Source organism: Coloeus monedula (assembly GCF_965178545.1).
Source record: "Coloeus monedula genome assembly, chromosome: 13".
NCBI classification, from domain to species: Eukaryota; Metazoa; Chordata; class Aves; order Passeriformes; family Corvidae; genus Coloeus; species Coloeus monedula.
Window position 1 is genome coordinate 573,154 of NC_138793.1, and position 72,089 is coordinate 645,242.

Below are 72,089 nucleotides of genomic sequence, written 5' to 3' on the forward strand. Positions count from 1 at the left end.
AGGTGAGTCACAGGAAGCAGGCTTAGATGGGAAACAAACCTCTTTGAGTGCATGAGACCCTCATTCAAGTCAAACTCAAAAGTCCTATTTGCTGCATGGATCTAACACTGTTCTCTTTTCTCTTTCCCAGCCTAGATATCCTTCACGCAAAACAGCCCATATCAGTGAATCTGAATCTAGTTGGTTGCCATAGTACATGATGTTGGGTGAATTTTAAGTAGCTTTAAATGCACTCACTGAATCAGCTTTGAACTCATTTTAATTAGACCAGTGTGTCTTTGTGAATGGTTGATGCTTTTTGTTTCCAGCTATAACATGGGTCTGTGCTTCAGCCCTGACCTTGCTCTAGCCATGCTTATTTGCCCCTTTTTAAAGACTCCTTTGGATGCAGGACTGTGTAGATTATGACTGTGTGGCTTACAGTAAGGTTGTAGAAGAAACAGTTCCATCCTATCCTTAGTGTTCATGATGCTGTTCATAATCAGTGTCAAGATAAAAATCTGCTAGTGTTTTTCCAAAGGAATGAAGCTATAATTTTCCTCTGCATGATTTTAGTTCTGAAGAGGAGTTAGTTTTGCCCCTTATTACAATAGATGATTTCAGAGTTGAGCAAGAAATTGAAAAAGTTGAGGTTAAGTAAGGTCAGGAAGAGAAAGCCCATGTGGCCTTAAGTGTCCTTAACAGGTGGATTTTAAGTACCTTTTTCCTTCTCGGGAAGACACAAATAATTCAATTCTGATTTTCCCATGACTTGAAACTTCTATTATTATTGTTTTATATTTTCTTCTATTCTGTGCTTCAGTGCATGTGTTATTTTTAGCTGCCTGTTGCTCTCTCCTATAAATGTAAAATGTGAAGAAAAAACCTTCAGCTGCACGACAGGACTGAGAGATGTAGTAAAAGTAACACCTGTGTTGCTAGCTCTGTTCATGGTGGTACTGTCTGATAGTTCTCTGGGGTTCATGTGTAAGAACTCCTACTCCAGGGTATGTCTTGGGAAGAAGGCAAACTTACCTTTGGGTCATTCTTCCTCTGCAGGATTTGTAGCACGGCCTAAATTTTTTTCCCAGACTTTTTCTTCCAGAATTTTAGAAAGGGAAAACATTGTTTTTCAGGAAATTAGGTATTTCATGTTGACCCTTACCTCCCACAGAGGCTTTGGCTGGTGATATTAATTGCTCAAATTCTGCAGGAAGGAAACTTTGGCTATGTGGAACGAAAAAGCAAACTCATGCTCTTTCAAGCTCCTCCTTATTATATTCATTGGCATTCAAAAGAGTGAGAACATAAATCTGTATTGAAAATGCAGGCACTAAAATTCTGAGCACAGTATTTTTCTTTTCTGTGCTTAGGTCTACTCTCATTCATCATGTAGCAGTTCCAATGAAGTCAATAGATTTTACCCTACATGAAAAAATGCACAAGGATTCAGGGTTTGCACAGAATTCAGTCCTCTGTAGTTTTTGCTTTAGGGACCACAATGATCTCCTTGTTAAAGCTGTGACCAGTGCACATCACCCTTCAAATTCCTACTCCCCTAAATGTTCTACCTCTTGAAGACAGGGCGTACCAGTGCATTCCCCTTCCACTGCAGTTTCTGCAGGATTTCCTCTGTGAAAACTTCATCATTTCTAAGTTCACTATTTGTCTCAGTCACTCATAGTCTGTCTTTAAAAACAGTTTCATTTATGTATTGCTTAATCAGTGCTGTTCTTATGTTCTTTTATTTTTAGATCTAGAACTTTAGACCTGTAAGATGGCTCTGAGCAAGCCATTGCTAAGAACCAGTGAGCTCCCAGGTCCTTGGAAGTGGAAAAAGACTGAGGTGACTCCTCTTCTGCTTGCTCTCCCTGCCAGACCTTGCAACAAGCAAGCTCACTTGTGCCCAAAAAACAGGCTTAGGTCACGTGTTAAAAGCTGAGCACCAACACTGGTGCATGCTAAATCACCTGAAAAGGTTGGCCTGGGTTTTTCACTGTGTAGGTATGTTTGGCTATTAGCTTCCATTTTAACTGGGCTTGAAAGTGGAAATATGGCAGAGATAGTAATTGAATGATGATGTAAACAGGATGATGGGAAGCCTCAGACTGGCTGTGTGCAGAACACCCACTTGCCTGTGCCTGCTGAAAGAGGCCATGCATGCAGGGTGAAGGCTTGGATGAATGCAGCAGTCCTTTTGCACGCGAGTGATGTCTGGTTAGTGCACAAGCTGGGCATGAATGAAGTGCATGCACTTGTATGCATGTCTACTGGTGCTCTCAGTTCCAGGGGCTGCACCATTTAACTTCTAAAATGGCTAATGATGTTTTCTATTTTATTTTGGTATGAATAAGGAAGTGCAGTACACAGCCATATTTACAGTCAGCCATTTTCAGTTCCCCTTTTTTTCTTGTCCACCCTTGGACACGAGAACTCCCGTGAGCTTAGATGTAGCTCAGAGGCAATCCATGATCACTTCAGAAATCATTTGAGTCCTTTAGTTGACCAGATTTTACTGGAAGACTTTGTTCTGATTTCAGTAACAGAACTATGCAAATAATGAAAATAATTAAGAGCAGGATCCACTTTTTCACATAACACTTTCAAGGAACTTTTCAGTTCCTTAATTTTCACATTTTACTACAAATTTGTTGCTATAGTTCTGATACTGTATTTGAAATCAGCATCTTAGACAATGGTAGGATTACATCAACTGTAGTAGAGAAAAATCATGACTCTAGATGCAGCGATGAAGGGTAGAGTAGGAAATAGTGCTGAAAGATAAGCTGGCACCACAGCTGGTGCAGCAAGAAAACTGCTCAATTACAGAACAGTTGGAAATAATGCTTAGGAAAGATGTCTTCGGTGACTGAAGCCCCCTCACTTATGTGATTTTAGAGCTAGAGTAATAGGGCCCCATATGGGGAATATTTTTACACAGGACAGGTTGTGCCCGGTTTTAGTGAGATCCACATAACAGGTGCTTATCCTAGACTGCTGATATTGAAGAGCAACCTGCCTTTAGGAAATGGGTCAAAGATCCATTGACCAAAGGTCTCCAGGTAGGAGAAGAGGGTGGGTGGTGATGAAAAATGACTGATGTTTGACTTGAGTTCCAGTGAATTTAGCTGAATTAGCATAATGGGTCCTTTGAGGGAAAGTACATAACATCTTTGCAGTCCATTGGACTTCCCAGCATCATTCAGTTGCAGAAGATGAGGTTGTTCTACTGCTTACCTCCTTGTAGCATTACTGAATTGCTAATAGCATGGATCCTCTGGTTCATTTACTAGTGGGCCAGATTTTTTAAGCTAAAAACTGGGGATCCAAACCATGTGAATAAACCATCTAGCCTTTCTTTAGGAGACCGCATGAATAATCAATGATGTTAGTAATGCTATTAGATTTAGAATTAGATTGATTTGCTTCAGCAGTATAAAGATTCCTTATTATCTTGGCAAAGTGGTTTTATAATGTGTTTATCAGCTCTCAGAATTATACGAATCATTCTTCCTATGCACCGGGAGTGTACATGCCTACAGAGGCTGTCTCAGTATTGTGACTACTGAACATCCCATTGACTCTGCTTGTTAAAATATGTGCATGGTAGTGTTGTGGTGGTTCTCAGCGTCTGGTATTTCTGGGCTAACTTCACAAGAGTGACCTAAATTGAGTCCTGGCCATTTTCCTCTCTGTATATGTTGTAATAATCTCTTCCTCCCCTGCCTGTCGTCTCTCCTCGCAGTCAGTGACCAGTGGCCTCAGCTGCTCTGGAGCCCGTTTCTCACTGTTTTGCAGCTCACTGACTGGCTGGGTGCAGCAGTAGGCTGAGGAAACACAGCAAAACTGAGAAGAGAGAAACCAGGTTTATTTGATGAGTTTGTAACTTTAATGTAATTTAGATCAAATATTGTTAAGAAAACCCAAGCTATTGGGAGGAAATCATGCAGAAGATAATTTTGTCACCAAAATAATTTGCCAGGTTCTAGTCATTTTTGGTAACAAAACCAGACCTGCCAGCTTCTAACTAAACTGGCAATAATGAACAAATAACCCAAGGTCTGAGCATGGCTATATGTTGTCTTTCACAAGGATGGAAAGTACAGCTTTTCTTAAAAGTGTTTTATTTTGGTTTTGGCATTTTACATGCATATTCTTCGTCGATTTAGAATTCTCTCTTAAGAGGTCTAAATGAATGGTGCACCTGAAAAAGGCACTTGTTAACTTTTATACATTCTTAATAATATTCTCAAAGGAGTAACCACTATAAACAGGACCTGCACAAATAAGTTATAGACCAATGTTTAAAGCTACACTGATTGTTTCCCCTGATTATGCAACCCATTCAAATCTACAGAAGATCTACATTCATTAGCAATTTCTGACTCAAGTCAAACAACCACAGTAGACCAAATTTCAGATGCCAAAAGTCAAATCACAGTCAGACTTGCGAACAGTAAGTACAATACATAGAGAGGGATTTTGAAATGCTGTTTTAGTCAGCTTTTCATAGTAGTGAAAATGATGTTACCATTTAAGGAATTCGAGGTACAGTATGTCAGTTGCTGAAATGCTTGAATATAAACCACAGCACACTCATTTTCACAGACTGGGAAGTCAAAGTGCAGAAAAGTGGCCAGGGAGGTACAGTAACCACTAGCAGGTCAGACCATATCCCAGATATCCAAGGCCTAGTGTTGGTGTTAATCAGTCAGGCCTGCTGCTTTCTGTGCAGCATTACATCTTGTATAATAATTGCAATCTGAAGTAATCTGCTTTTTCTCAGCTGGGAGGGCTCTAACAACTAGCTCTTTTGCTCACTAAGTTTTCCTTCTCACTAGGAGAGATGAGTTACCAGAAGTGCCCTACAGAGCGAACAGTACTTGTTGCTGGGAAGTTCAGCATCTTAGACAACAGTAAGTGTCCAAGGCCAAAACCACAATGCACATTTGCTTTAGACAGTCATGCGATAACATGTTTTTTCTGTTGTAAGCTGTTAAAAATAAAGCAAGGATGCAGGAAATAAATGTTAGAACAGAAGTAGTGCCCTAACTTTCCATGTAATTAAAACAGCAGGGTGGCAGCCCTTGGAGCTGAACAGATGTATAATTCAGGGATGGATTTATTTTTGCCCAGATTTAAAGAAATCATTGCACAATTTCCCTACCTTTATAAAATTAATTTTTTTAATTTTTAATTTTAAAAATCAATTTTTAAATTGTTCTGGGTACCATGCTGGGTGTTGACAGTGACTAGGCAGCAGCAGTACAAATACTACAATACAAAACTATATCTACTTGGTTCATGTCTCCTGTTTACCACCTAACTTTTGGTTGAAAGCTGTTCTTACAGTAGGTCTCATATCATTGGGCTTGACCTGCTAGTTCTTCAAGGCAGGGAGTGCTGAGTTCATTGTAGTTCAAGTGAAGTAGGGTGGTCAAAGGCAACTGATGGTGAGCAATGCCTTCATCTCTATTATGGCACATTTTATGTGGCAGTTGCCATCCTGGACAATGATATACTAAAAAACCTGATTTCTTCAGCTAAAATTTGGTGACGAGGCAGCTGCTGAGAGAGACATATGCCATCCGTGTACTAGAAATAGGGAAGGAGAGATGAGCATAAAAGATACATTTCTCCCAGGACTGCAACAGCTCCTCTTTGGGTATTGTAAATAAATCATGCCTAGTGCTGGCTCCCAATAAGAACATAATACAGTAAAAGGTTGTCCATAATTTGAATTAGGAGTGATTATCACTAATTAGCTCCTGGTCCCAACCTAAAACATTTGTCCTCAGAACAACAGCTATAAGCTAGGTACTTATTGTTTTGCACGTTAGAAATACACTTCCAGAAACAGACAGGTTACCTTCTCTTTGCAAGGTTTATATGATTTGACTGAAAAGCATGTAGCTCCAAAGCAGGCCCTTAAAGGGTTTCAGGCTGTTTGAGCAGATGGAAACCACCACAGCTAGCTACCACTGCTGCTCTGTGGAATGAGTGTGTTGATCTGCATAGGGACAGAAATTACTATCTCCTATCACCATAACTTACACAGGACCACGAGGGCAGACAGTACAGCCCAGCAGGTGCAGAAGATTCCATGATGTGTTATCTCTAACCACAGACTGTCCTGTTTCCAGGAACGCTCTTCTGATGGAGGTGATAAGAGCTTCCCAGTAACTTCTCTTTATATAAAGGGGTTATCAATAGTGTGTCCTCAAAACAGCTTTGTAATTGCATTAGTTAGGAGGAGATATAAATATAGCTTAATGTAATATCCTAGTCTTTTACATGTTCTTGTTAGGTGATTGTATTATATTTGCTGCGTAGATGATAAATTAAATGTGCTATAAAATGGTACCCAAATAAATCAGTCTTGCAAATGCAAATGAGGAAATCTGCTGAATCCAGTAACACACTAGCAGGTGTGAAGATGATCACTTTTTCTCAGGGCTGAAAGGATCATCTTCCAGCATTTCAATTTGTGCATCTTTTGAATCTTTTTCTTAGATGGATGGGTGAAGGTACCTTGCAGAATATAGCATGCATTAGGAGTTCCCCATAATCCAATCCAAATCAGCACAAATTTACAGAAATATCAATTTATGCACTATTCTTCAAAATAATTGGAAACAAAGTTTTTCAAAATTTCTGTCCTGAATTTCAAACCCCTGTTTTGTTATTAACTCTAGATCTCTGACATCTTTCTAGGCTTGGGCTGAATGAGCATTGGGGTTTTGCAAGAAGGCAGGTGTGGAAACTAAGGAATAAAGGCCTGATCCAAAAGCCATTCTTTCCAGTTGGTCTTGAACATTTCCATCAGGCAAAAGTAATTAAGACCATTGTACCACCCTGCAATGTCCAGGCAACACTGATATCTCACAGCATGTAACTAAGTGCATTGAGCTTTTCGTAACAGCAACTTCTGTCCTGTGTCAGCCCCCTGGCAAACACTTTCACTTCTTTTGACATTATCTATAGACTCCTTCTGGGAACTTTTGGTGCAGGCAGGCATAAAAGGAGAAAAAAGAAGAAACATGATTTGTAAGTGAAATGGCATTCAAAAGTGAAGGGAAGGTCGTTGTTTCTAGACTACTCTCCTTCTAGCAGACTGTGTTTGGGGTTTCTGGGATTCTGTGGTGAAGAAAATAGGTAATGTGCTGGTGTGTGAGGACAGGTAGGCTTTCAGAAAAATTCTAACAGGCGATTAGCATTGTAAATTGGTGTTTAAATTGCCTCAACCCTATTCTTCATTATCACTCCTTATCACTCTATTCCTCTTTCAGATTTAACTGCTGATATTCCCTCTGGAGCACATCTCCTCGAGTCAGTCTATCCATCACTTTGGCCCCTGGTTGGAGTGGGAATTTGTTATCCACCTCTGTGTTCAACTCTAACACCATGAGTTGGACTGTGTAGGGCTTATGCTTGAAGTTCATCTTGAGTCTGGAAATATTGCACTCTTGGGCCAGCTCTTGCAGAGGATTCTTGTTGTCATATGGAGTCATAGGAAGGGTTGGAGAAATAGCCAAGGGCCTGAAATACACAGCTGTTGGACTTGCCAAAATGCCTGACTGCTGTGGAGGGGCAGGCTGGTCCAGGCTTCCAATGGTTGACAGATCTCCAGTGCCCAGACATTCACCCCATCCCAGAGCTGCTGGAGGAGACCCCACAGTTACAGCCTGACAATCAGCTGGTTCTGTGGAGGACAGCCACAACCCCCAGATCCTGCGCAGGCCACATACAAAAGCCCTGTGTGTTGCAAGAGGACTACAGACCACCCTTGGGAAGCCGTGATGGACAGCTTCCAGCCTACTGGCCCCACAGCATCACCCTGAACTCATCATTGTTGCTGGCCCAGAGGCCTTCCATGAATTAGCCTGAAACACGAATGCTTGTTTTCCTCTTGCACTGAATAAGAAACTGACAATATCTAATTGTCAATACCCCTCCCCTGAGAGACATGCAACAGCATTGCTCCTCAGGGCATATTCCCCATTCCCCACTGCTGTATTTAGAACAGTTTGAGAAGACCAAATTTTAAAAATAATAATCTTTCCAAAAGCTCCCCACCCACCAGTACTCCTCTGCCAAAATGCAGTTTGAAAAAAATGAAAGAAGACAAATTTATACACTCTGATGAATGGGAGTTCAAGATGGAACCTGAACATCATAATTCTTCCAAATGTTCAATGATAATGGAAAGCCATGGTGATGATGGCATCATGCCCAGAGAGGTCCTTTGTTGTAGATGCTTGTGGTGTTGCCTCTTTTTGTAGTTTATATTAAAGGTGAAAATGTCCGTTTTCTTTAGTGTTAAAGAGTATTTTTCTCCCTCTCAGCTTACTGGTGGAAATTTTGAATAAAGCTACACATCAGTAAGTCTGCAATACTAGCGGCAAATCCCTTGCACAGTGAGTTAGCTATGTTTCTGTTCATGAAACTCCCACTTTCTGCAGATGTTATTTCTTAGTTATTTGTGAACATTTACCACAAAAGATCAAATTGACACTTTTGCTACTTCCATTTAGTATTTGTAAAGGGTGGGTCACTTAAATAGATGGCATCAGCTCTGATCCCAGATTTCATAGACAGTGTTTGCCCTGTGTATCCATACTATAACTAAAGCAAATTATAATATCAAGTAATTGTATCAATTTATAAACACTTGCTTTAGAAAATCAAAATAGGCTGAAATTTTATTGTTGAATGTTTCCTTAAAATTTACATGAAGAGAATTCTTTTATGCAAGTTGTGTCAAATGCCCTATAAGGGTCTTGAAACTCAGTGGAATAAGAGTGATGTTGAATTTGTTACTGGGTTGCAGAGTGCCTGCACTGATCAAATTTAGTGATTTGAATTTTGCAGCTTGGAATCAGCTATATTTGTGTGAACTCTGCTGTGCTACTGTAGTACTTGTTCAACTCAGGCCCAGACAGTAATTTCTAAAGTTGTAGAGCATATTTGTGTCACTATGATTTGACATTAAGTATTTTGACTAATCTCATAGCTAAACTATAATTGTAATTAATTCTAACATCACTGAAACCTCTGCATCACCAGTGATATCTATGTAATAAAAGGCAGAATTTAATCTTGAGATTACCTTTTACCCATGCACATGAAGTACTGCATCAAGCAAATCTATAATTAGTCAAAACTAAAACAAAGTGCATTTCTATTATTAACAAGATTGCATAAAAGTCTCTGTGCCATAGCTAAAAAATCAAAGCCAAGTAATAGTTCAGAGACAGTTGCTGCTATAAAACTTTTGACCTTAGTTACCAAATGTACATGCAAACAAATAAACTAACCAGACAGAGACAGTCCCCTAGGAGCAATCATTTGCAAAATTTTGGGGGCTTTAAGCCAACCTGTAAAGTTAATGGAATAAAAAGTGTGCTTGTTTATGCCAGCTTATTAATCAGTGCCCTTTTTCCCTATCTGAAAGGTTGTTTCACAAATTCACTTCTACTCAAGGTATCTGGTTTTGCATCCTTTACAGTAGGTATTGCTGACTTAAAGGCTGCAGGAATCAGGAAGTGTTTTGCTGAACCATCACGGACAGCACTGTGTATTTTGCAGTGAGTCCATAAGTCCCATCTTGCCAGATGCATTCTTTAGATATAGCTGTCCTCTTGGTTAGCTGCTGCTTCATGTTGGCTTAAAATATTGCTGTGCTATATTGTCTAATCTGGGATCCCTTGTATAACTGGTTCATGGTAATTTTCTTCAGTAATGTTAGAGGCATTGTAAGCATTGCTTGTTCAGTGGGCTTCAGGTATGCCAAGTTAGTTCTCAATATTCCTATGTTGATTCTTCTGCTTATTGTTAACCTCTGACTTTTGCTCATCTCTGTCAGAGTACTGAGGATTACCTTGATGAGGGTTTGTATTAGTGTTCACCATTCAAGTCTTGCAGTCATCTGGAGTCATGCTCCACTGATCAGTGGAAGTCGTCATTATGGATCCTTACGTGTGTTTTTTATCTTCAGCATGAATTTTGCTTTGACAACATACTCATCTGTCTTGCTTTGAAAGGCAGGTGTCTGCCAAGGAAGGCAGGAACCTCCCTTGTAATGGAAAATATGGCCCCCTTCCCTCCAAATTATTATAACTTTAAAACTGAGGGGCTTTCAGGCAAAGATATGTGAAAAGGAATAACAGTTCTTTACTAACATATATATATAAAAGACATATATACATATATATATATATAACAAGGCAAAAAAGCAACAACAGTGGCAGCAGCAACAAACAAACCCCGGAACCCAGTGCCGCCTCTCCCGGCCGCAGCCCTTTCCCCTGGGTGCAGCTCCGCTCGCGGCCGCCAGGGGCGCTGGTGGCTCCCGGCCGGGCAGGGCGGGTGCGATGGTTCCCCCGCGCCTGCAGGGGGCGCTGTGGCGCCAGCTCGGCCGCCTCACTGCACCTGGTTAATGGCTGGCTCAGCTGGCAGGAGAGACGGAAAAGGGGCTTCCTCTACAAATTCACGGCGGGCAGCCGGTCCCGGTGCCCCTCCGGAGAGCGAAATGGGCTGTAGCAGGAACCTCAGAGTGGCAGCCTGGAACAGCAGGGGCAAGCAGACCCCGGAATGGTAACCAAATGTAACAGAAACTCTGCAGCTGCAGCAGGAGCCACAGGGTGTCCTGGCGGGCAGGGAGTGCTGGGTTAAAGTGTAGCGAAAAACCTTGGAGCAGCGGCAGAAGAAGAAAACAGTGGAGACGGGAAGTGGCAGCCCAGCTCCCAAACATAGCCAGGAGAGGCTCCCTCGGAGGGGCTTGGGGCTCAGGGTTCCAAGTTTTCCCCTGAGGCACCTGAGTAGATGGTGAGGGTCCTTTCCAGTGAGGTCGGGTGTTAAGAAGATCCCAGTGCAACAGCTACTCTTATGAGCAAAGGCTCACCTACGGTAGGAGAAGCAGCAACGGGCTGGACTCCACAGCAGCAGCAAACCCTCCCACAATAGCAACAGCTTGACTGTCCTCCTATCCCGAGAGTGAGAGAGAGCGAGAGGAGCTGAGCCCAGCCCCTCACCCTCTGGCCAAAATCTCGCAGTATCTCTGCCCTTCCAAGAGAAAACCCCTCAGCTATGAGAGTGCAGCCAACTGCACTCCTCCCCCTCCTTCTTGGCTACATCTTGTCTTGTAGCAACAAATGGGACAAAATTCCATGCCAGAAAGAAAGGAAAAAAAATCCTAACCACCACCATCATCCCCAAATCTCATAAAGTACTCTTTGAAACACATATTAGAGGCTGAAATTTATTATCCTTCTTCAGCATACTGGAATATGTACTGGTACATACTGGGGACACTTCAGGGTAGAGCTTTATAAAGTGACAATTCCTTCCTACTGTCTGTGAGGACAGATAGGAAGTGTAAGCTTGTTTTCCAGAGCTTTGTTCCCTGCTGGCATTGCCTACCAACTCTGAAAACAGGGCTCTGTATCTCTAAGCCTGAGCCCCAAAGCTGAGGGAGAATCATAAATCTGAGCCTCAGTTACCTGCCATGCAACACCTATGTAGTGCAGCTGAAACCAGAACTGTGGTCCTTCAGATGTCCCTCCTCAGGACATCTGTCAGAGCATGTGTTTGAACAGCTGTGTAACATGCTGATCTTATCCATTTCAATACACACCTGTTCAGGGAATATTGTAATTGGCTTACTTAAGAAGTAGATAAAACATTGCCATTTAAAACTCATTCACATTGTTAAAGCATGAAGAGAATGATTCCTTTATGCAGGTTTTGGTTCTGATTCCTTTATGCAGGTTTTGGTTCAGATGCTGTGTCATGGTAAGGCACAGCCAATAAAATAGATAAGTGAATGTTAGAAAACCAGCTCAGCAAAAACATATTTTAAAGTTTACAGAAGGTTTTTCCATGTTAAGGTGCATGGAGAATGGTGTGAGGATGAACAGTGTGAGGCTGTCTCTGGATCTAGCCTTTAATCACTGAGAGTGAAAGCAAAGAAAAATGCAATGACTGTGGGTACCTGCTGTGAGCCACAGAAGGGCACTGGATGTAGCTGTAACCCTAAATGAGGTGCCAGCAGCAGAGAGGTAACAACAGAAGAAAGCATACTACAATATTTTGTTTCCTTTTTTCATTGTTGCTTGTTTGTTTGTTTTTGTGTTTGTTTTTGGGGTTTTTTTTGGAGGGGGGGGTTCTGTTTTAAGTACAAGGGCACTATTTCTCAGTGTTTTGGGGCAAATCCTGTTGTTCCGCTTGCCCAACCTTTGGGACTACTTCTGGGAGAGTAAAGGGATGAGAAAGCTTGGAAAAGTAGTCCCACATGCTTGCAGATAGCTACAGCTTTTCCTGTAGGCAAGGCTGGGTAAACAGTCCTTGTTCTGAAGCAAAAGCAAAGGACCATCTTCTGCTTTTAACCCAACAATGTTCATTTCCTGAGTGGTAATGAGAAGTAAACCTTTCACAAGCTATTTTTCAAGCCAATCACCCCACCAAACTTGGATACAAGCTTGGAGTCCTATGAACTAGGCTCTGAAACAGCGGATTGCTATAACAAAAGGCTGAAGTGTTACTCATAAAAATGACACTTAAGAAAAAGGCCCCACAAAGCATCCTAAATTTTGTCCACCTGGTGAGATACACATGGAGCTTACCTCAATCATGTGTCTTTCCTAGCTGTGCTGCAACTTGCTTGGGCTGTATAAACTCTTCAGAGCCCTGTCCTTGTATATTTGTGTTAAATGTCTTGCACACCTACAGAGATGTATATAAAATATAAATCCTAATCCTTATCAATAATCAAAGAGGAGCAGCTGCAGGCTGCACTTTGGCTGACCCTGGCCCAAGTCAGCTAAAGAGGAAGAAATAAAACCCCTGTATATGACACTGTGAAGCAGTAGACAAATAGCTCCTGTCTTAAATGCTCTGTGTACCCTCAATGCTACAAGAACATGCAGGATTTTTCAGCCCATCAGTAACAGATCTGCACATTGTTCTGCAGATCCTTGTGGCTCCCACAAAGAAGGGCTGCGGCAAAGCGTGTGTACAGCCAGCCCAAGGCCAAGAGAACAGGCACTGGGACTGCCTTTGGCCCTGGAAGGGAAGAAATAGAGTGAGTCTGAAGTGCACCTGCCACCTGCCACAGCTACAAGGATCTGAGTGTCACTTCTTTCATACAGGCATTACTTTGTTGAAGCCAAACATCCCATACAGCTGTTTCCATAGGCAGCTCTGTGTGATGCTGAAGTTCTCAGGATGACACAAAGTGTGAATTTGCTCTACTTTGTCTTCACTGCCTGCCAATCTTCGTTTGTTTTCAGTCTCTGCAGGGACAGTGGATATGCACAACTTCACATGTTCCACCACAGCTGAATTTTCCATACAAATCCCCACTTTACAGCTCTCCTGTGCTCTCTAAAATGAGAAATTATGTTCTTGCTAGTTTAACCCATGTAAAGACTTCATCGTAATCTGAGTTTGGGAGGGAATTAATAAATCCCAGTGCATATTTCGTGGGAAGGAATTCTGGTCTGTTTTCAAGGCAATGATGCAATCTCACTGATGGAGTGAGAATATCTTTTCCTTTAGTCCACACCTTGGATTGCACATTAGTTATAGAACAAGTGAAGTATTTCCAAGAACCAACAGAAGGGCAGTAATTTTCTTCCTCTCCTTTTTCCCACCGTTCTTAAATTTCCCTGTTCTCCCTTTCAGCTTTTAAAACAGCATGTACTGCTTAATTTTAAAAGTTAAACCCTTCCATCAGATCTCTTCTTCTGGCTACATGCCTGTCTTCTTTCTGCCTGGTGCACTAAAAATAATGCTGCGTGATCATGGAAGCAACAGTTGACAGGGAACAGCTTACAGGACTGGATGAATTAGCAGTATGAGGAGCACCAAATCAGCACTGTTACGTTGCTACCTGAGAGGTGATGCAAGCATCTAGCGCTTTTATTTTAAAAATTTGCTTTGTCTCCAAACAAGTGTGCAGTCAACATCTTTCCTGCTGCATAGCTTTTCTAGCAAAGAGTAGTTACACTTGTAGAGTATTTCAAAGTTTACCAAGTTTTCCCCTCTCTTTGCCATATTCTTCCCAGTGCCCTTGTTTTCTTTTTTTCCCCTGGATAGGGGGCATTTTGACAATGGTCTCCTAAGGTTACATGCAAAAGGTCACAAAGCTTTCAGGGTACATGGACAATCCATTTCCAGACAAACTGACTTTATTTTTTTTAAATGTAAATACCTAATTCTGGAGCTGCTTCTCAAAGACTCGTGGCAGTGATTATATGAGAAAGTAGGTAACTTGTAGTCACATTGATTAGAGAAGTTCACCAGTAGTGTTTTACACTATTTGTGGGGTTTCCTTGTTGTTTGAACATGCTTGTTAAACTGATTCACTATTAAAGCTAGAAAACTATTTTGCAAGTGTATAAGCACTACATGACATCTCTTCCTGTATGCTGTGGGTTGTTATTAGTACCTTTGTTGAATGACTTTGTTCTTTTTACTGTTTCTGAATCTGATCTGTGCGCTGGCTCTGACTTTAGGAAAAGAAGTCGCAGTTGAAACCGATTTGGAAATTAAATGTAATTTTTGTGGATTTTGTATAAATCTGCCTGCAGGATCTTTTGAAGCAGTCTTCTGGGGCTAGCCAGCTTTTAAAGAGCCTAGTCAGATGGAACCTTAGCTAAAGCACAAATTCCACTTTTAAATGGACTTTAAATTTTCACTGCTTTAATTGACCTGGTCCAGGTTTGTGTGCTGATTACTACAAAGTAAAAGTGCAAGACAGGACGTCTGCTACTACTATATGCATGCCATCATTGGTAGTTTGAATTGCATGAGGATAGATTTTTAAAAGCATGTCTGATTTTTACTTTCAATCCTCATATATATTACTTTTTCCCTTTACATGCTAATGTAATCCAAGCTAATAACCTTAAGAGAAAAGAAAGGACTTTGAATGAAGTAACAAAGCTGGACAGTCAGCGTGCCTTGAAGATGTCACTGAGTTGTACCCCACAGCTCATTAGAGTTCAAATAATAAGAAATTAATTGAAATGGGAAATACACTCCAAAATGCTGAGTTGGAAGTAGTTCTTTAGACTGAATTATGGGGACAACTTCATCCGTTGGGTGAATGTTACCAAGAAAAATGCTCACGGCATATAGTTAAACTGAGATGAAATTCATGTTTGTTGCTTGTGCCCTTTCTGTCATCGCATTGTATGTTTAGGCTAATGAATAAGTGTATTTTCATGGCATTAGAGCTCATGAAAACCATAAGTCAATGTTTGGTGATTTGCTAGAAGTAGGTTTCAAACTGAATAAAATGAAAATTAGGGTGACAGTGGGACTTTGAATCTCACATTGTGTGTCTCATTTTGCATAGGTCCTTGGGAATGTTTAATGCAAAATGCATCAGTGACTGATGAGCACTAAATAATTAAATTAATTTGCCCAACCTCTAAAAGCTGAAACCTGCAAATCTGATTTCATGCTGAAGTTTTCACTGTTGTTTACAGTTGTATTGTACAGCACATATGGATGTACAACAAGAGAGTCATCTGGCTTTAAATGAAGTTGATTGTTTGGCTCAGGAGTGTAATAAAACTGTCAGCCACACTCTGCCATTGGACACCAAGTTAGATGGAAAAGTGCCGTGACAGGAGTTTGTCAGTGATTTCCAGTAAAAATTCCTGGAGGGCTAATAATTATAAAAATACTGAAAGAGAATTCATTAGCAGTCAGAAATGGGTTGTATATTAGTGAGCTACAGTCAAACTACACATGCTTGAACTGCTCAGAACTGTCCCTCTGCTGTGCAGACTGCTTGCCTTGCTTTGCCATCCCATCCCATCCCATCCCATCCCATCCCATCCCATCCCATCCCATCCCATCCCACTGTAGTGAATGATCCATCCTTGGCACCACCATCTCACTGCTGTTTTGGCCAGGAGGGTGTGTTGGGAGCTTTAAGTACCCTTATTTTAGCTAGCAGAGGTGAGAGCTGTAGTGAGTTCCCCAGTATTTCTGTGTTACCTGGCACAGGCACGGTGCTGTTTCTTATGAAGCCTGCAGCTAAAAGGACACCCTGGAGGAGAGGGGGAGGAGAGGGCTAGATGTGCTGACTCTGGCAGCATCTCTTCTGGATCATGTGCAACACCCTACACTCAAGACAGTCACCTTTGCACTTGAGCTCACAGCAGGCCCTCCCAGGCTCCCTTAGTCACCTGAGAAGTGGGTGATGGGTGCCCCCACAAAGACAACTCCCTTCAGGCAGAGGAAAGAAAAAGACTCCAGCCTCCCACATCTCAGACTACATGCTGTAACCATTGAGCTCCTGAAGAGAAAAACAGATACTGCGCCTACTAAGTTTGGGAGAAAAGGCTGGTGTGTGGGGACTGAGAGACCCGCTCAACAAGGAACAAAGGGAGTCCTACAGTGGGACAAGTCCTAGGTTCCTTTCTAGCTTATGGTGACTGTAAAAGCGTCCCCCAGATGCTCTGTTCTGTTATGTTAATGTACCCCAGTTCTGCTCCCCTGGTTGGCTCTGTTGGCCGCCACAACCCTTGTTGCCTGATAAGCCCTCAGCGTTTCTCTACTGGTTCTCTTACCCTGGCCCCGCCTGTGTACCGCCCCTTGCCCTCAGATCATTGGTCCCTGATGCTCTCTCTGCTCCCCTATATAACCCTAGAGCCCTTAGGGTCGAGTTTCTGTGGAACCTTGCACCAGTGTGGCTGCAATAAATCTCTCCTGTAGAGCCCCATGCAAAGACCCTTTCTCCTCCTTCATTGTTGTACTGTTTTGCCAGCTGTCCGGGGTGTGTGTGTACGTGTGTGTGCAAGTGTGGCGGCTGCACTGAGCGGCTTCCTCCTGGGGACGCTTTTGGGAAGGTCACGGTACTTTACCATCTAACACAGCCATTACACTGGTGCTGCTAGAATATCAGCCTACAGGCAAGGATGTGGGTGGTGGGTAAGGTGTCTTTGCAGTCCAGAGGAAAACATGCACATAGTTAGGGGCATAGATATATCTCTCTTCTTGGCATTTACTAAAGGCTATTTTACATCATTGATTTTTCTACACTTATCCTTTCTTGGAGTCTTTTACAATAAGCTGTATTCAGGGTTACAGGTTCTCCTGGATGGCTGAGCTCTTAAAAGTCAGCATTATAATGGTCTTTGGTGGATCTAATCCTTGGAAGTGTGAGTCTTTTTTCCAAAATTGGTTAAATGATCAAGTGCCTAAGAGTACCCCTAACCACCAGAAGAAATACTTGCCCTAAGCCCTTATGAGTACCTGTAGCAAATTTTCATCAGGAGACGTAAAAGCTTAGCCCCAGCAAAGGAGTTAATAGGCACTCAAGATATCAGACAAGGGAATCTGAATTAATTTTATTTATTTGTATTTATTATCATTTTGTCTACATCTGACTGCCTCTCAAAAATTTAAAGGCATAGTTTAAAAAGGTATCAGTGGTAGAAGTACCAATACATAAACAGTCATTGCTGTTTTCACTTGTTTCTCAATGAATCCTCAAAATCTCTTCATACTGTTCACCCAGCCTCTGAAAATAAGTTTTTAAACTTGACCAAAGAGCTTATGAAGGAAGCAAATACCTTCAAAAGAGGCTGAGTCCCGGAAGTGTCAGCTGTGTTTCATTAGTGTTGTAAAGACACATAATCGAGCTGATGAGGACAGAGAAAGTTTCCATAACAGCAACAGTACTAAAATGAGACTGGAAGAGTTGTCATCATTGTTTGAAATGATGAGTGTTTGAAACAGACACAATCTCTAAAGCAGATCACTATTATTTTCTGCTCTCATTGCAGCACTCGAGGCATTGTGCGACTCACAAAGCCGCTCAGCCATCTCTTTCCCTTCAATTTTTCCGTCACTGTGGAATTTAAATAGCTTGTTCTTCTCAGACAATAGATTTGTCTTTCTTCCACCAGTACTGTATTTATTATAAATGCCATTTCTGCCTAAACAGAAGGGTCTTGTTTCAAAAACGGCATCAGTCAAATTTTCTTTACCAGATGTTGTTGTTCAGGAATGGCACTCCCCAGTTTAGTGCTCCCACTGAGACTCCAAACCACACTGCTGCTTGCTTGCTCCTCCCCTTTCCCCCTCTCCCCTGTGGTGGGATGGAGAAGAGACTTGGAGGCACAAAAAGTAAAGATCACAGGTTGAGATAAGAACAATTTACTGGAAACAACAATGAGATAAGAAAACAAGCAGTAACAGAAACAACAATACTGACAGAGGGTACAAGAAAAGAAACATTATTGCTCACTACGGAAAGCCCCAACAACACACAATAACTGAACACAGCCACCTCCCCCCAACTGCTCCCTCTCCCTTGGGTCCAGCATCATCCAACTCACTCTCTCTGGCTCAGGACGAGTGTTACCCTCCTGCTCCATCTGCCTTGACTTGCTTGCTCGACTGCAAGGAATCCCTTCTTCCTGGAAGAGACTCCCTCTTCCACCCCTTGCAGTGATGTGAGGTAGTGTAGAATAACCTCTGAGTCCTGGACATGCCCCCTTCCAGCTACTGCAAAAATTAACACAAAACCCTGTCCAGGACACCAGACAAAGTAGAATTTCTGTTAAAGAATCAAACTGACTAAATTTTGTATATTTGCATAACAGCCAGATTTTCATTGCTTGCATTCAGAGAAAATTCAGTAATTTCAGTAACAATGGCATTTAAATTTATTTGCTGATCATCTATCTATCTATCTATCTATCTATCTGAATTACAAAGGATTTTCTAAGCACAGCAAGATGGCCACAGCCTTTAAGGCTAGTTTTGGCTGCAGGAATAAAGCACAAAGTTTAGTGGCAGGCTCATAAAGACCATACTTCTCAATCTGGAAGTGTTAATCTTACTTGAGATACACTGGTGAGCTGGCTGAGAGCTACTCAAAGTTTTTTTAAGTGCTAATTGCATATATTCTCTTGATGTTGTTTCCAGCAAGGAAAGAATTGGAAACTTTTTGTTGAGTTGGGCATTGTTTTGAATTAAAGTCAAGATAGTGTTTCAATATCTCTGCGGTGTTTAATGCACAGGCATGGAGAAGTGGCAGTGTGTTCTTTACAGCCAGCAGCCTGTGGTTTACGCTCCATAAACTGTAGATCACCCACGTTTCATTTTGAGGCAAGCCTCAGCAAATTCAAGCTTGCAGGGTTTCTTTGTATGGTTTTCAGTTCCAACATGCTGAGTCCTGTTTGTGTGTTCAGGCTCATGTGAACTAGGAAGTGTCCGACTGATGTCAAAACAAAACAAAACCAATTAATAAGGAATCTGATCCAAAGTTTACTGAAGCCAGTGCTAGAGCCTCATGACTTCAACCTTTTGATCAGATGTGTCTTCTGTAGTGTGACCAATGATGTTCACCTCCTCTGAATGCTTGTCTGAATGCATTTCCGTCAACTGAGTAGGAAAGATCTTCCCAAGGCAGTCTCCTGAGTTGCAAAGGACTGCAGTTGGTTTTTCTTTTTTCATTAATTTTGTGGTGACCAGCATACTTGAGGAACATGCCAGAAGCAACCTGTTAAAACAGGCTGAGGGCACCTGAATATAGTGTGAACACAGTGCTAGGTGAAAAAGCAAGTTGAGACCATGACCCTGAAATCTCCAGGACTGGTAGCAAAATGCTACCTAGACATAGGACAAACATAACAGGCACAGACACTTTCACTGACGAGTGTGGAGTGAAGGTGCTTACTCCAGGTTTTCCTCATGAACTGGAGCAATTGATGTGTGTGACGATGTGGAGTAGTGTTTGAAGAGGGACTCAATGCTACTCCTCCAAGGTGCCTGGTGTAAAATGTTTAGGTACTTGTGACTAATCCCTCATTTCTTAAGTCTTTTACCTGTAAGCATGCTTGTTGCTGACTGCTCTGAATTAGCTTTGGAGAGGTTGGCATCTGTCCTACCTCCCCCTCCAAAAGCGCAGTTCTGCACCAGCACATTGCAGCCCTGTGGTTAAGTTCTGCAATCTGGTCCTGTATGAAATACACTCTGCACTTTAGGTTTGTGGTACAGTAGCTTGAGCAATCCCAGCTATGTGCAACTTGTCATATGGCACTGTAAAGTAGGAACACAACTTTCCTACAGTTAGTAATTTTCTGCTGCAGCATACAGAATATGCTAGCTCTGCCATTAGATTTCAGTGTTTTCAGGCTCACTGATGAGGAGGGGCAATTCTTGAGGGGCAAATGTATTAGATGAGGAAAAGTTTTTTGTCTCCAACAGTAGGTCAAAGACATTTTTCATGTTTTTTATATACTGCCAAGATACATGGGAACACCTGTTACAGATATCAAATGGAGGAGTATTCTCCAGAAATGGGATATTTCTCTACTGCCTTCCTTAGTTTGTCTCTAAATAAAATCATTCTTTTTGTATTAGCATATCTACTTTTGAAAGACTGATCATACTGCATTGGAGAAGAGATTTGAGTGAAACTGTTTATTGATTTGCTTCTTGCTGTTTAAAATTACAGATGAATTCAACCAAATAGGGTTAGAAGAGAGGAATTAATATTTCTATATAATCTTTGTCAGTTGATTATGAAGCATTCATGTTTGTTGCCTTGCTTCTCTCTGATCTGCAAAGAGAAGGTTAGGAAATATCTGTGGTCTCGAAATATCTTTGGTCTCATCTTTCCTGTTATGATAAATAACTGATCTGTGGTCAGAGCTGTAAAGTTCATAACCTACCCAGAAAAAAACTTAGGAACAAACCACTGCTGGTGCAACATTATGTAAAGTGGAAAACCTATTTTCCTGGGCAGAGGTGCTGCTTAAAGATGATTTCACAAAAGAGGAAGTCCTTGCTGTTTATCCTGCTTGATCCAAATGTGCAACATTTCCTGTGGCCAGATCTGCAGTAAAATCAAAGGGGGTAGCCATTTTCTGTGGTCTATTGCTTCCTATAGCATACCCTTATGAGAAAGGAAGCAAACTACCATTTGTATAAAACCATCCCTAACCTTCCTTTTCTGATTAATCAATTTTAAAAAATGATGCATTGATAATAACCCCACAATGTCCAACTGGTAATCTGTTTTTCACATCTCTCTGGCAGAACCACTGTCTATTTTAAGGTGACAGAAAGCAGTTTATATATTTGCAAGACTGAATTTATTCCTGAGACTTTTCAAACACAGAAGGCAGACAGCTGATGAAATCTGTGCTTGAAAGAGGTCATCTAGTGTTTGATTGTGCAAAATAGCTAAATCAACATAAAAATTTAGAACAACCTGGAAGTTGAGACCCTTGTTAATAATCAACATGTAAGACCAAATCTTACCATTTTGACACAGGCATAATCACAATTGAACTTGGGAATTTTGCATTTTCAGGTACTATGTTATCTTAATTTCTGCATATTTCAATTATCATGGAGGGAGCTTAGGGATTCTATGGTGGGCGGCTTATAAAAACAGCATGAAAGAAAGACAGCCAGCCAGACTTCAGGCCTTCCATCACATGCAGGCAGACACAAATGCCAGCAAGCCACTGGCAGAGGTTGTGTCATCCATGGTCAAAGGTTACTGCATTGACTAACACCAAGAACATTCTCAGGCCTGAGTGCACATATGTTCCTCATCCAGACTGCTGGAGAGACTTCATTTAGCTGAATATTTGCCAGTTACTTACCAAAAGCCTGTGGCGGATGAAGAAGGCTATACAGTCTTTCAGAAGTGCATACCACACCCTCCCAAAATTATATTAAGAGAAAATTATTTAGGTTACAAGGTCAAACACAAAGCAGATAGCACATGCCATAATTAAGATTACCTGCACAGCTTTAAGTCCCCAGTGTATCTGAATAGAATTACAGTCTTTAATTGCACCCTGTGCAGTTTTTCTGTGATGGCTCCTACCTGGGCAGTATTTGGCAAGTCTAGAAAAATGCAGATTTAATGAAAATGTCTAAATGGATTTTTATTGATATATCTCTACAGAGTTTTCTAAGGAAACAAGCCATGCTCAGTGCATCAGAGAGCTGCCCTTCTCCTTTGTTTAGGACTGAGGCTGTCATCTGATGAGAAGTTTATTGAAAAAGTCTATGTGTGTGCACCCACAGCCATGCGCAGGGAATGCAGTTCTTCCTGTTTTCATAAGCACTGAGGTAACTATTCCTCCTGGACCCTGCAGTCTGCTGACTGGCACCCCCTAAACACTGAAATGATTGATGAAATCAGTTGCCAGCTGGAGTTCTGGGTGGGTAATGCAGGAGACAGAAGCAGGATTCCTGGATTCCACTTGTGTCTGACTCAGTGTATGATCTTCAGCAGCAAATATAAGTCAAATCAGGGCATGCTCTGATCTGTCACGGAAGGCAGTTATGGGATTAATGAGTGTTTGTCAAAGCTAGTTTAGTCAATACTGAAAAACGTAGGCACAAGTAACTATTGGGTGTTGGGTCCCATTTTACCAGGAGCAGGCTGACAGAATAAATGAGGATGCTGCAGTGCAAGGCAATGCTGTTATTAGTCTACTGAGAACATTTGTTCCTTCTCAGTACAGGGCTTATGATAATGTTTTTTGCCCTCCCTTTCACTTAATTGGCCACCGCCATCCATAATTGCCAGAAGTTATTCACTGAACTCACATACCATTTCAACTGCATCCTTCAAAGTTCAACTGTCCTTGCACTGGGTCCCTGCTCCACATCTCACACAGCAGAGGATGGACCCAAATAATCTTAGGACAGAAATATATGCATATGCACCAGCTTCTTTCAGATTCTTTTGGGACAGGTCAGATTTACTTTTCATGCTCTGAAGAGCTTACAGGACTTGAACCACATCTCTAACATGTCCTGGGGCATCAGACTGGCTGCCGCTGTGAGGAACAATGGGGTAATCAACATGGGCACAGTGGGGCTGTCTAATTTGCCTGGGAGAGTTTCTACTACATGCAGTTGATCCGATTCCCTTGGAGAGCAGCAGCCATGCAGAGCAGCCCGGCACAGCGAGCTGCCTCGACGCTCCTCCATCAATGGTCCTGCAGCAGCCAGGGGAAGGTAGCAGTGCTGTTTTCATTCTTGGACACTCAACAATTCCAAGGAGGAAAAAGAGAAGAACATGCTCTTTATTGGGTGCTGGTACTGGAAAGAGTCTGAAAGGCAGAATTTAGTAATGAAATGAGCATGAAGACCACCCCATAGTTGGCTTGTGGGCATCATTGGTTCCTAAAATTCAGGTGCCAACTTCCTGCCCAGAAATCAATATTCTCTTTCTGAAAATATCAAAATGCTGAGAGCAAGCATCCCAAATCTGAGACAACCTAAAAGTGGCTATGTTTTGTAGCTTATTAAAGAAAAAAGCATTTGAGTATCATTTAGATATTGACTCTTCATATTTTTAAACATTCTTTTCCCCCTTGGTAAAATGTTTTCAAATGAAAGCAAGAACATTTAATTCCCAAAATATTTGCATAGAAGTTTTGAAACATTAAGACATTGAAATATGTTAGAAGTTATCAAAAATTATGAAGAGTATTCTCATAGTAAAAACTAGTCCATAACGTAGCCTGGTATTCCTATGAATCACAGTAAAACTGAGTTGTTTCTATATATTCTGTTTCTCTGCCTTTCTCCCTCACTGTTTTTGTTGAAAAGTTGTCCATCGTGATATTTTGTTACCTATTTTACAGCAGCTAACTCATAAGTTGGAAGTTAGCCAGAGATGAGGAAACATGAAGTTATCAAAAAACTAGCATGTTAGAATGAAATCAGTTAATCTTTAGCCTCACAGGATAGAAAGAGGAAATGTAATTGCAAAACTGAACTGTGTTTTACAGTCATTTTCACTTAGAAAGTCTTTCAGATAATTCTATAATTAGCATGGGACATGTAACGGAGGGAAAAGTACCTGACACAAGGAGGAACTTGGTGAATGTTTTCATTCATAAGTGGGATTTAGCTGCCATGGCAGAGCAACCTCCTGATACAAAAACTCCTTTGAATAACAAGCCATAGTTTACAATATCTTAAGGCAGCAGACACCTGGACCTTGGCTGAGTGGCGTGACTCAAACAGCTGCTTGTGCACATCGCTCAGTAGCGTGTGTGGTCAGTCAGGAGCAGACTGTAATCACCAGAGGGTGAGCAAGACTCACTCCAGTCAGGCAATTCACTGTATTTGCCCGATTCTCAAAATACCTTTCAGCACAATAACTTCTTCAGTCAGATCAGTGAATTAAAATCAACTCGGTTTATCACACATGTTGATGTTTATATAGTACCTGTCATCACTCACTTAAATGGATAAGAATATGGGTAGAGATTAATTATTGCTCTGTATTTTGTCTGGAGATATAAAACAGTATTTTTAACTACAAAATCCTGAAGTATGACACTTTGTAAAAGATCTATCTAAATCTTAATGATAGTTACTGGTACTTAGCTCAGGATTGATTTTCTCCAGCATTATTTATACAATGAACAGTGTTTCAGTGATTTCATCTCTGCTGAGGAGGTTCAATTAAGATTTCAAGTGTTCAAAATCCAGGTTCTAATACTGAATTGTGTAAAGAAAGGATCATAAAAGAAAAAATGAGTTCATGTTCTTTAGCAAGGTAAGAAAACCACGCTGGATTTCTTCTGTCAGTTAAGAACAGTTCTTCAAAAATTGCCTGCCTATGGTTTTTCAGTAGAAATCTGCTGTTCAGTTGAAGTGTTGGGGGAAAATGTCTGTCTTTGTAGAAAATGTATTTTTTACTGGGGGAAAGAGAAGAAGACAAAATCCATAAATGGAAAGTAATGATTTTGTTCTGAAGGATGATAATAATTTTCAGTATTACAATTCATAATATGAACGTGGACTAAAGGATGTGCCTTTATGAGTTGGGTTATGAGTTGGACTGAGCAGCTCTGGGAAGGGGACATTTAGTAGCACCACCATGAGCAATAGATGATACACAAAGTTGTATCATACCAATGCAGGGGCCCATATTTTCACATCCTGATGCCTTAATAAGGGCTTGTTATCCGTAGGCTGCGAAGAATGTGTATAAATAACCAGTTCAGGCTCCAGATTGTCACCCTAAAATCACAGATCTGGGATTCAGAGCTGCAGTTGTAATCAGGCAGCCAGAGAACTAGAGCCATTCTTTTGAGCCATGTCTGGAAAATGCCTCTGTTTTCCATCTCCTGGAGGAGGCAGAAAAATGTTGGTGGGAAAACTTTTCAAGCCTAGTTCCAGCTTCTGCAGTCAGCTGTGTGCTCTAATCCTACTCACAAATGAGATTAATTCTTTCTTTCCTCTTTTCTTATTAGAATCTAGTTCTTTCTCTCATCCTCTCATGACCAGAAGTTTCCTTTGATTTCTAACCCAAATACATTAATGGATATTTTATACCTGTTTTTCTTTAGCTCTCTTTTAGTTTCAACAGCTCTTGCAGTGTCTCCCCTTCAGAGTACCTACAGAGAGCTGTAGCTTTGATTTAGCTAGGGAAGGGGAAAAAAGTCCCAAACTATGCTGGGAAAAGAGAACACAATACAAAATCAGGCCATTTTCTCCTCCTTACTGCCAAGTTTCAGCCATTTTGCAAAGTGCCATCAGCTCTGCCAGCTGCACCATCCCCTGTTCTCCAGCAGTAGTGGGGATCCAGACTGGCTGAGGATGTGATATTTCCTGGTTGTGAAACATTCCAGTGTAAGGAGGGGGCACTCTCAAATAAACTCCTCTGTAACAAGTTGTATCAATAAATTCCAATCAGTAAATGCCAGCCACATACCATTGTGACCACATTGGCTGCTGCGAGAATGCCAGAGCTATCGGTGGAAAGGCAGTGTTGTCCGCTGCTGCATCAGCCTTCCAGAGCTGTTCACCAGCATATCCTCTCATTCAAACACTGATGAGGCGTGTTTCAAACATAACAGAAAACAGATGTTGTGCATTCATTGTATAATTGCACAGCTGAAAAGAAGTTACAAAGTGGCCAGATAGCAACAAGCTGTAACCGCGGGAAAGTATTCTGTCGAACCTCGGCAGATCAGGTTGGATGCAGCCATTCAGTGCCATGGATTTAGACGTTTGGGAGAGGTTAACCCTCATTCTGACTCACCTGTAAATCTTGAGTGATCTGTAGGGTTTGCCCCTCCGAGACATGACCGGTCTCTCCAGGCTGGCTGCAGAGCCCCACACCTATTCACCCCTCTGACCACGGCTGGTGTGACAGCACACGAGCATCTGTGCTGCACTGAACACACACTGCATGGCACATAAACATACCACACAAATACCTTTAAGTGTTCTGGTCACATCTAACCTCTATATTTATGTTTTCAATTCATACGTTCATGTGTGTGTGTTCAGTGGGCCGAATTTCATAAACAAATGGTTGAGAGCTTATATCAGGTCTTCATTTGGATGTGTATGACTGTGCAGCCAAAATAATACTTTTTCACCATTAGCCACTGCTGGCAGTATAATTACTAATCTAATGTTATGGGGTAAATTGGATTTTTGATTGCAAGATTTTCATTCTCCCAAAGATTAGCATTTCAAGAACAGAAATAGTTATTCAGCATTTGATTTTCAGCCAGATCAGTTGAATTTCCACTAAAAAAAACCAAACAACCAGCTAACACTAAGCAGGGGTATTTTGCAAACATAGCCAGATAACTCAAAACCTTTACCAGTCCCAAAGTGCAGATAATTTATGCTTTGAAACCTCCTTCTATCACCACAGGACCTAGGGAAGAAGGTCAGGGGATACAACGTATTTCTTGTTTGAAGCAGCATAAAATGACTCTACTAATGACATTCTGATGTTTGTTACCCATCCAGATAATTGCATTAAATCTTTGCTCGAACTTGTTGACAAAGTTGCTTCAATATCTTCCTGTAATCCTGACTGGACAGAGTCAGGGCTTTTGCCAGTGAATGGTCTTTGTTCACTGCTAGTAGTTAACTGTTTAATTCTTAACTGGAAGCCTTAGGGTTTCACACCCTCAAGGTATACACTCCGTGCAACTGCTAAATTTAAAGGTTAGAATTGCCAGAATTATCAGGGAAGTGTCATCAGATTGATTTCCTTTAAATTTATCTTGGTAGGGGAGACTAACAACTAATAAGATTATGATTGTTCCAAAAAACAATTACATCTTGAACATGCTGCCAGTTCAGCTATAAATCCTGGAAGTTTTCAAGAGATGGCTCCATTACTAGCAGTGTTTTTGTGGAAAAATGAGAACCACAACATTGGCATTAGGAAAATCCTGGAAACTGATAAAAGTGAGCTTTTGTTTGGAGGCAGAGTATCATTTTGGTTCTCACCTCCTGAAACTGAAAGGGACCCTGTGTGGTTTTACCCAGAGGAAGCTCAAGCCCAGCCTTGTTTATTAAATATTTGAGCTACAATGTTATCTCTCCTGAAGAATCAGGTTCCACGCTGGCATGATTCACCACAGATGGAGCCAAAGGGCTTGCTGCTGGCCTGACTGGGCGTAACTCTGCTTTTGATGACATAGGTAGGGAGTGAATCTGCCCATCTTCTAGAGTTTCACATCCATAAGGCTAGAACGTGTATAAATATGTCCTGATTGCAGTGCAGTCTCACCTGCCAGCAGCAGCTCTGGAAGCAGACCTCAATCTCCAAGGTGCCCCATGGGCACAAAAAGGAGGGGATGAGCAAAGGGCAGAGACCAGCTTTGGGTCTTGCATGGCACTCCCTGCCTCACTTCTCTGCTGTCAAGAAGCCCCTCTTCCTGCCTGTGATAGTTGCAGAAGTGCTTTCTAGAAAGCTATTTAGAGGGACATTCAGGAATAGTAATTAGAGAAAAATCAATTCGCTCCAAGACCACTTGAACTGCATTTCCATTCCCTTAACATGCCTGTAATGTAACTGTCTTGGAAGCTGATAAGCTATGAGAAGTCTCTGCATTTTCCCATTGCATCACATATGTACAGTATCGATTTGGAGCATGTCCTCCCACAGGCAAAAATGATCTTTTACTTTCATGTCTGTAACAATGCTCAAAATATAGGAAAATTAAAAACAATAAATATTCTAACCAGCCTCTCAAAAAATGTCAGAAAAAACCTAAAATAGCAGAATAGTTATTTTATAAAATTCCTGGCACCTCTGGGATGACCTTATGCTTTTGTGTGCTGGAAGGGCCTACATCACCCGCTTTTGGTTGTGCCTCTCAGGGTAACCTGATTTTCTCATGAACCAGATCCAGATTAGAGAAAAATCCTGGCTTCATTGAAGTGGATGGGAATTTTGGTACACACAGAATCTTATCCCCAGATTTTCAAACATGAGGAGAAGAAAACTTGGCTCTTAACTCTCCCTTGGGATTCTTGAATTAGTGCTTCAACTTCCAAGAGCTTCCAAGACACCCACTGATTTCAATAGGAGCTGCTGGAACTCTGTGAAGAAAGGTTGTTGATTTCTGACACTAAATATGGATGGCGGAATCTTAAAATTAGGCTCTTATTTTTGAAAATCTTGGCCCAAACCTTTATTAATACCACACTACCTTGTGTCCTGTATCTATTAGAAAAGATAACATCACTCAGATCCATATCTGCTGTATTCTATAAACATGGGAAACAAAAATGGTCTTTTAATAAGATTTAGATGAAAAACTGTGTCTGATATAATAATAGACAGTTAGGTATAGTCCATAACTGTGTATCACCTAACTGACCAAATAATTTGCCATTGGTTAATATATTCCCAAACAGCACATAGGACAAGGTACGTGTATAGGTGAACAGCTCTGGTAATTTGAGTAATTTCAGCAATTTCCAATTTTAGAGGAAGTAACTAGTCCCAGGTTACCTATAGTCATTCTTACTGTCAGTATTGTAGGTTTGAAGCATTTTCTGCCATGCCAATATCACAGATGAGCTGTGCAATTATAAATGTACCTGTCACTTCTGTATTTATGTTATTAATACTGGTACTTCTTAAAAGTATACTACTTAGGGCAGTCTCTGCCTCCATCAAAGAAAAAAAAAAAAAAAAGAAAGAAAAAAATTAAAAAGGGTTATTAAAATCAGCATTAAGTCAGATCTCCTGATATAATTTCATCAGAGCTAACCAGCAAAACAGAGCTGGCTTTGATGTGAATTTGAATGGGAAACCTCTTGGAGTAATGAAAACGCTGAGGGAAGTGGTATTACTAGTTCTGTAGGTGGCTTGAGTCAATAGACTCACATTGCTTTTATAATGCATTGGGCTGTCAAGGGCACTGCCTGTGTTTTTAATAAAAATTCTATGGCACATTTTGCAGAAGAATTAGTCCAGATGTTTTAGCTGGATTTCAATTTGGCTATCCTCTCCTTATCTCTCTAGAAACAGCTAGAGTTAGGGTTGAAAAATATTTTCCATTACAATCCTTGCTTTTAGCAGGCTTCTAATTTCCTGAACTGTGTAATTTTGTTTGCTGAAACTTCTTGAGTTCGGCTTCTTTTGTGCAGTGGGGTACAGCACTCTGTACTATGGTTGAGCAAGATCTCTTCAGTCACTTCTGCGTATGGGAGAAGAACTTTTTACACATTTCCCTGCATAAATTGAACCATAAATTTGAATTGTTGTGAACAGAGCTCTGGTAAAAATCTTCCTCCCCACAAAACGGCTGAAGTGTGAAGTTTAAAACCTGGCACAAACAAGGCAATTGTGGATAAATGATGATTAGTGCCAGACCTTTATACCTCTCATTTTATATTTGTGTGAGCAGCAGCCCTGTGAACATCCCATCACCTTGGTAATACAAGGTGTCTCTGAATGCAGCAGTACTATTAGAACCTGTCTCTGGCCAAAGGAGGCAGAAGCTGCTTGCAGTTTCTGCTGCCTTGAAAGTATGTCCTCCTAATAGTAATACTGCAAAGTAGTACAGGACTCTGTCTCCTACATCCCTAGGAACCAAGAGACAGGGTAGTGAGAAGGAAACCACACAAAAGCCTTTTTGCATTGCTACATCAGCTTTCTGCATTTTATTACTGTAGGCAGGGTCTTCCTCCTCATCTGCTTCTCGTCAAGGCTGAACCCTGTGGTACCTTGGTATGTTTGGGCCGTTTAAGGCTACCATAATAAAAACAATAATAAATAACAAATAAGCAGCTGGAGTCCAAAGCTGTAGGATGGATTCCTTCCAGATCCTAATGGAGTGAGTGATAAAGTCCCAGTGGAGCAGCAGAGCTCTGTTTGCTAGTCCAAAAGGCCAGACGTGTCTGCAGAACTCTGGCGTGAGGTGCACTGAAGCACATCGCAGTTCTGTGCTGGTTGTGCTCAGCAGCAGTGGCTCAAAGCAGGATCAGACCACTGCTCAGAGCCACCCGCCCAACCCCGTTGTGTGCCCCCACTCCTAACCTTAGCTTTGGCCTGCACATTTAAAGAGATTGTATCTCCTTCTGCTTTCTTTCATAAGACTTGGACTTCTTTCATTTTTCTACCTTGTCCCTGGCTTGCAGGAAACTCCCAGCGTTGCTGAGGGCATTCCTTTCTATATGCCTCAGTGGCTCCTACATATTTATGGCATTTAATTGTGGTGTGATGCAGAGAGGAAGCATTTACAGGGCACTGAATTTCCCTGCTGTTAAGCAGTGAATTGCATTTCAGAGTAGCGCGGCACTGTTTGAAGATGACTGTGACAACAGTCTTTACATTGAGATGGTGGATTTGTTTGCCTTTTGGAAATGGAGATCGCTTCAGCTCAAAGGCTGTTTTCACCAGCATTGTAGCAGAAAGCACCCAAGCACAGTCCAGTCCTTGCCCTAATTCTGTGTTAGTCTGTCCAACTGTGCTAGCCAGAGCTACAAGTGACCCAAAAGAAGAGAGACCTGAAGGGTTACTTGACAGACTTTTCCCTTGCTACTCAGCAGTGGTCCACAGTATGTAGTCTCTTAAATTTGGAAGATATTTGACAGGCTGAAAAACTGAAAACCAGAGGCCACACCTTTAATGCCAATTTAGGAATGTGTCTGGTTACCCCTGCTGAGAAGCTAATTCACAGAGAGCTGAAAGTATCTGGCAAAGAAACACATTTTGCCTTGGGCATCATTTGGGAAGGAAAAAAGTAATATTTCCAGTTTTTTAATCAATTTTTGGCAGCCATGGAGCACTGCCTTATAGGATTACTATGATTATAGACTACAGTGTGCACTGCAAATGAAGACTTTTGAATACCTGCTCAGTGCCTGGTTGATATGTGGCTGGTGAGGATGAGCACTGTGCTGAACTCAGGAAGAAGTGAGTTTGCCTCCCAGATTTTTCAGCTATAAAAGACAGATATGTTCACAATCAGTATAAACATAGTAATGTGCTATCTATTACGAGACATTGTCTTATAGATCCTGTTACCAAATTTCTCCTTGGTTATAGCAAGAGAGAATAAAGCAGATGAGGGATTTTTAGTATACCTAGATAAAAATGGCATGGCCTACAGCTTTTCAATTTCTTCCTACTTTCGCAAGGCTGATTCTTTTCCTCAGCTTTTTCCATTTTGTAAGTATGTTACTACTGGCTTTCTGCTGATACGAGTATTAATGTATTTGAAGATTATTCTGTTAGGATTTAATTGCTTATGAACAGTTTCACACACACTTTTGAAATTTTTTATTTAGTACTGTACATAGGTTATCTTATTTTATGATTCCTGAGAAGCCAAAAGCAGGACCTTTGCACTCAACCATTAGCTTTCAAAAGGATTCTACTCTTGACACAACCCAATATGGTTTGTATGTTCTGGCTGTACAATGCCTATAAAGAAATCTGGGAGGTTGGGCAGGCATTCTCACAGGGTTTTGTACTGATTCCCTGTTGAAAGGGAGTTGGGCACCCAGGCCCTATCAGTGGCCTGACCAATGTCCTCTTAACATGCCTTCAAGGAACAGTACACATCAATGAAGGGCCCATTTTTCTGCTGCCCCCATCAGCATCTCCCAGAGAATTCCAAGGAGGACTTGTGTAGGGGAAGAGGCCAGTGAGTAAGATGCATCTGACATGTAAAACCAGAAAAAGTTATGAAACATAGTTAGGGCCTCTGAAAGGCTTCCTCGCCAAGAAATGCAAAAGTAGTTCTGTGCGATAGCGTAATCGTAACAGTTGATTGGCCGTAAGCCACAGCTCTGTGCTGTTGCAATGTGCATTTTCTGCTGTTGAGACATGCCGTGATAGGAAACTCTGACATAGCCACCAAGTAACAGCAGCAGACCCATATCAGGGTCCTTCCTATTTTAGAATGTGGGGTAAAAATGGATGGGAACAGAACTGGGAAACAGAATTGCCATAAAATGCAGAACAGGGACCCAGGGTGAGGAGGACCATGCTTAGCAGAAGAGATATTCCTTGCTGAAAACAATAATAATGGAATATGAGTAAGACTTGCTTCAGAGACACAGTGTCCACAAGGCACTTGCAGGCAAAGCACACATTCGTGTGCCACATGCCCAATTCATCATTATTTCAAAGCCATTTCACCATTGTTTCCCATTGAAATAGGCTTAGGAGAGAATTATGCATGGCATATTCATTCTTAAAATGACCTGGGGAAAGAAGAGCATTGACGCATTAAAGTGAAAATATAAGGAGTGTTATGAACTCTAGGTGCGTATGGATTCTTCTTGCAGTTCCTAAGCCAAAAACCTGTAGAAACAGTGTCAAATCTCATTTTTTATAATTTTTTTTTCTGGGAGGATGATTGCTAAAGTTAGTGGTATACTGAGACAGGCAACATTTCATCTCTTGAGCCGTCCATTCTTCTTGCATGTATTAGCACTCAGAAATTATGTCCTACTATTTGTGGACTGTAGTACCATGTGTTGATGGTTGTACCCAGCCTTTGACAAAAATGTCAGAAGGTTTCAGAAAATATCAGTAATTTCTAGCTTGGCACATTTTTATTACATGAAGGAGATCAATTAAATACCATTATCCCATATCAGAAAAGATGCGAGAGCTCAAATTTGCAGCCTAGACTTAGCCGACTTCCATTTTGCGGTCATCCCAAATCTGGGTCCAAAAGCTTTGCAGCTAAAATGGAGATTAGTGTCAGTAAAGTTGCTGTAAAGATGCAGAAGTAAATAATCTCATCTCTAGAAATAAGGACCAAAACATGTTTAGGAACAATGCCTCTGAATGCCTTCTACATATTTGGTGAACACTGGGCTACTAGACTGTTCCTCAGGGCTGGTTCTGGAGCAGTTGATTTACTTAAAGCCTTATGACACTTATTTGTGCAATGCAGATCTCTTTTAAGGCATGTGATGTTTTCGAAAGATGTTGAACTGCTGTAATTCCTTGATTAAATAAGAGAGATGCCAGACCTAACTTTATTTTCCACCACTATATAGATGTATCTTGAGTTTAATTAATGCTGAAATTAGCCACCAAGTGCTTTGTGCTTTCTATAACCTGTGTCTGGAGTTTAAAAACTCAATGGGGAAATTAAGGCCGCTCAAGCTGTCCCCTTTTCTATAATGGAGAAATAAATACTAAGGGAGACTGAAGTCAGTCACAATTTACTCCAGAGACTCGCAAGAAACATAATAGTAATAAATGATTGTACAAAAATAAAATGGTTTAACTGACAAAGGCAAGATATCGACTGGTCCCCACCGAGGGCAAAACCGAAATGGTGGCTGTCCCCAGGCTGTCTGCCGCGTGGAGCTGGGGAGAACAAAGGCAGCACGCCAGAGAGGCTTTTGCCGCTCAACCTCCTCCTCCTCACAGCCTGGCAACAATGGAAAACAGGGCCAAAACAAAACCTGGGGAGCTAGTTCGACCCAGGAACTCTTCTGCAAAGCTGCTGTGGCGAGCAGCAGTGGATGCTTTTCTTTCTTTTTCTCTCTTGTCTCTGTCTCTCGGCACCAACACGCGGCTGGGCCCCAGCAAGCTTTGGCTGCTCGCGGCTCGGCTGTGGCTCGGCCGGACTGCCACTGTCCTGGTGCTCTGTTTCCCGTGGCAACCTCCCGCACAGGAGCTGTCTTTTCAAGGCTTGGATTCCATGGGGCTGGAAAAAATGACCAGCAGGGGACCTGCGGTGACGGCGGTGCGGTCTGGGCAGCCCATACCTCTTCCCTTCACCGAGCCAGAGAAGACTGGCCACCCTTCCTCTTGCCCCTGCTGCCTTAAAAAGACAATCCACTAGAGATGACGTAGAGGAGTGTAGAATACACAGTTTTGGTCTCCGTCACATAATGGTAAACTCTGCCTCCTATCCCTGTAACTAGGACAACCTGTATGTACTACATTTTGATAATCAGATGGGAAGTGTTCTACTTTGTTTCTCAGCAAGACTTTGTATTCAGTTTTTATTGTCTGTGATAAAAGCTCAACCTCATTATTATCCCATAATTTGGGTGACAGTGGAGAATGCATCACAGCAAAGCTAAAGGCTAGCTGAGAGCAATTTTACTATTAGAGGCACAATTACTGTCCATTACAAATTCCAGAAATGAGCACAAACATAACTTTAATAGGTGACTGTGTTGCAGCAGCATGCAGAGAAAAATGGCATCCCTCCCTCAGCACAGAAGAACAAAGAAATAAATAAGAGACTTTTGGTTGCATGCTCTGTATTAAACTCAGGCAGTCCTGAAGGCATTTGGCTCTTCAGTGCAAAGCAGCCCTGGCTCCTCTGTCTGTTGCAGTTTCACCTGATTTAGTAGACTGTTTCAGGCTCTTGTCCTGCCTAGTTAGGCACCTGTACAGAATGCAATAAGTTCCAGCCAGTCTGCCTGGGATCTCTGGTTCCTGTTCTCCACAGAAGTTCCAGTGTACCAGGGTCGTGTCTGACTCTTTGCATCCACTCTTCTTGTCCCAGAGGAAGGATGTGTGTTTGTGTGAACACTTGGACACTCCTAGGCCCAGAGTATAACTGGAGCTGAGAGGGATTTTTTCTTGTTGTTTCTGTTTAAATAGCAGCAACTGAAGCTTAACTGAAATTGTTTGCATTTACTTTCTTTTCACTGTTCAATTATTACTGCTTTAAAGAAAGCTTTTTTTTTTTTTTTCAATAGAAATGAAACTTGGACCAAGGGGCCATTTCAGGAAAGCACTTCCTTATCCTGATAGCTCTAAAGTAAATTCCTGATTTTAAACAACTGCCCAAATGCCATTTGTTCTCCTAAGAGCTGTTTAGGCAAGTGAATGAAGCAGGTCAGAAACAAATCTGAAGCTGAAAAAAAAACCCAAAACAATTTACATTGCCTGTAACCAGAGAGCAGCACAAATGCTAAGGAAGAGGTAAGTGCTGAAACTCACACTGATCTTTTTTTTTTCTTCCAGAAAAACTATTTAATTTAAATAATTTCAAAGTTACATTTACTATAAAAATTACACACACTGTTCCTGTTCCTTTATGGATATCTCTATATCACACTCGTGTGCACAAAGAATACTAAGAAGGAAGGCTCTCAAAGAGTGGAGACATCAGTGAAGGCTCTGGAAGTCTCTAATACTTTACTTGGCGTGGGTTCTCATTTTCTTGCAACTTCAGTAATTCATCCAGCTATTGCAAGAAATGGGAAGCTGTGTATACAGGTTCTAGACAACGTAATACCCATGCCTACATTTTGTAACTTTTAAATTAATTTGTGTTCTTGAAGTAACAATATTAACGTAATTTGTTCCAGAGATTTAATCATATATGATACTTTAGCTACCCGGACATTGTATTTGAATAACTGTGTAAGGTTACTCATTAGAGCAGGACCTCCAAATATAACTGACTGGTTTTTCTTTCCCAGATGTCTGTCCTCCTGTCCTTGAGTTCCCTTTTGTTTGGCAGTGTGTTGAGTTTATGGCATTATTACCATATGAAATATAAAAGCTTTTCTGAAGGAATAATGGAGAAATTGTCTTCTGTGCCTTATTTTCCAACAGAGGATCAGCAGCTCAAATATTTTTTGCCCTCAGGCATTGCGGCTGTGAGTGACCCTGGACAGGGGTTGAGTGTGCACCCTGGACGAGCTCAGAGGAGTGGTGTGCTGGGGCGTGGCATGGACACCAGCACTTGATGCTTCATACAGTTCTGCCCCGTCCAGGTGTTACCGCAGACCTCTGGCCTTAGAAGTCCATGGCCACTAAATACAATTCAGGAGCAGTACAAGAGTAGGGAGTTGATGGTTGAGACTCCTTATCACTGCCACTGACTTAAGCACAGTTCCGGCCAAATTACCTGTAACTCCATTTGTAAAAAAGGAGTAACTGGAGCCCAACGTGTTACAGTGAGCTCAGCTGAACTATGGTGATGTGCTAACATTAAAGAACATGGTGGTGTATAATGCAGTGAAGAAAACAGTGCAAGTGCCTGGGATCATTATGATAGATTTCTCTGGGTAAATGCCATAAAGACATAAGTGGTGAGTTTTGATTTGTTTTTAATTTAAAGTACACCTATTCAATTAATTTTGCACTAATGCATTGCAGGCACTCTACCTGTTGTCAGCTTTTACATCTGTAAATGTGAATGTCCAAGGTGTAATTCAGTGATGTTAATTCTTATTTCACTTCATGGGGAAAAGAAACAGAACAAGGAGTTAAGTGCCTTTTTTTTTTTTTTTTAATCTGTGTCAATAATCCAACTAGCTTAAATATATATTTATACTATGTTTGAAATGCAAACTATTCAGAATGCTATGACAGCTATGAAAAACACAGGGCTTGGAAAACTGGCAGTTTTTGTGGTTTTGGGGTTTTGAGTAAAGTTTCACAACCAATCAGCCCAGAATAATGTCCGGTAAAGGCATTTCTGCTTGTTAGTCTATTTATTTATTTACTTTGGCATTATGAGGCAAGGCAAGACACATTTGGAGGAAGGTCAGTGAAAATACTCCAGATCTGTCTGAGGGGCTGATGCTGGAAAGTGCTGAGGTCCTGCTGCTGTTGAGGAGGTGGTCAGCACCTCTCTGAGTCGGTGGTCAGTCAGGAGCAGGCTGGAACACAACCTGCCTGCTCAGGCAGTGTGGGCACTCACAGCCTTCCCAAGGAATTTGCACATAAAGCAAAAACAGTATTGGGTCCATTTGACTTTGGTTTGGTGGCCACTGGTTTCTGTGTGTCTCCTTCTCTGCTGGTGGCCCTGATCTCATCTGCATCGCTGGAGACCTACCCTTTGCTTGATGCTGTGTGTTTTCCAGCAGCCTTGACATCCAGGCACCCAGCCTGCCCAAGTGGCCAAGCCTGAACTATTTAACTGGGCACTGGCAGAGACTTTGAAGACAGTGGATGCAGTCTGTGGTTCCTGTCCCTGCTCCCCAAAATGTGCTAACATGTCATACAGTATTTTGCTCGTGGGTTTATGTCCTCAGGATGTTAGGATGACTTGAGTGCAGGAGGGGAGATCTCCCAGGGGGAATGTGTTTGCTCAATGGTTTGGTCAACACATTCTGGGGATTTCCAGTGGGAAAGGCTCCCCCTGCTCAGCTGTCACTGGGTGTACTGCCCAAGGGGGGATGGAGGATGGCTCCAAAAGGTGTTTCCTAGGGAACACAGGCAGTCCTGGGGCTCATGGTTACTTGTCCCACTAGTTGTCACCCTGTCTTGTGTGCAGTGGTGCCAAAGCCCCAGTGCCACTGGGAGCCGAGCTCTCCTGCCAGCAGAGCCCACGTGAGCCTCATGGCACAGGCTGTGCTTGGCACTGGGACTGGGAGCCTTGTGTGCAAGGTCCAAATCAGGGGTGCTTTCCTCTACAGCTTCTGTTTGTGTCCTTGAGTGTGACAGATGGGGCAAATATTCACCACCAGGAGGCCTCTGGAGAGGGATGAACAGTTCAGAGAAGCAAAGGCTGCTTTCCCACCCTGCAGCAGTCCCCCAGTCCCTGCCCCACAGGCAAGGTCTCCACAGGCCTCTCTGCAGCCATAGACCCAGAGAACATTACATCCCAAGGAAGATCTGGCGTTTTGTTGTGACAGCCACCAGCCTTGCCAGCAGGCTTTGTGGCACACCAGTGCACCAAGGGGACTCATGGTCAGAGGGGCCTGGCCATACCGAAGTACCAAGCACCAGCAGCACCCCGGCTCTGGCAGATCTCAGAGGAGACTCTGTGGCGATTTCCTGGGAGCACTGCCACCTTGTGTCTGTCCATCCTGCGCTGTGGCAGTGTCACGTCCTGGCAGAGACCAGCACATATGCTACCTATGAGAGACCAAGAGGTCACCACATGGCCTAAGGTAGCTGTGGAACACTGCTGGCTGCCCCCTCCACTGGCATCTCTCTCATGACAGCTGCAGAAGTAGAGCTTGCCTGTGCAGCACTGTCTGCAACACTCCCTTGTGAGACAAGGGTGACAGAGCATAGCACAGGCTATGTCCAGACAGCAAGAGGAGCCTGGAATACCATCAGCAGTCCTATCTAATGGCTGATGGCTCTGTGCAATATGTGAAGAGAGGCTAGAGTGTTTGGTTTTCTTCTTTGACCTGAAAGGTCAATTCTAGTTCTCCCCATCCTTTCCTGGGTGCCCAAACAGATTGTTCAGAGTGGTATGCTTCCATCAGGCACATTCTGCACTACATTAGTTTAATGGCACTGTCACTATGAATTGCAGACTTTCTCAGCTCCCCCCTGTGCTGGTGAAACATGGCAGCATAAGGAACATCTGTTCTCTTACCCTTTGCTGGAAGTGGGAAACATCATATTGCGTTTTTGTTATTAGCCTTATTTGGATGCCAGTGGTTTTGTTTCTAAACACATCAAGGCAGCTGAATAACCTTAATTGAGTACTACAGAAAAAGCATGGTTTCATGCAAATGCAGCTGCCAGCATAATTATTAGGACAATACTGAACTTCTATTCCTGAGATCGGTTCCAGTTCCTTGGTTTTTATATTGCTCCCTTGCTGCTGAATTTCATTATAAACATCTCCACAAAACCTGATCTATAGTTAGGCAGTAAACAAGTTAAGTCCTTAATTTTTGACATTAAAAGCCAAACAAACCTGATTATTACAATGTGAATTTGAGCCTTTATTTATACACAAAATAATTACCCAGTTTTCACTAGGAATAACTACCACAGGTAAAACTCTGCCTTACATGACTTCAAATGGGCCCCAAGAATTTTAATGCAATTTCATTAAAGACAACAGATTTTTGCAGCTCCTATGGAAGATGACAGTATGTATAAATAGAATCAATTTAATAATTTTCAGATTTAATTATGATGGATTAATTGTTATTGCATGATCAACCACAGCACACAATGGGCAATTAAGCAGAGTGCACATATACAACTCTCTAGTCCGCCCATTATGTAGAATCACTTCATTATTAAGCCTGAGGGCAAGTCAGAGAACAAGATTACAGCAAGGGTACAAAAAGTGGCAGAATCTGCTCCAATAACTTTGCTGGTGTCTTTCTGTGCTGCAAGGTACACACATCCTTCGTTATGTACACAACTTCAATGGATCTTCATGAAAATAGTTCACTTTTATCCTATCTCCTTTACCAGCTTACTAGGGCATTCCAGGAAATGGCTAGCCAAGTGTGGCTTGCTCGACTTTTGGTAGATTTACCTAGGTTTGGAGAGGTCTTTGGTGAAACCTGAGCATCAGGCTTCTGGTGTAACTGATGGGGAGGATTTTACCCTGATGATTTAATTAGGTTTTATTTTCTTCTAGACCCACAGCAGAATTCAAGGCTGCTTTGGGTCACCCATGAAGTATGTTTGGTCTAATTCCTAGGAAAGATGTGCTCATTGTCACAGAACAATTGTATCTAGTGTCACATTGGTAACAGTTTCTCTTTAAGAAAGGCAGACTGTGAAACCAGTAATCCTGGCCAGGTCAGGATTGTGTTGTATCAGCAGAACTTTTGTGGGGAAGCTTGCACAGCACGTGCCTGCCCTGTCTGGCTCAGTCCATTGTCTTCACAACTAATAACATTTACTCCAAATTTAAATAGGCACAAAGTTCAGCAAGCCAGATTTAGTCTGGGTGTATCTTTACTGAAGTCAGTGAAGCTTATAAACTTGGCCTGATATTTGGTGTTGGAGGAGTGAATATAAGAACAATTCTTCAAGTGTTTGTTTTCTTTTTTATGATCACAGAACAACGCAATTTGAAGCAAAGTGTTGCATGCTACTGTTCTCAAAGCATAAGTCACAAAGGATGCTGGACTCAGGTTTTGGTTTAATTAATACTAGAAGTTTCCACTAGGTTTGTGCTCATTTCTGTATTCCCCAATACCTCCTCTCTGAGAAACAGACTCCCTGGATACTCTAACTGGTCTGGTCATTTGAAGTTGGAAATCTGTAGTGATGGTACCCCATGATAGTGGGGGTATGTACTTATTTGCTTCATAAAACTCTTATTTCCCTAAAGCTTTATCCACTGGTATTGTTGCACATAGTGCAATAGTGTAGTGTAATTATCAGCTAATCAATTAAACCCATGCCTGAACCCCAATGCAGTCTTGCCTATGCTTCTAGCAATTAAAAAAAAAGGCAAAACTGCCTGTGAATTTTTGTATGAGTTGATATTAGCCAGTTGCATATGCTACAGCCAAAGACTGAAAATTAAGAACAAGCACCATCCTGACAGGGGAAGATTGGTGTGGCAGAATTTGTTCAGTGCTTTGCTTGGCCTATTTTATTCTATTTTAACAAATCTGCATTAGTAAGTTTACAGTGGTTTGTAGTTTGAGTACAGTGTGTGCTATGATATATTTGTGAATTGCTATTAGTAAACAGTCCTGACTACACTATTTGCAGAGCCTAAGTAGACCTTGTATGCAGTTCAGCATGGTATGTTTCCCATCATCACCTTTGGAGCTCTGATGTTGAAAACACAGAACCAAGTCCTCTTGGAGCTAAAGTCTGTAGTCACCTCTCTTAGGAATCAAGGAGGGAAAATTCAGTGCAAGCAAGGCACTCCAGTGTCCTGAGATGCCAAATTGTTGAATAATCCTGTTTTTTAAATCTTTCCAAGGAGATTTCTGTCTTGGGGAATGAATGCGAGACCCTTCCTCTCCTCTGACGAAGCCAGTTCCTTGGAGTTTGCCTGGGCTGTGACTTGTGCTTCCAGGCCAGTGTCACTACTTGCTGTACATGACACCTGAGGTACCCTTGACTTCCCCAAGCCAAGCAGGGGTAATGGGAGTCTCACAGAGTATGCTGGTGCCACATGCTCCCTTCTCCTTTGCAGCCCAGAGCAGGGGTGCCAAGCTGGATGCCCCAGCAAGGGTAGCTGGCACTGCCAGCACAAGTTGCTCCATTGCAGAGGCAGGAAAGAACAGGAAACAAGTGGTGACTAACAGTTCACGTTCTTTCTTTTGAGGCAGCAGAGCCACACACAGCCCCTCACTCAGGACAAGCTGCTCAGGCACAGGCTAGTCCTTGGTAAAATTCATTGCATCTGGTGCTGCTCATTTCCTTTCAGTTTTTATCTAGTCTTTCTGTGTTTCCTGTTAGCACCTAATGCCATTTGGGACAGCACAGGGACTGCTGCTCGCTGTGTGTTTGCTGTGCAGAGACCAGCAGGAGCTAGTGGTTGCAGCACTGTGATCAAGCTAGCGTGTGTTTTGGTGCATCCTGCCTGTACCTTTCCATGTTCTTGCTCTTGCAGTAGGTGAAGTGCCAAGGATGAGGAGCTGGGGCACTGAGGGACCTCAGTGAAGTCTATTAAATGGATCCTGGGTTTCTGCTGGAAAGGACTAAGGGAAACAAACAGCAAAGACCAGAAAGCTATGTGTAAAATGTGGATTCTGCTTTTTTTTCTCATGTGTCTCACTCTCTGACTATCTTTTATTTGTACTGATATAACCATCCACTTGAATGTTTTCAGCATTTCTCAGGTCTGTGAACTTTGGTTTTTATAGGGTGAGCTTGTTTGCCAGGCAGGTTTTCCTCAAACTCTCCTGGTGCCAGTAATTAAGGGATTATTGTAATTACCTCACTGGTGCAGATACTGAGTATTAGCGCTTAGGCTGAATGTGCCCACTTTGATTTCTCTACAGTGACGCTAGGTAGGCTGTGCCTGGGCTCTGCTCTAAATGAGCACAGTGTCATTAATGACAGCGCTTTTACAATGGGCACTTTTGTGCTTAAGAAACTTTTTATACCTTAATCCAACCTGATGCAAGCTACCTATGCAAATGCATTACAGGTACAATTTACTTCATGGCATTAACAAAACTTAAAAACTGATTTGGACTGCACTGTGAAGTGTTTAATGAGCTGTGTGTGTCAGATCCTTGGAGCTGGCTGAAGTCCTCTGGCTGTAAGTCAGCATGTAATGCTTTCCTTTCCCTGTCCTGTGCCTGGCACTAGCCTTAGTGCTTTGGTCCTTACAGGCATGAGAGTTCTTCTCATTTACACTGGCCTTCAGGGATCATAAGGAATTGAAAAATATTGTAGGCTCTTTGTGGGTCCCCTTCCTCCACGCAGCTGCAGCAGGGATGGTGTGGCATGCTGCTGACAGCCCCTTTGCCATGGTCCAGGTGCAAGGGAAGCCACAGCCAAAGCACACACATCTGCCCCCCCCAAGTGGATACAGCACACCAGCAAATGTGCTCCTGCGAGTCCTGAGCAGAGGCCTCACCTTGGACTGAGCACTGCCAGGGAGCAGAGCAGCGCTGCTGCAACTTCTGCTCTTGTGGTTCAGCATATCCAGCACGCCCACTTTTCCAGGCCTGTTCTCAGTGACTGCTGTGCCTTACCACATCTGGCTCTTTCATGTTTGGCCTGAAATGCCCTTTCTCCTAATGGCAACTTTTCCATTGCACACAGGCTCCTGAGTTGATGATAACATTATGTTTCCCTGTAGCTGTGTATGTGAAGCTGTGTCCTGTTTCTTGTCTTATTTCATCTGCTGTAATTAAACTGGTGATGAAACCATTCAGGTCCTGAATACCCTTGCACTGCGGTCAATACAAAGTTCTAGCACTCATGAGAATGAAGTGTGATCCTCAAATTCCCTTGCAGATCATTATTTTTTATTCCGTGCTTTGCCCTTCTCCCTTTCTAAACCAGCTATAAAAGCATTTGTGCTGTAGGACAAACTGTCCCTCATCTGCACCGTGAGAGAGCCCATGCTCTAAGTGCCTGCTCCTCATTCACAAATGACCTGAAGCAATAACAATGCCCATAGAGAAATAATCTCTACCATTTCTACAGCCTTTAGTTTTTGTTTGTCCTTGTGCCATAGAGGTTGTATATTATGTATGCCATCCTTGCTTCCTGTTCCTGGCCAGCTGTGGATTGATGATAGCATCTTCAAGTTGTTGGACTTCCTCTTCTTGTCTTTAATCTTTTGGTTTCAAAATGGCCCCCCACATTTACAGTTACCAACCACAGCGGGCAGATAGCTGCAGCTGGTAGCCAACCAGACAACACTGAGTACATTTTAAAAACAAAAAGAGATCTGTTCTTTAGGTTATGTAAGAGGATTTAGCTAAGATTTAGTGAAACAGAGTAATTTCTGAAATGTTTGTCAGTTCATATATTAAATGTTCTAATTCTTGACATTTTCAGATTCATGTTGGTCCAATTTGACTCAGCTGTGCTTGTAGAAACAGTGAAAGCCAGTAACATACTTATGCTACATAGTATATAAATTCAAAATGTAGCAACTGAAAGAGAATTTTATACTCCATTAACTTCCTTGACTTGCAACAGACTCCTTCCTATCACACTATGCATTACTATTACTAAAGACTGCAGTTCAGGAAAGCAACACATTTTCTTTAGTTAACACCTGTGCTCAAAGCCAGGCTAAAGCAAGCCTAATGTAACCATCCAGTTCTTCAGAAGAAAACCCACAGGTTATTTTGCTTCCTCTTCCTTTCCTTCTTCATTAAAATCTAGTTTCACAGGGCACAGAGCCTGACTGAGCTGAAGAGCAGATGTTTTGAAAAAAGTCCTGGCTATAAGCCACTTTTTTGTCTTTTTCTGGTTGGTTTTGTTTAAAGATTGAGAGGGAAATGTACCTTATTGTACATTATTCCAAGATGTATGAAAAGTAAGAGCAAGTCAGGAAATGCAGATTTTCTTCAGTCAAGTGCCTTAGACCCCCCAGTTGGGAATGCACCCAATGTACAACTTCCACAACTGAAGCATCCAAATGCGTTAAGATTAGGAAGATGAGGCAAATTCATTAGTTTGCTGCTAGCATGCACTAATTTCTAACTGCTTTTAAAACTTATTTTTATGCTACAATCATGCAATTCTGCTAATGAAGTTATAATTCTATGTTGTTAGCATCAGAGTCTAAACCTGGGCTGGTAGTAGCAAGTCTTGCTTCTGATGTTTCTTCAACCATGACCTATTGGTATACCTTCATGACACTGCAAGTTCTTGCTTCCCTCATTCCAATCACAATCCCAGATGTCTACATTTCAATATAAAACTTCAGTGGTTTATTGTAAAAATTTTATCTAAGGCTGTTATTATCTACCCAGTGTTTCATTGTGAGGAAAATTGTGTTTATCATTTGGGAATCATGGCCACAACCAGGAGATCTATATTCAGTTCATGATGTTTTAACTTAGGCCTCAACCATGCAGTGTCTCAGGTCCTTTGGCTAAAGCCAGTTGGGCATGATCAGTTTCATGAACTGGTAGAGGAAGGTAGAGAGTTTATGTCCTCTAATCTGTTAGCTCCTCTTATCTCCTGCTTCATTTATAAAATGGGGACTATGTAATAAAAGTTCCTTTATCAGACTTTTTTTAGGGTTCTTTGAATAGCTTTGGTCCTAACCATCTTCTGTTGAAACACTCATACCTTCTGGGCTTGATCCAAAATCAAGGACATCAGAACAAATCAGGCCAAACTCTCTCAGGCTCTGGGAAGAGGCTGGGAAAGGTTATGCTGTGCAAGTCTGAAGGGCCAAAAATATCCTCAGATTGCCCCAGAATTAACTGGCTCTGTAGCTGGACCTCATGTCCCAGTGTGTTTGCAGCATAGCCGGGATCCCAGGCTGATACGAGATGGATCCTGTCCTCCTCTCACCTCTCTCCTATTTTTTGACTCCAAGAGCCAGGATGTAGATTTTACACCCTACATCACATTTTGCATCAGTAGGTGCCTCTTGTCTAATGCTGCCTTCTGACAAAATAGGTCCTGCATCCATTTCAGCTGCTTTTGCAGAGAAGCCCACCCAGCAGGGAAGACTTTCAACAAGGCCAGTGTGTGTGGTGAGTCCACACTACTCACCTGAAGCAGGTTGGCCACTCCAGTGTGATGTCACCCATCTCCCCATCAGGCTGCTGTGGCTCCTCCCTTTGCCACTGTGGCTTCTATTCTTAGGCCTCATGTAGAGTCTGACATGCGGACTTGGAGAGCTCTGTGCATGAGGACAATAACTCGGGAGGCAAGAGGCCTGAGCTGCTGGCCCCACAGTGGCTGTAAGAAGATCAGTGTGGTATTGTTAGCATGGGTATCACAACCACTACCTCATCTGTCTAGCCTTTAGAAGTAAACACCGTGCATGTTACACAGTCATTTCATCACTTGGCTTTACAGAATCCCCTGACTGTCCAGGAAGCACCACAGCTGCCTGCCAGGGGTGGCCAGCAGCTGCCTTTGAGAACAGCTGGGTTATGTTTTTTAAAGGGCTACTTCCACCCCACACCCCCAGTCTCAGGATAGGGAGATGCCAACTGTAGGAGAAGAAGACAGTGGACAAGGAGCTCAGGCTTGTCTCATTAGGCTGATAAATGCACTCCCTCTGCCCCCACCTGGTCTCTGTGACCTGCTGATGCAGAAATCAAGTAGTCATCGGCAACAACCTGTGTGGGCCTGAAAGCCACAGATTAGCTTCTGAGAAAACCTGACGTAACTTTTTATTCTCATTCCCAAGTCTAGAGGGAAGACACCCCCATACGCCTCCTCCCTCCCCTTGGTTAAAGGATTTCAATTTCCACTTAGTAGTTGTTGTTGGTGGTGGTGGTGGATGTGATACACGTGCTTGAATGGATATGTTTAATGTGAGCCAGGGAAGAGCTGTTCTCCTCTCTGGGGTGCTTCATCCTTATTTTCTCACTGAGATTGTGCATATGCACAGCACTGACTTTTCAGAGATGCTGAACCAATGGGAGCTGTAAAACTTCAGCTTGTGTTTCAGTCCATATGTACTTTGATTTCATGGTGGAGAAGGATAGAATATCCCTTCTCTGATATAAGCAATATATTCTCAAGTGCTGGTTATGTTATGCTATGTTATGTTATATGTTCTCAAGAGCCAAATACTGATATTTGCCAAACTGGTTTAAGTCCAGCCTTTTTCTACTGGCAGTCTGGATTTATCCCATTGATTTAGTTTCAAAGCAATCATGCCTTCACACTTCCAAAGTCATTACATTTAATCTCATCAATATGAACAAAGTATTTGAGCACCGTAGAAACTAAGAAGTGGGGAAAGTCTACCTTGAAAGCATAGCAAGACCTGCCCTTAGCAGCCCAGGGCATATAAATCAGTTTCTTTTCCAACTCATTTATCCTTGGCCAGTGACTTTATGCCTCAGTTTGCTTCACTTCCAAAAATGTATCCAGTTCCTCTCTTGATGCATGACTAAGGCTCTCTTCTATTGCTGACTGTCTCAACTGGGTAATATCCCAGCCCCTTCTCATTGTGTAATTCTGCCTCAGTTTAAATATATTATTCCCCTTTTCCTTTCAAATGAGTTATCTCAGAAACAGCACTGGCACCATGATGTCCCTTTAGCTTTCTGCTTTCTGTATGCCTTTCCTAGCCAAGCTCTAACTTTTTACTAATTTAAATCTCCCTTACACTCCCTACTATCCCATGTACAGCTGCTGCTAGAGTCCATGAGATACACAGGCAAGAGGGAAGGAGAGACCCAGTTGCTCTTTAACATGAGAAGCTCAGAGCTCAGTATAGTGGTGCCAACACTGAGAGAAGCTGCAGAGATGCCTACAGCTCAGCCTCAGGGACAGTTCATGCTGTGGATGTGAGGCACCCGTGAGCTCTTGCAGCTGATCCACCTACTGTGGTTGACGTTTGGAACCAAACTATGCCACTGCTGTTATGTTTGTCCTTTGGTGGCAGCTGGAGCTCAGAAGTGTCCGAAGTACATTTGATGGAACAGCAGGAGGATGAGCAAAAGGGTCTGTGACCAAAGGGGCTTCTGAGACAGGCTGCTGGCATTGGCCCTATAACAACAGCTTGCCTGAGCTAGTCTGGTCTAGGGGTGTCCATGTTTCAGTATAAAGCCCTAAAAGAGGAGGCTAATTACCATTAAACCAGACAGATTGTTGAAAATTAAATCTGTGGGCTGTGTATAGTGATGTTACCTCCATAAGGAGATAACCTATATCATGCTGAGTCTCAGGTCTGCTGTGAGTGGGACACAATGAGCTGTATAGTCCCTGCATGTGCATGAGGGGCAGAGCAATTCATTCCTTCTGCTGTTTATTCTTGCATAGGAAGTGTGAGAAGATGCTATGATTAGTGCTAATCTGTTTTAGATGGAGCCTGGTGGACCTTGGGGGATCAGTGCACATATTCCAGCACAGTGGGCCGTACAAATTAGAAAGCATTGTGTAGAGTGCAATTATGCAGATGTGTAGTGTTGCCATTATGTATTTCTGTTTTAGAACACATTGTATAAATCTCTGGGTTTCCTGCAAAAATGTCCATCTTTGCTATCACTGCCAGCTTACCAGACTGTTTTGTCATCTGCTCAAAGCTTGTTAGGGCTTTGGCATGCTATGCAGAAAAAATCTCTCAATGAGATGTGTGTTGTGAATTACAGTCCTGACAACTATCAGAGGCTGCATGCTGAGGTGTAGCATTAATATTTATTTGGGAACAGATGTCCTGGCTATTAGCCAGGGGACAACCTTGGTGTGTTAGATGTTGGGGAAAAAAGTCCTGCCCCTAAGAACTCAGTCCCTATATAGCAAGTATTAAAAATATTTAATATTTTAAATACTGGTAAAAGAACAGGTAGAATAAAAGTGAGGGTGGAGGTAATGCTGTAATAACTTCTTTTCCCTGAACTGAAGAAAACATTTCCAATCTAAGGCTGGTCTATATATATATACTTTAACTGGGGTTTAAGTATCCTTTTTTATCCTAGCATTTTTAAACTGATAAAGCTTAGCTATAAAATAATCTTATTTTGTGTGTACATTGATAAAGATGTTAAGTAAGAATTCTTAAACCATTTTCCTGCTCTGTAGAGTCATGGAAATGTAGCAACACCATATTTAAAAATCTGCTTTCTTCTTCCTGGTAAGATTTTTAATTCCAGTGGAGAATGACAACATCTCCTTCTGCTTTGTTAGTGTCATGCATGCATGTGCCTGCTGTTAGTTGCAGGACAATGACTTCACACCAGACACAAATGGGCAACAACAGGCAAAGCCAAAATAACGCTCTGTTTATGTTGATAATAGCTTTCCTCTGGACTTTGTGTTCTCCTTCTAGGGCAGAAGCTAGTTCCAGTTTTGCAGCTGGTCATCTGCTCAGATGGCTTCAGATGTTATGGTGTGCTGCAGGGTTAAAATATGTACAGATTTTCCCAATGCCATTTGCAGAGGTGAATAGCTGACTTGGCAGAAGTTGGACACTCCAAAAGTCCTGCAGTGGCTCCTGTGCCAAGTCTTTGTGATGAGCATCCAGGAGTTAAGCTACACATTTTTGTACATCCTCTCCTTTCTTTGTGTGTGCAGCAAGATGAAGCTTGCCTCACTATTTGCTTTTCTAAATTAAGATGTCTCCTGGCAGGGTACCACTCAGGCACTCACAAGAACACTGCTTGAAATGATGCACACTTACTGGCTGGGAGAAGCCCGAGGCTGACGGACATTCCAACATGCTCCCTGCAGATATGTAAGCATGGTCTCTGCACCTTGGTGTCAGCACAGGGGAATGTGGAGAACTCTGCCCAGAGTGTACCATTTCTATGAGCAATGGACTTTAACCTTCAAAATTAGAGGCCAGACAAGAAATTAACTCTATATAATGAATATCTGTGGATGGGAAAAAAATTATCCAGGGCCCATGATCCTCAATCCTTCACTCTGATTACTGATGAGGAAAGAGTAAGAACAATCATGACTTTCCCTGACCTCTTCTATAAGAAAGGTGTGGTGAGAGGAATAACAGCCTTTCTTTGATTTACCAGATTAGTTCATCTTCCCCAGAAGGAAGAAAGACAGAAAGTGTCATTTCAAAGCTTGTAGCCCTACTGAGGAAGCTCCTGAGTTTTTTTTTCCCTACGCAGAGGAACAGTGGGCTCTGCATGTCAACATTGATGACAATCCAACAGAAAACACAGAGACCAGAGGCTTGACTCATCACCATGGATGCAAGGGCAGTTTTTTGAACCCACTGCATTCATGGAAGCAGCTTTCTTGGAGAGGTGATTCATCATTGAGGAAGTCCAGGACAGAAGGGACAGCTGTGATCTCTTACATAAACTCCTTCCCTGACTGTAGTAGCACTGAAAATGACTTGCTGCTTCTGGGAATGAGCCACATGGTGCAGATCTCAGGGACTCGTCTCCTCACTGTCAGTTCTGAATTACTAAGGCTGAGCCACTACATGTAACGTCCCCTCATAATGGGGTCTTTGTCAATAAGGACTTGCAGACAGTTTAATAGGTTTTTCGCAGGACCCCAAAAAGATTGCATGGCCATTTCTGGAAAGACCTAAGGCTTTTGTCTTTTCCACACTGCAGAAATTTGATGTATGTTTCATCCACCTAGTCCAGGAGTGTCACACACTGTGGCCAAAGCTTGATTACACAAGGTGACAGCACCAAAAAATTGGTCCACTTCTAATCAACAGTTCTGCTACAAGTAAGCCAAACAGTTTTGGGAAATTCTGATAATGCACAGAGATTTGGGGGGGACCACAGGTAAACCTCAAAAAGGGGCACCAGCCCTAGACAAAGAACTGCAAAAAGTGAAGGGTCAGAAAGAAACTGTGTGGGTGAGGAAATATGGAACTACATGTGTTTCATGGCACCAAAAACTTTTGAGGATTTGTAGCAACTTACGAGTGATGGACAGTCGCAGTGGGTGACTTTGAGCTTTAGGCATCTTCTTCATGAGTTGTGGTGAAGTTTGAAGGATGGAGAAGAAAGGAGGAGCATGTATGACTAAACTCCATGAAAACACAGATGAATTATATAGAGGGGCATACATCCAGAATGAAGACAATGAAGAGCATCTGAAGGGCAAATAAATAAGACATCAGAAAGAGTAAGTCTTGAGAAAGCATAAGGATTAGAGAAAGAACAAGGACTGTTGAAGGATGCAAGCAAGGGCTCTAAGTACATCCAAACATCCTTGGCTCCAAAATTTTCTAATCTGAAGATGGTGGCTGGGAGAGCACTCAGGGGAAATATTGTATGTGCTTACCCTGTGTTCATACTTTTCCCCAGGCATTTGGCTTTTGCCCACTGTTGGAGACAGGAACTAGATGGACCTTTGGCCTGGCCCAGTGTGGCTGCTTTTCTGTTCTTGTGTTCTGGTATTGTGAAAGAGTTGGAGTCCTTGTGGTAAGTCTTGCGCGCTCTTTAGCACAAGCTGCAGGACAAACCATGGTTATCATGGTGCCATTGCTGAGTCAGACACAAAGGGATCTTGCTGACATTCTGCATTGCTTTGCACACAACATGCTGAACAGACTGTGAGGAAAAGACTGTATTTCCCAAAAACAACCAGTCTCTTCACCAAGATGACTCTTACATAGGTACAGCAAATTGCTGTCTCCTGCAGACAGGCTGCTCCAGCTTAAGGCTATGGAAGGTTGGCAGCAGCAGCTTTCTGTCTAACAGAATATGTTTGAGTTTAGCATCCAGGGTGTGTTGCTGGGACTGCCTGGAGAGCCTCTCTGGGGCATTCCCCTCACCTCTGTCCCACTGTAGCCCTGTAGCCTCTGTTCTTCAGGCTGTTGCCTACAATGTGCTTGTGAAGCTGCTTTTGTTCTCTGGGGGAGATGAAGGTGCTGGCAGTTCTTTCCATTTCTCTCTTTGCTTGCATCTCAGCAATGAGGAGACAGGAGAACTTCTGAGCCTCTCTACTGGATGTTTTGGCTGCCTTGCTCCTCCCCCACTTCTTTGGCTCTGTAGTCCCTCCACGGTAGTTGTACTCTTTTGGTTGTAATTATGTCCATGAGTAGTGCTATCCTGTCTTGCCTATCAGGGCTAGTATTACCAGGAGGGGTCTCCATTTTTCCAGGAACACTGTGGCACTTTTGAAAAATAAGTATCTCCCAAGGACATGAATCTCCTGAGAGCTGCACTCACCTTTTTCCTTTTTGCTTTTCCTTGTTTATTCATTCCCATGGTGGGAATGACAGCATCTTTTTTTTTTGCAAGATTTTTTTTTCCCCACAATATTTTATCACTTATCATATTTATCAGGTAGGAAGAGGGGAGGAATCTGTAGGTAGAAAGAAGGGGAATTTGCTTCCAGAGTGAATGAGAGGACGGTCAGAGGGCCAGAGCAATGTTTATACACACATACAGTAATTTCTTGCTCAGTGTATGCATATGTATGCATGTGAACTACATATGTTAACAATACATTTTTTCTAAGGTCAGTGTTCTTCTCTGCAAAGCCCAGACTCCACTTAGGGGAGAAACAAGACTTGTCAATAAATGGATCCAATTTAAAAGAAACTAGGTGGAAATAATGATGAGGAAATGAGAAAAATAAGCTTTTGATGAAATAATTAATGACTAGTTGTGACACAATCTCGCAACAGCCATCCAAGGCTCAGAGAGATCAGAGGAGACAATTTGCTGCCAGACAATACTTACTATGCAAAGCCAAATAGCCTCCTGTTTGCAATTTAAAATCATACCCATATACATGAACTGCAGTTGGTGGTGGCTTGTTTGTTTTAAACTCTCTCTAACAAAGTAACAGCACTCCCTTCGTGTTGCATCTGCAAGGGGAGCAGACCAGTGGGTTCTGAGCAGCTATGTAGTGTGTAAAACAGGTCCAGCTCTAAGGCAGCTAAAGCCAGGAAATGAGTGTTTCAACATGTGTGAATTATTTTACTGCCATCAAACTGAACAGATCTCTGCTGCTCAAAGATCTGGTCCAAAAGACTGAAACTAGTGATTCTTAGCTGGGGGTGTCTGGGCTAGTAAGGTCTTCTGAAGAGTCTGCAAAAGGTGGAAAGAAAAAGCAAGCCTTCTGTCAGCAGGCTTGCATTTACTGTCACCAAGTCCTCACCCCCTATTGGCAATATTTTTATGAACCCACAAGTGGACAAAGAAGAAAAACACTTAGCACAAAATATTTTTTGCAGAAGGCTCAATTCTGCCCTTAGAGATTATGTTCCTTACACCAGCCATGCTGAGCTGCGGGTGGCAGTGGGTTGACTCGGCGGCGAAGTAGCTTTTGAAGGAAATCTTGCTGTTGTCTCCATTCACCCAAATCTGCTTCCATGGCAGCATGGTCTTAGCAGTGCAAACTGGATTGCTCTGCCCAAAAGCACTTCAGGAGTGCACCAGATGGGCTGTGACTGGGGGCGTGTTCAGTCTGCATAGCCACACTACAGATAGTCTGAAACCACCAAAATCACTGCAATAGAGACACAAGATGGCCACATGATGTATTTCACAGCAGAACCTGTCATTCCAGAAGAGCCACTGCCACCATGCTTCACTCAGCTCCTGAGACAAAGGCTGTGGAGGTGCAGAGCCAGCATCTCCCTGCTCAGCTCAGGGGTTAGCTCCTTTCACTGGGCTGCTCAGCACTTCTGCCATCCCAAACAGATTAGTGGAGGAAGGCATGTTGGGAGACAGTCCACTCCTAATCACTTCCAGAGGTCCTGTTTCCAACTTGGTCAAGGCACTGCTGAGTCATTTTCATGCAGAATGAGTTATGGCTGTGTTTAAAACCTCTTTATTACCCTTCAGTAATCCAGAGCTCAGTCTTGCGTTTTTAATATTGCTCTTCTAAAGGGCAGATTTATATGTAAAGCACTTTACACTTTGGTTTCCTCTTAAATAAAACTAAAGTTGTTCTTATGAGTGCTTTATGACATTAACTAACTAGTCCTGACAACACCCTGATTTTACATATGCACAGCAGAAATCTTGGACAAGCTTCTTAAGTCTGGTGTTTTCAATTCTCATGATTTTATTGTGAGTCTAGGGTAGGCTTTTTCTTCAAGTCTCAGCTTCTGGAAGCACACAATCACATGATGTTCTCACTTTTTTTTTTGTAACAATACATTTCTAATTCTTCCAGTTACAGGGGAAAGCCTGGGGAAAATGTGATCCAAATGCATTACAAGGCTCAGAAACCAGATGCCAAACGAGAAGCCAAACTGTGTTGCCATTTTTAAATATCCAAAGCTTTAAGGTAGTCTAAGTATGCTCTCAGTCTTCACCCATGTTTTCTGAATGTGAAAGGGCTCAGCAGAAAATAAAGCTTCACATTTCATGGACACAAAGGCAAATAAAGTCTTCAGGGGTGATAATATTCTCCATCTCCCCCTTTTGCTTACTTGTGTCTGATTTTCATCCTGCATGTGCTTTGCTTTCCACACTGTGAGTAGTCACATTCCTCACAGTGGTAGAGAAAAGCACACAAATAAATCTTTGCTGGAACAGAGCAGATTTTAAATCAAATCAAAATTTTACATACAAGTAATGTCAAGGTTTTAAACTCTTCCATCTGTTATTATATGCTTGTAGAGTGCCCTTTGCATCAGGCCAGGGGATAGAGTTCATGGCTCTCAAGGCTACTGTAACACAACCACCATTACTGCTACTGATGCTTCTAGTACTATTACTAATAGAATAGAGTTGTTAAATAGACTTTGTGATTGTGTTTGCTTAAAAAGTTGCAAGAAAGCCTTCAGTAAGCTTTTCTTGTGCTGTAGCACTGCAGACCAGCTTTTTGTATGTTGTAAACGGAGCTGGACAACAAAAAATGAGTGAACATACTGATTTTATGGCATAGGTTTTGTGTTTCTTTTACTTCATTATTGGTTTTATACTGCAGCATTTAATTTTTCCCACTATTTCCTGTTGACACATTTGCAGATCAAAGACCATAGGTGGCTGACTTTGGGGCAGTGATTTAGATTTCTCTCACTGGTTTTTAGTCCTGTGTAATGCTTGCTGCTCTGCCTGGGAATCTAATGCTATTTTAATTACTCCATGCACGTATTTCTTCTTTAGCTATTAGAAAATCTCTGTTAGATTTGGAGGCCAGAGCTTTCCCAAAGAAAATACTTCCTAGCCTGGTAATCCTAATGATACAAGATTGTCTTGATATTTATTATAAAGCATCCTTTTCTTCATTTTCTCCCATGGCTTCCAGACAAATGTTTCTGTGACTCCCCAAACAAATCCCTTGTTTCTCCAAGTTGGACAGTTGCCTCCCTCTCACTTCTGCTCAGTTGAACAATATCTTCTTCTCCTTTAAGCATTTTTATCATGCTTGATGCTTTTTAAACCATTGTCCCTGTTTGCCCACATGTTTACATGCTGAGTAGAAAAAATTTGCAGGTAGAATCAAAAGAAGCAGTGGTTTCCATCCTGTGGTGCCCAGTTAATATGTTAGCACACCTTCACATGTCAGGCTGCCAGCAGAAGCCACAAAGGAGTTCCCTGTGCCAGCCACATGGAGCTCAGCCACCATCGCTCTATCAAAAGAGCTGATGGGAAGGTCAATTGCTTGCTTCAAGTATTGACCACAAACTTATTTAGACAGGTTTTGTCTAGGAATCTAAGAACTCCTCTATTGCAGTCTTCCTGGGATCAATTCTCTGCTCACTTCTCTTACTTTTCTGCATAAGTAAGGTTGCTTTAATTTTGCAAATGTTCTCTACTTTTGTTCCAGTTTGGAGTGTTCAAAGCCAGACAACCCTAGTTTATGTTTACTCTTGTTAAAGGCAGTCTGTTCTACAGGCACAGCAGAACCAAACTGAGACAGAGTGACATTTGCTTAAGAGTTGGACTTGATGATCTTTGTGGGTCCCTTCCAACTCAGAATATTCTGTGATTCTATGTTGAAATTTTACACTGAGGAAAGTGAAAAAGCCTCCAGTTGATGAATTTGCTAATATCAAACAAGTGAAATACTATCAAGCACTGGACAACCATAAATAGGTCCTTCCCAGCAAGGAGCCAAGTCCCTGCTAGACCCTTTCCTCTCACTTCCAACTGGAACAGCTCCCCTTCCAAGAGGGAAAGAGTTGCTGTTGAGATGAGCTGCATGGTGGTGGTGTGACAAGGTGCCTTGGCAGTGCTTTTGCAAAGTCAGCCTCCAAGTAGGAAGCAGGCTAACATGTTTCTTGGACAATACAAGGTAAGGAGGGAGGGATTTATATAGGGATTGTGTAACTATGTTAAGGGGTATAAAAAGGACGGGCAGTCTAGCAAAGGAGATGGTTTATATATGCAAGGTCAACAGTTAACTCAGTAGGATCATAGAAAATATCTTGCTGAACTGAGGAATGGGAAAGAGACACATACAGTACTGATTCAGCTGGCTGTGCTCCTCTGTGTCATTCCTTGATAGATTTACCATGTAGTTTTGGTTTGGTTTCCCCTCTCCAGTCCTGTAGAGGGTGATTCCTTTCATGATGATTTAACACACACCTTATAATATAGCAACTCAAGATAGTGGATTGAAAGATTTGTGTTGCTGATTCTGCAACAAATGCATCAAGTGCCAAATGTGCTTTCAATAACTTCCTGCATCAAGCTGAACTGGTTGGTCAAAGGCATCTTCAAAAAAACCCTCGGTCAGACCTGGGCATGATTTGATCTACTGTCTTTCATTCCCTGATATTTACTGCAGAGGCAGTTTGTTTCCACGTACAGCTTTGCTCCTCTACCGACTGTTGAAGCTGCTTAAATAAGCTGCACTCCAGTATTGGACATTGACCTGTGTTTTACTTGTTTGTTTAGTGAAACTGCCACATAACTGACCCAGCAGAGTCAGGACTTATAAACAAACTTTGACTGCAGAGTGTGTATTTGATTCAGCTTTCACCTTGACACAAAGCCTTTGCTTTCTGGAGGAGCAAAGACACTCTCTGGAGTACCTCAGCACAGTGCACACCAACTTCTCTTCAGTAAAGCACAGCTAGAAAAAGGCAGCAAAAAGTCCTATGGCATGCAGGGGTGGTTTGTTGTTGTTGTTTGGGTTTTTTTTGTTTTTTATCTTAAAGAGTGTGTGATTAACTTACAAGCTCTTTATGTTAATGGACTCCAGTATTAGGCTGCTTCATACCTTCATGATATATAAAGCTGCTGTGAACAGATTGGCCTATGATCTCATTTATGTCACTGTAGATTCAAAGTGACTCACTTGAAAACACAACTTACAGCAAGTCTCCATGAATGTTCCTAATAATTAATTTGTCCTATGGTAGGTTTCTGTTTCTTACACATGAAAGTGCAAGTTGTTTGGGTTTTTCTGAGGCAAAATTATTTGCTAAGGCTGCAAATATTTAAATTCATCTAAATATTGCAGAATATGAATTCTGTTCTATTGAATATTTTAGTCTGGACAAACAGGGCTTACATTGAAAATGTAATATAAAGCTCTTAATCTCCAGTTAAAACTATTAAAAGGAGTCCAACTGAAGTTGACTCAGAAAATAGTTACAGTATCAATTCTGTGGTCTGTTGCAAATAAGTGACAAGTGTTACTGCCTGGTTAATATCAATGCCAGGAAATGACCACCATCAATCGTATGAAGTTAGCAATGCCTTTCAGAAATAAATCTTTCAGGAACTTGTGGAGGCTTCTGACTTGGAGGAGCTTTCAGCAGGTATGTCTGCTTCGACAAATTGACAAATCTTTAAAACTATATGTTTGCACCAGTAAATTCATTCAGACATTTTTCCTAAAGAGCTTCCCTGCAGGGGAGGTATTATACATGCTCTAGCCTGAAACTTGAGCTGGCCAGAGAATGGAAATTGTGTTTCACAGACGATTTTGAGATTTTGAAATTTGTTTTCATTCCAATTCAAAACAAAACCTCAAAATGTTGAAATTCTCCACAAAGGAAAATTCCACAAAAATAAATAGTTTAGGCTTATTTAGATCATTACAGCTTTTAAAAATGCATATATTACATAAAATAAAGAACTCTAAATGTTTTATTTTAAAAATTGTTGGCTTTTTTTTCCCAAAAAAAAATAGTTGGTAAAATGATAGTTTCACAAGCATTTTGATTGTGATAGAATGGCATTTTTGGAGGAAAGCTACTCCATTAGATAATTCTCCATCTGAAGTCCATTAGAGTTCCTATTGCCAAATTGTCCAGACCTTTTGTTGTAATACAAAAACTCTACAAATAGTCTAGTGCCAGCACCATGGTCTGTAATGCCGCTGCCTGTGGGCTTCTTGTTGCTCGTTTGTGCTATGACAAGACCTAGAAGATCCCCATGGGTGTCTCTTTCTCCTTGGCAAGGTGTGAGCAGGAAGAAATGAGCAATCCTTCTGAAAGAGCTCTCAAGGTGTGAGAGAAATAGCTTGCAGTTGCTCTTGCTGCTGTCAGGCTCCCAAACACAAGAAATTCTCTCCCTGGCAGGAGAGCCAGGAAACAAACTAGCACTGGGTATTAGCGCTGGTTCCTTCTGCTGAAAGGAAATGACCCCAACAAGGAAATGTGCCTCTTCTCTGTCACTAACAGAGCAAAGTCCAAGTGAATAGACTCTAGGACACTTCAACAAATACCAGTGACAACAGCCTGTATCCCACAGGTCAAAAGAGACAGTGGTGACATGCTTTCAATGCCTCTGCTGAATTTTGGAAGACTTGTGCAGTTCCAGGGTTATCCGAACTGAAGGGAGTCTCATTTTTCATCCATGTAAAACTAGGACCTATTTGACACCAGGACCAGATGGAGGATGCCTCACTAACTGAAGTCTTCCCAAAGAGGAGCTTTAGGTAATACCGTGAGTGTTGGTGATACTGCATTGCATCAGGACAGCGGCACCAGAGAGAGAAGCAATGAGGGTTGCACTGTATTCAGAGCAAAAGCAGTAGGAGCAAATGCTCTCTTGTACCAGCTGCCCTTCACATCTCCTTAGGGACCTGGGCAAAATGGATGAAGCTAAAAGACTTTACATGTGCTGCTGCCTCTTTGCTTCTGATAAGCAAAACATATTTGATGTGGGTTGCTAGCAATGACAGCGACAGGTGGAGAGGTTATTGGATGACAAACCTGTTCACACAGGTCTAGTGAGATTCTTGCCCTGCATGCTGTGCCCAACAAGAAGGAGCAGTGTTTGAGTCCCTATTGTATGTACACAAAGCCAGCATGTTGTCTGCAAGTGGGACACTCGGGCTTGGAGGGTAATTCTGGAATATGTTTTTCTCCTTGGGATATTTCTGAACTGCAGTCACTAGAAAGTGTCATGTAGCAGCCACCCTCACTTGTTGAAAACTTGGTAGAACATCTGTACAATATTATGGTCATCAAACTATGTCTGAACCTAATTGGTTGCATGTTGGATTAATTACTTTAATATAAAGAACTGAATGCACTGAAGACCTGCCAGAGGTTGTGAAGAAGATCAAAGAAGGTCAGATAAAAGGCCAAATGTAGCTTTAGTAGGAGCAATTGTAAATTGTAATTCCTTCGGTGGAAGGACTCTTGCCAGGTCCCAGCTGGGGCTGTGATCCTTAGGATATAGGCCTAGACAGAGCCTTCCCTTGACAGCCATGTCCATCCTCTCATACAAGTATTATGGTCCAGGCAGCTGTATGGTTTCATCTTCATCTGGGGCCAATAATTCAGTGTGATCAGCTCAAAATGCTTCAGTCCTCTGGGAAGTAAAAATCTCTCTTGAGAAATTTATAAATTAAGTGTCTTAAACTATTGTCAGAAACTCCATAAAAGCATCAGGAAAGAGGCACCAACCTTCCTGGTAACACTGCCACCCTCCCATCTCCCGAAAGACCATAACCACTGCAAAGCTGTCACTGTCACGTTGTGCCCACACACAACAGCTCCACTCTAAGGCCAGGAATTCACTGCATTGTAAAGAGGAGCCATTGCAGTTCAATACCAAGCTTCCACAGTGCAGAGTCCTCAGTGCCTTGCACAGGAACTCACTTATCTTCAGAGGCCACTAGCATGGAGCTGTAGGGCACAGCTCCACCCTTCTGTTCTGTCAGGTGCAGATCCATTTGGGGAGCAGACTCACCAGAGTATTGATAGAATATTTGCATTAAGGTGAGATAGGTTTCTAGATTAAAAAATGCCATGAACTTATTTTTCTGTCAGCTATTTGTGTCAGCTGTTCTTTGTTGGTTTAGTGCCATCTCAAAGCAAGTAAACATCCCTGCTTAGTGTTCAGAAGCAGTGAGTGTCACTAAGTCTGGAACAAAGATGATTCTGGTGTTTTGGTGCAGATCTTCAGCAAATGTCATGAAGCATATAGCAAAACCTCAGCCCCTGCTGGGCGTACAACCAGGAGAGGCTGCCCCTTCTGCAGGGCTGCACATTACCTGGCCAAGGGCTTAACAAGATCCCAAAAACTTCTTCAAGGTTCAGTCTGTGCAATGAGAGATGCAAGACAGAGCTTATTGAACAACACAAGATGTTGCCATTAGGCACACACAAGGCAAAGGATCAACTCCGACACTTGAACTTCATTTAAATTTTTGCTGCCATAGCTACAATGGTCAGGAAGAGAGCAACAGAGCTATGCTGGCAAGAAGCCTGGTGGGAATAGCCAGGTCTCCTTTGTGTTGTGCACCCCTCTAGCAGACTGGGGATGACAGCACAGGAGCCCTCTCCAGCATGAACCTGTCCTTTCTGGATTGGCATCTTCAAGCTTCCAGGGTGTCCCTAACCAAGACAAGGCAAGGAAGAGGGCCCACACTGAAAACTGGAGTGGCACTGGGCACCCTCGTGAGGGAATTTGCCTGCATCTCTGCTTCTTGACAGCAGGTCCCAGTGAGGCTGCAAAGGCACAAGGACAAGGTGCAAAAGCAGAATCTTGCCAGACATCAGGTTTGATCTGCACCAGATTCCCAAAGATCTTTGGGGCTCTTCCTGTCTGTACAAAGGGCTCTGTGTCTGGCCCTGGACATTTTAGGACTGGTCTTCCCTGACGGGATCTGGATGAATTATCCTATTCTATTACATGTACAAGGAACTCTTGAGATATGCCTAAACACAAGCCCTTTAATTACGGTGCGTGTGTTAGCAAATTAGAACAAACTGAGTGAAGGTATTAGATGAGGCTGCAACTGCACACTCGCTTTCTGCTGCTGCGTGGTCACTGACACAAAGTGAAAAGCTTGGCAGCATGTGAGAAGGGCAGCTGGCAGTCTCTGTTCCTACCCAAAGCCCTTCAAGGTTCTGGGAGATAAAGGTTAGATGGACTTGAATCATTTAAGCACAAGCACACCTGACTGAAATAATGAGCACATTTTAAAGCCTTTTATTTCCTTAAATAACAGTGTGTATTTAGGCACCTCTAAAAGGGCTGTGCTTACTTGGCACTCATCAACCTGCCATGGCTCATTAAGGGCCTGCCTGGACTCATGGCAGAAGCCAAGACTGGTGTTGAGCACTCCAGAAATTCCTCTCTAGCTCCAGTTCTGTTTGTTTTATTATCTTTGCAGAGCAAGTCATCTAGAAGTCACTTTCTGAAGAGCCCCATACTGAAAACCACCAAACACTCCATGGCCCTAAGTGGTGACTCAAACCAGTGTGATTTTTCCCCAGGATGTATGGGGAAGTCAAGGCACTGTGGCTGGAGTGTCCCTGTGACCTGTGCTTGTGACTTTGAATGGCTTCCAATGGCTTTGACCTTCTCAGCACAGGGCAGAGATGGCAGTGCCTCCAAAGTGCTGAGAGAGAAGTCCATTATGAACAGAATCCATAGGTTTGTCATTCCTTTTATTAATTAGCATTTCACTAATTAGTACTAATTTAGCAAATGAATGCCATGACTAGCTTGATTAGGACTAGAATGAAGGGGAAGGTGTGGGATATTGAGGAGTCTGCTCTGGTTTAAGTGAGGAGCTGCTGTCCTGCAGGGATGGAAGGTGCAGCTCGGTACTCGCATGGGGCTGGTCAGGACAAGTGTGCGGGCTGCTGCTGTCTGTGCAGAAGGCAGACACTCTCATCAGATCCCCAAGGCAGTGTGCTCCAGGCTGCCAGCCCTCTGCTGCCATCAGGGGTGTCATGATGGATTGATGTTTGTGTAGAGCCTATTGAGGCTGGCAGAAATCTACTGGAGAGGTGGAGACTATTGCTGGTGGGCAGAGGGAACCCTGAGCCGTTATCATGAGGCTTTTGACTGTGCTGTCCCCTTGCAAATGAGCACTGTGCAAAACAGGCACCTTCAGAGACTGTCACAGCATCTGCAGGGTGTCCCAGTGATGTTCATCCTTCCCAGCTTCTACCTGCTGCCATCAAATCCCTGCACCCAGCCTGTCTGTGTCCTTGACACAACCGCTAGGGTCCTCCCCAAATCCCAGGGGAGAAATTTAAGTACAATAAGCAATTTTGTAATGGCCTCTTCCCATTGTCATGCTGCCTGATTAGAAAAGAGGGTAAAATATCTACACAGGAACTTGGACAAATGCTGTCCAAAATATGACCATGGAAACCTGCCCATGTGCTGGGGTGCTGTGGGCACCAAGCAAGGGAGTTGAGCACTGATATGGCATCCTGGTGCTCATGGGGTGGCTCAAGCCTCTCCGAGAGATAGAGCTCCTCCAGTGCCACTGAATCAAGTCAACTCCCACTGAGCAAATTTTACTGCTTTAATCACAAAATATTACTGCAACTGAGAGCTGTTCAGTTGATGCTGCATGTATCTCATGGACTGCTGCAAAGTCAAGTTAAATTAAGAAATTGTGAGCTCAGTAGTGGTCCAGAGGAAGCAGCAATTACATATCTATTGTCTGATTACTGCTTTTTTTTTGCAGCAGGCATGGCTCCTTGACATTAGGCCTATGGAATCTGCCCATTATTAGTAGTTTTAAATGGTCAAAAGGTTACAGCAGCAAGGAATGTTAGCAAAAAATGTCTCTGTGGAGTTTAAACAACCAGTATTTTAGGCAGGGCTTGGTGGGTTACTGTCCCTGCACAAACAACTAGAATGTGAGAGTCTGGGCTGGGAAATACTTAAACTGTTTGGAAAAACTTGTTTTGTGCAGCTTGAGAGTGTCCCTGGAGGCTGTGGCCCGATGCCATGACTCCTGGTAAAGGCTGGGCTGCAGTAACAATGAAGCTTTTATGGGGAAGCTGGAGAACAATCAGAAACTTTTTGGTCCCAAGGGATTATGGGGAGGGGAGTTCCTGGGTTCATGATGTCTGGCACATTATGCACATTTCCACCAGGATTTGGGGGTGTTCTGTGGCACGCAAGGTATGCAAATTGCTAAATGTGTTTTCAGTTTTGCTATGTTATGCTGTCTTCCTTGGTGATCATTTTCTCTTCAGTGTAGCCAGAAGACAAGATGGGTTTGTAGCACGAGAGCAGAAGTGTATTTTTCTTACAAGCAGTATTGCCCTATGAAGAGCTCATCTCTGATTCTCCAGCATGCTCCTGTCTGGGTGGCTGCAGGCTATTCACTAATTAAACTTTCTCTAGGACCAAGTGTCCTGAACAGAAAGGCATCTTTGATGGACCTCCTTACCAGTGATCAGAAGAGTGTACATAGAAACACATCCCTTATTGCTATGGCTTATCATCTGCATGCTATAGCAGATGTCAGCAAGAGGTCTAGTAAGTCACTGAAGTATTCACTCCATCAGTGCTACAGCACTGTAATTCCGGTTTTCTTCAAAGACATCACACTACTGGTAATTAATTTGAGGGCTTTGTTACAGAAGAGAAGGCATTTCCTGTTAGACATAGACTTTCATTACTAATGGTGTTAGCTGCTGGAAAAAACAGGGCAGGATGGACCCTAAAGCCAAAGGAGAAGTTCAGCCTGAGGGCTGAACTGCCACTATACATCCATTCCAGCATCTGGTTTGGAAACATTAAACTGACCCAATGCCCACTGAAATCTATGAAGTGATTCCTGTAGATTTCAGTAGACCTTGGAGAGGAGCATCCAGAGGCTGAGTAGCAGGTAAGCCAGCCTGCAGGAGCAATTACTGCCTGTGAGCTTGCAGTGGGGGCTGTGGCCATGCCCTGTGCCCTGCACACACATGCCAGGACAGCAGAGGGCTGGGCTAACCCTTGTTTGCCTGGGCAAGGGAAATGAGTCTGGGAGTGAAGAGCTTGGAAGTGAGTATTTTTGTTTTAGATTACAGAAATGTGGGTACCAAGCTGAGACTGCCCAAAGATTGTAGGATTCAATGTGTTTTTATTGCTCCTCTCTTGCCTTTCTCTGGACTCTCAAGGAAGTGAACCAGTGACAAGCGGGCTGTCTTGCTGACTGGGTTCCCCTGCCAGGGTCCCCTTATCCCCATTTTGTGCATCTTCCCCCATCATTTGCTGAAGCTTAACCTCAGGCCTGCTTCCAGTTTGGAAATACTGAATGGCCCTTAATGACAGCAGCACGAACAAAACCCTATAAAGCCAAGATTTGTGATTTACATGGGGTTAATTACCACATCAAGCATGTTTATTCACTTCTCTAATAAATTCTTAAGACAGGAACAAGTACTAGCTTGACCAGATTCATCTGTGCATATATTTTTCTTGTAGACATTTTTGCAAATCTGTATGTGCAGGATAGAAAGAGGCAAGGGATGCCCATTATTTAGGCAATAACTCATGAGCTGTGTGCTTTTTTGCCTGAAATGGCATTTACTTCAGATCTGGTGCAAAATTGACTTTATCAATACTTTTGTTGCCTTTTCTTTTTTTAAAAAGGAGACTAGTAGGTCATAAATGAATATTTATTAACTACAGCAGTGTGATCTATTACTCTGACATCCACTTGCCACAGGTGGAATTTGAGGTCTATGTCTGTTTCTACAAAACTAATAAGACCTGATCATTATATCCATGAGATTAAAAATCTGCAGTAGCAGATGCTGGTGCAAGTCCAGGATCTGTGGTGTGAAGCTGTGCTTCTGTGAGGGTCCAACAAAGTTTGTCATTTACTTACATATTACTAATGACAACGAGTTGAAGATTCACACCATAAATTTGAATTAATAGCTTGGTTTAATCAGTCTGATTTACTGATATAGAGAGGTGACCAGTGGCCTCTGGTTTTACGTGATGGATCACTTGAATATCTCTATAGGGACCATACTGCCCCTGATTCAATTCCATTCTGATATACACTGGTGGCAAAGAGGTTTTCCTCAGCTGTTGATTCAAGCGTAGCTTTAGCCACCTTCTAGGTTTTTAGTGGCCACACGTGTGTAAGGTTGACTGCAGTGTCCCTGATTTCCTAGGAAAGTACTTGAAATGGCTCAGCACTGTACTGATGGGGGGCCCCCTGCCATTCCTTAGGAATTTGTGTCATACAGAACATTTCGTACAATGCAGAAAATTTTGTCACCTTCAGTCAAAGGAAGCTGTTTGTATTAATGCTTAAAGGTAATGTGAGACAAGGCAAGCTCTTTACTTTAGAACACACATTGTGCCATTGAAACAAAGAATCCACTGTGGTGTTTACCTTCACTGCAAATGCATTAGCAAAGTAGGATTATTTGCAATCAAATAAAATAGTACTGCTTTTAGGCAGAAGTTCTGGGTGTTCAGTGAAGTATGCTCCTCAGCTTTTTTACCATTTATCAACCCCAATACATTCCTCCCCAATTTTTTTTATGCCTTCCATTAATAGTTAAGAAAAACCTAGGGAAAACAAACACTCTATTTCTGATTGTTTATTCACCAGTCTCTTAGGAACCATAATTACGTCTCCCAGGAATTGTGTTTTATCATACTGTGTATCTTAAAGAGCCACTTTAGGTAAAATAACAAGGAGTGCCTTATGAAGGAAAATTGGATTCATTTTAAGACTTTTTTAACCCTCTGAAGAATGGCTCTTTGTTTACTTCTTTAGTGCATGTGGCAACTTGCCCAAGTAAATACTATACTGCATAAATACCAGAGATTGGTATTTATGATATTACATAAACATACTCTGAATAATGAGTCATTGTAACAGTGAGGAAGAACATGAGCAGTATACATTGCAGTCAATGCACTATTCCTCATCACAGTATTAAGTGGCACTGAAGCAATGTAGTACAGAGTGACACTGAGAATGGAGAGGAAAAGACCTACAGCACTGTTTAGCACATCCGAGTTTACTAAACAAAACAGAAAGCAGCCAAAACAGGAATATGATAAGAAACACAGCAGGTGAGTCATCAATATGCAGAGGTCAGAAATCAGTGGTTAGGTATATTTTGGGGTTGATTGGCAGAAGGCTTATTTCTCTTTTAGCTAAAGTACCTCACAATGTTGTTACAAGGAGCTGAGCCCTCAGGGTTCAGGCTCCTGACCCACAGTGATACAGGTCTGCTTATGGCAATATGATGTTGATACCAGTTTTTCACTCATGGAGCCACCTTTCAATTACTGGAGTCTTAGTTTGCCCAGCTATAGTTTTATTAAATATTTACCTGCACTTCAGCAAAATTCTGTGTGTGCAAGGATTTGTGTGAACAGAAGTGTCATTGTGCCACACTTTGCATTACTGCCAAATGATCAGGCTCCTCTGCTGCATGGGGCTCATACCTGAAAAATCAAAACCCTAAAGGGAAGATGTGTATGCCAAACCCTCTCTTTTAAAGCCAGCAGGGTATTAACAAACCTTATTTTTCAAATCCATGTTGTAGTCTGTCTCATCCAAACAGAAAGACCCCAAACAAAAATACAAACACTCAAATCCTCAAAGGTCCACTGAACCCCCCCCCTTTCAAAAGGATGATAAAAATTGCCACCCATAATAAAGCACCAGCCTAAAAGCATGATTTAAAAAAAAAATTTCCTCCTTCCCTGGAGCAGTCACAGCCCTTAAGGAACAGCAGAGAACTCCCAAAGGCAGAGCATATCCACAAAGAAGGTGGTTGATCCTCCTAAAATCCAGAAGTTTGGGGGTGTACTATGCTGGGTGCACCTCCCTCCCTGAATGGAGGTTTGCACATTGTGAAAGAGCACTTTGAAGAGAAAACACTCCTTGTGTTTGCTGTGGTTTGCTGTCAACAATAAGCATTTCCTAGGTGTGACTAAAAGGATGAACTGAGGAATACCCCTGCTCCCCCTGCTCTCTCACCTGAGAAGATAGCACTGGATATCCCCAGTGGCCTGGCAAAGTTCATGGGTCTGTGGGAACCTCTGGATTACTACATGGTTAGTAGCTGTTTATTGTGGTTATTAAATGGAACCTTCTTTCTCTAGTTTTTTTCCTGGTTTTACTTCTTCAGTCAAATACACGGGGTTTAAATAGAGCTGTGTTTTTTGATGTTCTTCTGGGTGCCATGTGCTATTCCATCTCATACACAAGGTCTTACCAGAGTAGTGGAACAGTCATTGACTTTTTTTCCCTTGTGCTTTACAGCTTTTGTACAAAATAGGAGGTGACACAGATGATGGGAGAATAGAAGGCTGCTGGTCTGCAAGGAGCAATGTTTAGAGGATGTGTTCTGGGCCGGGACCCAAATACACGGCAAGACTTGACGAGGCATTGCTAGCAAGTCTAGGAATGGCTCGGATGCCCTCTGTGCCATTCTGGAAGACAGAGGATTTATGCCTGGGCCACTTGCAGACAGCTGCCTGAAGCATTGCAGGTCCAGGCAGAAAGTTACACTTTCAAGGTTTTTCTGTATTTCCTATTTTCCCAGAATAAAATGAAGCAGTAATGTATACTAGCAAAGTTGACAGAACAAGAAATATGGTCAAATTTCAAATTCAATCACAGATCCATTTTTTATTTTAGTATTATTAAAACAGCAGCAGTGCCCAAAGCCTTCGGTTTCATGGTGTATGATGCTCTTCAAACATATACTGGGATATTGTGCCAAGACATGCCCCCTTTGTTTGGATTTTGAAGCCATGTCTTAACTATCAGTTATATTGAGGCCTGTCCCAGGCCACTTTAATCTGAATTCTTTCCTCATGTTGCTTGGGGTCTTCTATTCTCACTTCCTGGGAGCCTGGGTGATGAGATGGCAGACTGAGGTCAGCACCAAATGCTGGTAACAAGCAAGTTCCATCCAAGCCCCAGAGAAATCAGTGAGAAAGCTTGGGTGGACAGCTGTCATTTTGACTCAGGTCCAGAAATACTAGGAAAATAACAAAGCGGACAGAAAGAAATAGCTTGGTCAACTTTTGGGGGCTATTCCTCCTGTCTTTGAAAAGGAATAAATATACAGCCTTTGTTAAAAATTTATCTGAGAAGTTGTTTTCCCAGTCTGCTGTGTCATAGCAATGTGCCTGTGTGATGAAGGCAGAGTTTACAGGTTTAAAATTTCTTTTTCAGTGTAGTTCATTACAAGGAACTGTGAGTCACCAGTCTTCTCTCTAACACACTGGTCTGCTTGGCATAAAAGCATTCACACACTTAGCATAAGCATGAGGGTCACACTAACAAAGAATGATAGCACTGCTTAAGTAGTTAAATTGGTTATTTATTCATTTAAATGTATCCAGATCTGAAGCAGCTTCCAAACCTCTGATTAGTTTGTAACTTATTCTGTTCTGTCTTGTTCTTTTGTTTTGCACAAAAGGATGCAGACACCATTTCACTGACAATTGCTTTGGAAACACAGTCCTCTGTGGTACCTATTGAAGAAGAAACAAGGCAAGAGACTGCTCTTCATTATTTCTGCATGAGTAAACTGCACACCCAGGATTTCAGCACTCACTGTGCCTGTAGAAATGCACATGAAAAATACTGTTCCAGGCAAAATGTATATATGTGGGCCTAGTCCACAGACAGAACTTACAATTAATTTTAGATTTTACCCTTTTCAGAAGTTCAGCTGTCTAAACAAGGCCATTATGTTTTGGCTCCTTGCCCCAGCTATTTCTGCACGAGTATCCATGTGATTGCAGAATGGAGAGAAGAATGATGCAAACTCAGCATATAACATTTGTTGAAATGTCTTAGAAGAGGATCTTATAACTTGAAGATGGCATCATGGTTCCTCAGTGGTCCTGCTTCCTTCTGCCACTCCCCACATATGCAAACAAAGCAAATTCTGTCTCCCAGTTTCACCCACTGTTGTTTGTACAAGAACTGGCATTTTTCAGACATATTTTCTCTTATTTTTCAAGGACCTTTTCTGTTGTTTTAGTTTATTTTGAAAGCAAAAAGATAAATAAATCTGAAAACAATATATGGTCAAGTGTTAATCGAAGTTTTCTGACAGGCAGGAATTTGGCACCCAGTTACCAAAGCAGCAGACTTGTCTCTTTTCTTGTTCAATTTTCAGTTCAATATCAGATTTTGGGGGTCCTGAAAATATAACTGCTCTATGGAAGAAAATATGTCTCCCCTGTATCTCAGCTATCCTGAGGGGTAAGAATGGTTCATATTAAGGATTTTCTACTCCACAGATAATATCTGTTTAAATAATATTTAAAGATTCTCACATCAAAATGATGCATGGACCACATCCAGAAATATATTACATTAAGACAAGATGTATAGCTATGGATGTATTTAGACAGGGAAAAATGCAAAATTAGTTAATGGAATTTTGTACAGTTTTGTGTAGAGTTCAACCTCATTAAAAATTGCATTTAATTCTACAGTTCATTAAATCACAAGCAAGGCACACTCTGCCAGGACCTGAGGAGCTGAGAACTGCCCCAGACAGAAAGTGGTGGCTGCAGAGGAAGTGCTGGTAAGTCAGAGGGCACTGAGGCTGGAAAGTGTGCTTGTATGACCATGGGCCCACATCAGATCTTTACCCAAATGTATGGAAACTCCATCCTTCCCTACAGTCAGAGGACAGGAGTGTCACCATTCCTGCCACTCACTGCCTGAGAGCAAGGAGGGGCAGGGATGGGTCAACATTCAGGTTTTGTAGTGGCATCACCCAGTTGTCACCTGCCCTACTCCAGCTGGGACAGGAGCCACTGATCCACAAGCACCTCCATGCTCTGCATGGCCCTGCTCTCACTGCGCTGGTACCTCCAGCAGGCCGGGGCGCCTCATCCATTTTCATCCCCCACAGCTCACTGAGAACATTTGGCCTTGGCTTTGCACCTCTGTGGGCTCTTGACTCCTTTTCTTTCAGCCAGATATTTGCTTGGACATAGGGATCAAAGTGTCTCAGATTGACTGCAGGTGAAAGAAAAATGAGCAAGAGAAGCTCACTGAGAATAGGCAGACTGATGATTATGTTGTCTGTCATATCTATATATTTCACTTTTCCTGGTATTCTTTCTAATTGCTGGGCTGTGGTAGGATTGTGCTCTTGAATTTCTAAATAGAAATACGCTGAAAAAATTACTATTTCACCCAATGCTGTGCAGTCTGTCCCTTCTTATGCAGATGTCTGTGAAAGTACTTATGTACATTTTAGTATAAGACCTGTAGACTAAACATATATGAATGTTTATTTTCCCACTCCACAGAAGCTTCTGTTTCTCTGCACCATTAAGGATTTGCCCCATCTCTATGACGCAGCTCACCCATCCAACTTCAATTCATGATAAACAATTTACTGCAGAGTATCTGAAGAAAAGCTTAGTACCAGTACAAAAGGTACTCAGCTACTTGGTAGCTCTACAAGAGATGGGTGCCAGAGATGTCTAACAGCAGCCACAGATAATAAACTGCATAATAAGCTGGGTAAGAAATTACTACAATGTCCTGGATAGTTGATACAGTTGATATTGCTGACAATAGCGGGACCTCCAGCCTTTGGACAGTAGTTAGAGGCTTCATCATGCAATGCCACAAGTATCAGTGCATTTAAGAACTACATACTTAGTATACTCAGGGGTATTATTCATAGAATATTTTCTATAAAATCAGTAGTTTATTCTGGGAAAAAAATCTTAGTATTCTTGTCAGATACCTCCAAGTGAATCACTAGTCATTCTTGCTCACTGATGAGATCAGTTGATTTTTTCCCTATCAGCAAATGCTTTAAACTCAACCTGTGATCTGAAGAGAACAGGCAGTGTATGCTCTTTCAACTTCATCAGCACACTAATAAAGATTCTGCAATTGTATCTTATCTGACAAGATGATTAATTGCATTGCTGCACGAGTGTAAACAGAATTCAGGTCCATCTCCCATCCCTGCATTTGGCTCTCCATGTAGTGAAGGTGTTTTGGTTTGTTTGTTAAAAGTGTGCATCCTGAAACGGGATAATTCCATTTTTTACCACTTCTGTAACCTTAACTACCTTTTTCTAAGAAAACTGAGATCAGCCTCATTGCTGATATTATATGAGTCAGAGACATGTCAGAGACTGGAAGGGTGATAGCTGTTCTCCTGCAACCACAGGTGCTCAACTGGGATTATTTATGTGCCATCGACAATGGAACATGCTCAGACTTGAAAGACTAGAGCTGACCTTCCCTTGCTAGCTAATCATTTATACACTCCTTGTTTTGAGTGCAGCACCTTAAGGTTTCTCATGACTCACTTTCTCTCTGCAGTGAACAAATAAATGCTGAAGGACACTGCACACTTCCAAGTATGTACCCTGTCCCTTCACACTCTCAGCAGCAGCAGGTCTCCAGGCAGCAGTCCTATTTATTGTGGTAGTCAGAGAAACTGGACTTAGAGAGCTGAGAGGATGGTGGTGCTCTGGTTGTTTTAGGCTTCTCTTGATTAATGTCAACACAATACTCTCACAGGTGCTATGAGGAAGGGATAAAGTTCCTCTGCTTTTTGGAGACAGGGAAGTTGGGCATTTATAGCTCCCCCTCCAAATAGGGAATCCCAAATATTCAGATAGATTACCTTGACCATAGCCCAAGGCTTATTGAAGCAAAATGAAACCTGATTATATCTCATAGGGATGTGTATAAATAATATAAAACATCCATAACATCTATAATATCTGCAATATAATAAACAATTTGTTATTGTATATTTGCAGTTCTACCTTAGCTATACATTATACATTAGGTGGGTATGTATGTATGTATACCCATCTATCTATATATACATGTGCATATATGTGTGTGTGTGTATGTTTATAAACACCTCTTTTAAACCATTTTTGTTCATTGTATATGGCTGAGAGTTCTTAAGGTAACTCACTGAATGGGCACTGGCAGACATTTTTTGTATCTGAAGGGAACCATGAATCGAGGAGAACTATTTCTGGGTTGTTCAGCCCAAAAGACACTCAGCTGCCAAGGATGCTCCTGGTCACTCTTACCCTCTCTGCAGTGACTGGTCCATTTTCTGAGTGGGGGTTCTCATGCTGACATCCCTCACACTGCTTTTGGGAGAAATAGGCAGTAAGTAGTTGCAAATGCTTTGGAGTGTACAAGGGTGAATATTAATAATAATGTTATGGAATACAGCAATAATGGAAAAGAATCAATATTGCCATTAGTAAGACATAGAGCAGTTTACAAACAAGACAATACGCTTGAGAAACTTAGTGGAAGCAGAGATGAGAGGACATAGGTACAAGAGCATACAAGGAAATTCCATCTTGTCTCTGTCCTTCCCTTGTGTAGCTCTTCCCCAGGAAGCATTTCTGGGAAGCAACGGGTGGGAAGGCTTCCTCCAAAGAGAGAGCTTATCTGCATGGAGCAGGGTTAGTTTGGCTGTGAGGTCAGAGGTAGAGGGAAGGAGGAACATCTTTTGGCTTTTGTTCAGCAGAGCTTGTGGGGCTGGTGCTTAATTCTAGGGGCTTGCAATAGGCCTGAATGGGTAGGGAACACATCAAAATGTCATCACAAAGAAGGAGGGAGATGTGATCTGACATGCTAAGAGCACTGCTGCCCTCATGGTCCCTGGGTGAGACACATCTAATGGGATGGAGCTTCACCACAGCAGTCACAGGGGAACAATGTGAGAAGCAGGGCACTACAGGCTGGTCCAGTGTGAGGGAGTAACTTAAACTGCAGGGCTGTGATGCAGAGAAGGATGTGGTTCTTTTAATTCCTTCCCCGTGTCCCATTGTTTCCTTTCCAGGCACACACAAAATCTTCTTCTGCCCCTCCCAGCTCGGCTTTTCTCCTCTCTTTGGCTTTTTCTCCTTTCTCTGTTGTAGAGCCAAGCTCATCAGTACCCACACCCAGTGCAGTGGGGACTTTCCCATATTGAGTTAAATTTGCCTTTTTTTGGCTATTTCTCTCTATCTGGGACCCATATGTTGAGTAAAACAAT